The sequence below is a fragment of the Colossoma macropomum genome, unplaced genomic scaffold (assembly GCF_904425465.1).
Source record: "Colossoma macropomum unplaced genomic scaffold, Colossoma_macropomum, whole genome shotgun sequence".
Lineage (NCBI taxonomy): Eukaryota > Metazoa > Chordata > Actinopteri > Characiformes > Serrasalmidae > Colossoma > Colossoma macropomum.
Window position 1 is genome coordinate 6,914,028 of NW_023494808.1, and position 72,089 is coordinate 6,986,116.

General features: G+C 37.7%; 3 protein-coding genes and 1 pseudogene across 3 annotated transcripts; all 4 read right to left on the bottom strand.

Moving 5' to 3' along the window:
- Positions 1-9,101: 9,101 nt before the first annotated feature.
- On the bottom strand, positions 9,102-13,118 carry LOC118797929 (annotated as a pseudogene).
- A 5,529-nt stretch (positions 13,119-18,647) lies between these two features.
- LOC118797930 (B-cell receptor CD22-like) lies at positions 18,648-23,784 on the bottom strand. The gene is made up of 5 exons (XM_036557230.1): positions 23,309-23,784; positions 20,753-21,001; positions 20,286-20,546; positions 20,018-20,114; positions 18,648-18,651 (listed from the first exon to the last, which is right to left on the bottom strand). Exons 1-5 carry the CDS (start codon positions 23,700-23,702, stop codon positions 18,648-18,650), a joined length of 1,005 nt encoding a protein of 334 aa, XP_036413123.1. The 5' UTR covers positions 23,703-23,784.
- A 3,306-nt stretch (positions 23,785-27,090) lies between these two features.
- Positions 27,091-33,431, bottom strand: LOC118797813 (B-cell receptor CD22-like). The gene is made up of 9 exons (XM_036557084.1): positions 33,405-33,431; positions 33,120-33,204; positions 32,426-32,770; positions 30,262-30,510; positions 29,780-30,040; positions 29,602-29,686; positions 29,424-29,466; positions 27,629-27,715; positions 27,091-27,512 (listed from the first exon to the last, which is right to left on the bottom strand). Exons 2-9 carry the CDS (start codon positions 33,172-33,174, stop codon positions 27,414-27,416), a joined length of 1,224 nt encoding a protein of 407 aa, XP_036412977.1. The 5' UTR covers positions 33,175-33,204; positions 33,405-33,431; the 3' UTR covers positions 27,091-27,413.
- An 8,695-nt stretch (positions 33,432-42,126) lies between these two features.
- Positions 42,127-45,838, bottom strand: LOC118797931 (B-cell receptor CD22-like). The gene is made up of 7 exons (XM_036557231.1): positions 45,411-45,838; positions 44,307-44,555; positions 43,471-43,731; positions 43,182-43,281; positions 42,861-42,960; positions 42,270-42,356; positions 42,127-42,153 (listed from the first exon to the last, which is right to left on the bottom strand). Exons 1-7 carry the CDS (start codon positions 45,769-45,771, stop codon positions 42,127-42,129), a joined length of 1,185 nt encoding a protein of 394 aa, XP_036413124.1. The 5' UTR covers positions 45,772-45,838.
- Positions 45,839-72,089: the final 26,251 nt, after the last annotated feature.

The window sequence follows — 72,089 nt, forward strand, 5'->3', positions numbered from 1 at the left end:
CATATCTGGTCTTATTAGAGATGCAAAATGGTAACTAATGGTTTAAAAATGTACAATGCACAATTATAACCAAGGAAACTCACCTCATCCAAAAAATTACAATGAGCAGAGCTGCATTTCCACAGAGACTGACTCCAACAACTACATACAGAATCACTGAATACAGAACCACTTAACCACCTGCAGTGACACACACACACACACACACACACACACACACACACACACTGTAGTGTCAAAATGTATGTAAGTTAATATTAAAATATTAAAATATTAAAAATAAAATAATGGTTTTAATAACTGCATTTGAAGAATATGAACAATAATAAAACTCTAAATAAGAATTAGGGATGTATTTCTCTTAATATTCACCACCTACTCTTAACAGTGACCATCACAGTTCCATTCTGAGCTCCATGTTCATTCTGAGCTTCACAGTAGTACAGTCCAGTGTGGTCAGCAATGACGCTGATGATGCTGTAACTGTGTCCAGATCCTACCGGTGAGGTTTGACCTTCTTTAAACCAGGTGTAGATCTTCACAGGTGGGTGTCCATCACTGCTGCAGGTCAAAGTCACTGAACTGCCCTCCACTATTTCACCAGAGGGACTGATGGTAACTGAGACGCTCTTTGGAGGATCTACAGCAAAATTGAAATCATATTTTAGTGTTTACTGAGTTTACTGAGTTTATACCTCAACATTAACTTACATGCAACATTAATCTGCACAGCAGTGGATATTATCTCTCCATGATCATTCTGACTCTGGCATGTGTATTCTCCACTGTCCTCAGATCTGATGTTGGGAATGCTGTAGGTTTTTCAGTCTCCTACTGATGTTGATCCTTTAAACCAGATGTAGATCTTCACAGGTGGGTTTACATCACTGCTGCAGGTCAGAGTCACTGAACTGCCCTCCACTATTTCACCAGAGGAACTGTTGGACACAGATGCTCTTTGGAGAATCTAGAGATTTTCCTGTGCATTGAGACACCAATCATTTAGAAATGCAGTGCAAAAAAAGCAATGAACTCACATCTGACTCTGAGGTTGTGAGCAGTAGAGTGGAGATGCTGATATCCTCTTACAGCACAGCTATAACTGCCTGCATCCTCACTGCTGACTGTCTGCAGGTGGAGCTGCTTGTTGATGGTCTTTGTGGTTAAAGGACGTCCATTTTTGTTTCTCCCTCTGATACTTCTTCAGGAGTCTTCATGGAGCTCTAAGATAAAATCAAAAACAAATAAATAGACTGAAATTTGTTAGAGAATCTAATAATTAGACTCATTATTCAGTATGTAGTATGGATTATTGTAGAATTATTATGAGACTGATATGGAAGGTATATAGCAATGAGAGTGAAGAGTTAAATTTTGAGCACATACAGTGTTTGCGGTTAAAAATCTGATTGAGAAACATTCTACCTGTGCTCTTATTTGTATCACTGTACAACTGTATCACTACACTGGGCACTCATTGCTAAGTAAGAAATCACTTTAATGCAGCTTAGCACAAACAAAAACACAAACTGAATACATTAATTTGACCTGCAGCACATTTGGTCAGATATGTGAAAGCAGGCCTACATCAAATTCTGAACCTGTTGTTGATCCTCAGTGAGCTTTTTGTCCAACAGTTGTGAACAACTGAACAAACTGGAACTGGTGATGTTATTCATGAAATACACTCAATTTTGTTTAGTATTGCTTAGAACAGCCTGCACATGGCACAGCATTCATGAATCAGTTAAATGAATGAAATCACCATGGCTAAAGTGAGATGATCATCTGTGACTCAAGAATGGAGATGAAATTTAACTCACCTGTGACTCTGAGCTGAACTCCTGGTTTACTCAGCCATTTCTCTTTGTCTACATTAGATATGATTCTGAAACAATACCTGTGTTCATCTTTCTTCATTACATCACTCAGTTTGAGGGAGAAGTGTTTCAGTTGATCAGTTAAACACTCAACTCTGCCTGAATAATCTGGGTCTTCACACAGATCAGGCTTCTCCAAACCCTGAACTGGGTCTATGACCCAAAAAGCATCAGTCACAAAAAGACCTTCTGGGTGAGTATAAATTCTATTTATAAACACTGTGGATCCTTTTAAAGCACATATTTCCTGTTGGTTGTACTTCACACTCCACTCTGTTCCAAAAGCTCCTGAAACATATGATGCATGAAAGAGCTGATTACAGAGTCTGGAGCCCATAAGACAGTCAGAGTTCCTGTAGCTTACAGCTTCACTTCTCCCCTCTCTAACTCCAGCAGCTACTCTACAAAACTGAGCTGATTCTGAGAGAAACCACAAACCAACAAACACTGACTCACCAACAATCATGAGCAGAAAGATCAGAGGAAGAGGAGGAGCCATTCTCAATGACCTCATCACAGCAGCCTGAAGGATATTTTAAATTAATGACAGTTCAATTAAATGTTTCCAACTTCCTTAAGAAATTAAATGCTTTTAATTCTAACACAACAATATCTGTGTTGTAATTAATCAGTAACTGTCTCTCCATAACTGTGTTTTATGGTAACCTGACTAAGAATAACAAGAACTTATTATACGATTATTATGAAGACGGCTGGTTTAGCAATAGGTGTTGCTTAGACATCTTGAAGAATTCAAGAGCAGGACAAGTTGTGTATTAGAAAACATGCTGCATCTTCTTCATATGGAGCTATTTGCTCCTGAGACTGAAGGATTAAAGCTTCCTATTCATTTTCTCAGGCAGAAACTTGACAAATTTTCCATTGTATTTGTGTTTTCTTATGTAATTTTTTTGTGTATTGTTTGCATGTATTTGTTCACCAGGCTTCCCTTACCAAATTTTTCCACATGAAAATATAAAGTTCAACTGAAATTCTTTGATATCTGAGTTTTACTGAAACAGTGTCAGTAGAAACAATTATCAGCAATTTAAGCAAACATACACAAATACTAAATGTATTTCTGCATAGCCTGCACTATATTCTTTCTCATAAACATTTAAAAATCCTATGAACTACAGAAAACATCTTACCATTCTGGAACGAGGCTCCTCGCCAATGTACAAATGATAAATAAAGCGAAAAGAGACAGCCCTAAGATGATAAACTAGATGTGGTTAACACGTGTAACTGTTGAAAGTATTTTACTTGTACATAGACCTTATTAATAAAATGAAGACAGCTAGTAAAGTGATGGGTGTGGATTAGACAGTTCTAAGTATTTATGACCAGCAGGTTTTTGCAAAACAAGGTCAGTTAACTTCCTGTTTTATGTACCGAGGTAATTGACACAGTCTTAAAACATACTGGCAGCCCATGAAATGGGTTTTTAGTACATCAGCCACTACAGACCGTCAGGTAGATGTGAAAGAATGTTTAACAACTTTCTCTGGATTTGTCAGGAAATGTATGGATGATTTAGTCTAAACAAAGGACATTCACACTCTTCCAAACAAAAAACACTGGATGAACAGTGAAGTCTATCCTTTGCTTAATGCATATAATGCAGCCCTCGGATCTGGTATCAGGTAAGGGTGCAGCCAGACACAATCTGAAAGCTGCCATCAGGGTTGCCAAGAATGCATATAGCATGCAAATTTAAGCTGACTTTGTCAGGAAATCCAGGCACTGAATGACTACAAGAGCAAAGTCAGCAGCTCATCAGCCACAGATGCCTCCCTCCAAACTGAACTCAACTCCTTGTATACCCTCTTCAAGATCAACCGAACTCAGCTGACCAGTGGAGCCTCCAATCCTTCTGCAAAGAGATGGGACTCGATTGAAAGTGCCCGCATGCAAAGCCACCAGACCCGATGGCATCCCAGGATGGGTCCTAAAAGCATGTGCCTATCAGCCGGCTTGCCACTATCACAGACATTTTCAGTCTAATGTTCCCACCTGCTTTAAAACCGCAATCATCATACCCATACCAAAAAAAATATAGGTCACATGACTTATGACCTAATTGCACTTAACCCATCAAAATTAAAGGCTTTGAGTGACTGTTTTTGACTAATGTTAAAACCTGCCTCTCCAGAACTCTGGATGCTCATAAATTCACCTACCATGTGAACAGATCCACCAAAGAAATGATCTCCCTGGCAAAGGTGAGATGGTTACACTGCACTGAACCATCTGGAGGGCAGGAACACTTAAATAAGAATGCTTTTCACTGATTTGAGCTCAACATTCAGTTATCCTTTTTAGACTGGTTTCCAAGCTAATGGCCCTTAGAAACAGTCACACCGTCTGCAACTGGGATATGGATTTCCTCACCAGCAGACCTCAATCTGTTAGAATGGGTGACCACACTTCTCCCACTCTCACTCTCAGCAATAAACCATCAAGGCTGCGACATGTTCTACACACTGTACACCTGCATTGCCAAGCACAACGACAACATCATCATCAAGTTTACTGTCAACACAACACTAGTGGACCTCATGAATAAGAACATGGAGGAGTAGAGAGAGGAGGTGAAACTTTTTAGAAAGTGGTGCACCAACAACCGACTTCCTTCCATGCAAGCTAAACCAACTAGAAGTCAACCTGCCACATCATTCCCTCTGCAACTTCTCCAGGTCCACAGTTGAGAGCATTCTGAAGAGCTGCATCACAGTCTGGTATGGCAGCTCCACTGATGCAGAAAGAAAGGCCCTACAAAGGATGGTGAAAACTGCCCATTACTGCAGCTGTCCTCCCACCATACAGGACATTCACAATAAAAGATGTCTGAGGAAAACCAGCAGTATCACCTCAGACCCCACACACCCCAGCCACTTCATTTTGCATCTGCTGCCATTGAGGAAGAGATATCACACCACTGAGCCAAAGCCACCAATTTCAACTACAGTTTCTACCCTCAAGCTGTTAAACTGGTCACACTCACAGCACCCAAAAGATCATGAATACAAACACTACTTGACCTCTGTTCACACTGCACTTTAATTCTGAACTCTCTCCATGTTACTGATGACAGCCTCTCTATATATGTGGAATAAACACAAACACTTTTGATTTACAAACCAGATCTACTTGTGAGTATGTTGCACGTATTTTGCACATTTTGCACTTACGTTGTACACACTGTCTATGCTCCAGTGTGCTGTTGTGTCTTTAGTTTATTCTGTATTTGTTTATTTATTGTTCTTGTATTGTTCTTCTGTTATCCCACTATAGTACATGTAAACTTGTGTCCTTGTCTTAAAGTTTATGCACCAGTGAAACAGCCAGAAGATGTTTCGTTTTACTATACTATGTACATACAGAGTAAAGTTGAATGTAAATAATTTATACAGTGTAGTGTACTATAAGCTACAATATTTTTGATATTACTACTTGATATTACTACTAATTAATATTACTAAGAATGTTTTGAACAAAAGAAATGATCTCACCGTTCTGTAACGAGTTTCATCACCAATGTCCAAACGATGATTAGCGAGTTTAGAGACAGCAGTAAGATGCTAAAAATGTGATTAACACTGTGTTTCCTCTTATAGGATGCATGTGACGTTCTCAGCTGCAGAAAGAGTGTCTGAGATGTGTCTGTACAATCAGTGAAAATATGATGTCTTTCTGTTTTACATGTCTAATATTAAAGTTATTTGATATTAGACATGTAATGATGTAGGACTTTTTCCAGTTCCTCCTCTTCTCCTGCTACTGTATGAAGCAGTAATGATCACTGGTGTGTTTATCAGTGCTGATCTCAGTACAGTGTTACCCAGCTGATAGAATAAACATCATCAGATCATCTGAAGAACAGAGTGTGTGACCTGCTGCACACCCAAATACTATTTTTAAATTTTTTGAGTACTCATTATTATGATGATGTGGTATCCTTTAGGTGAGGCACTGAATGAATGTAAGTGTCGACTTAAACAGTAAAACTTTCTAGAAAGCATATTTCATTTTTCACCCCCTCAAAAAAAAAGCTGAGCTGTTCATAAGCCACAACAGTAACATGAAACACTTAACATTTCAAAACCACAACTGTCAGTCTAACATTCACACTAAGATTCATGTGTAAAACTGCTCCATCTGTTATAACTGAGTGATGATACAGCTTCATTACTTTACTCTGCTAGTTTGATAGTTAGTAAACTAAGTGTTACACAGCTAGATTTTACACATTTCCCCACAGTTCTAAAACTTATTAACAAACAAAGCAGTTATTCACAAAGTGTGTGTGTGTGTGTGTGTGTGTGTGTGTGTGTGTGTGTGAGATTTATGTACATTTTTTTCCAACAGCCACACTTCTCTCAAAGATCTCAACTTTCTCTTTTCCTCTTTTACCAGTTTCCCCATTCAGACATCTGCTTAATGTCTGTACTGTGTCTTTAAGAGACAGTAGGGTTTGATGTCATTACTGGTCTCTGGACTGTCTGTCTGCAGTTTGTGAGTTAACAGGAAGAGGGCGCTGTTTTATCTGCCTTCTGTAGCACTGTGTTAATGTTCTTATGCACACACACACACACACACACACACACACACTTTCATTAGAGTTAAGAGAACAGAGATACATTCAAATAAAACACTTTTAAAAAAGAACACTTACCAAATAAAGGCACCCTTAGCATTGATGTCAGTGTTCTGTATAGAGGATGGTTAGGAAGGTATGGAGAGACTGAAGGAGTTTAGGAATCACAAGTCTAATAATTAACTGTAAGATCTTTAGCAGAACGAAACAAAACATCTTGATCATGATTTACTGACTGAAATCAGAACGTAAGTAGCTCAGAACAGCACTTTGGACAGCACTCTCACCTTTTTACAGCTCCTTCCTAAAAACCTCAGTCCTACACTGCCATCTAGAGGAAGAGTTTTGGGTAACACTTTATTTTGCAGTGACATTGTGTCACATTACAAGGCAAGATAGAAATTAGAGACTGAGCCAGAGTTTGTGATCATTTGTTTCAATATTAAAATGTATAGAACTTTTTTTCTTTTTTGACTTTTTTGACAGAATAAACTACTTTACCACTGTCAGTTTTTAACTCCAGACTCTATCAGAATTTCTAACAGTGCCTTATTTACACTCATGACATCAGTGAGTGCGAACCACTTTACTCAGCCAATGAGCTGAGAACATTCAAACCATGTTTTTGACTAATTATTGATGTGAATGATAAGCATAACGAACTGGACATTTTGATGTAATGAAAAGTAAATTTAATGAAATGGCCTGGTAGTATTAGCATGTTAGGAAACAGCTATAATGTGGTAATAACATTGTATTTAAGTACTTGGAGAAAACAGGAAGCTGATTACCTGAAGATTAGCATTAGTAATTTATTTGTTTGTTCCTGAGACACATTCTACAATTTCGAAAACCCCATTTAATGACATGTTAGTACAGTGCAATATCAAATGTAGTACAAATATTATATAAAACTGATTTTTTCACCTATTAATCTTGTTGATCTGAATGTCTGATCTTCATGGTGCAAGCTTAGGTCAAAACAATGAAAAGCTTCTAGTTCAAAATCCTCTTTTTTTTCTGTTAGTCCCACTTAGTTATTACTAATAACCACAAACAAGTTTTTTGTCACACTGTAGGAAGATTTGAGCTACATTTTACTGACCTGCAGATGCAAATTAAGACAGTATTAACAACAAAGCTTCCTCCTCCCACTGCAATCCAAACTGCAGAAAAACTCATTTTAAATTTTAAATGTAGACACTAAAATATTATCTATTATTATTCAGCACCTTCTCTTAACAGTGACCATCACAGTTCCATTCTGAGCTCCGTGATCATACTGAGCTTCACAGTAATACAGTCTAGTGTGGTCAACAGTGATGCTGAAGTTCTGTCCAACGTATAACACTAATGAAACTCACAAATAACACTGAGATTCTGTCTGTAAGCCAGTGTTGTCCTGGTGACCCACTGCCCTGCACATTCAGTGCTTTATCTGCTCTGCTTCAACTCAGTAAGGGCTTGTTAATGATCTGATTAGCTTGATCAGGTGTAGATCATTAAAATGTACAGGTCAGTGGTCCTCTAGGATCAAGGCTGTGAAACCCTGCTTTAAGCAATGAGGTCTCTGGAGTGTGGTGTGATATTTAGCTCTTAATTCTGAAATCATAGTTTGAAAATTAGATCCAGTCAGCAATTTTTGATTCATATCCCAAATCCTTCTCAGTGTGGTGCTATAGCTAGATATTTGCAATAACATAGAATAAGAAATATTCACAGCAGGTTTATTTACACACTTTATTGCTTCACATGGCTGCTACACATCAACAACAAAACAAAGCTTCATTAGATTTTAGGAAATTTCTGGTCCCTTTGCACAGAGATCATTGTGTAGTCAGAACACTGATCACTCAGTTTCTGAATTCTAATAACCCAATGACTCTAATGTCGTAGTCATCACCTTCTTCTGGAGATATGCAGAACTTAAATTCTTTAGTCTGATACTTTGACACTGAACTACAGATGTGAAAATAATTACATATCATAAAAGAACAAAACACAACTTGTTGCTTCCACTGCAATAAAACATATCTATGTAAGACTGCATTGCTTTTCTTCCTCCAGCATAAACACTTACTCAGTTCTTATCCAGCAGATGAGGCTAATCTAAGGCATCTGATAAAGATCTTCTGGTACAGGTGTTCTGTCCACACACATAATCTTTAAGTTCTCTAAAAGCTTCATTTTCAAGTATTTTTTACTTGTACTTTCTTATTATTTTGGAAGTCATTTGAGGCCCTAATTCAGGGGATATCACTGTATATGGTTATTGAAAAATATTCTAGTAAAACTAATCAGTACTGCTTCATAGATAAGATGCAGAAACTGATGAACATAGAATAGCTGAAGACAAATGAAGATAAAAGTAAGAAACCACTCTCTAAATATAGTTAACCAGTCTAATAAAATAATGAAATATTAAAATGATTCAATTAAAAATTACTGAAAAAATAATAAAGATTTAAATTGCTTTCAATGGTTTGGGAGATGTGATGTCACCACTGTAATAATAAAGAACCAAACACACAACAACATCACACAACACAACTTACTCCACTAGACCGTCCACACCTCTCTCTCTCCTTCTCTCTCTCTCTCCATGTCAGTCCTCAGTGGGTCTAGTCTGATGTTACTGTGCTGTAAATCACTGAGGGCTCATCCACTTTTTGATTCAGTGACCTACAAAACAAACAAGTGAAACTCACATCAGTACTTCTACAGTAAAAAGACCATCAGTGTTTGATCTGAACAAATAAAGAAGGAGGATGTGCAGGAAAAAAACATCACTGACCCGTCACACCCTGGAGGTGTTGGTGGTATTTGACACGTTGTTTTTGTAATTCAACTTTTTATTTTATTTTATTTTATTCTATTCTATTCTATTCTATTCTATTCTATTCTATTCTATTCTATTCACTTTTGGTACCTCTTATCCATTTCAACCCTAAAATTCAGATAAATGCTTTTCTCACTATTATTAATTTATGAATGTCTACAAGTGTGAATGTCTACATGAATGGATGTTTGCATGTATATAATGTGTCACAATTATTGGCACCCCTGCATTTAGTACTTTGTACAACCTCCCTTTACTTACATCAAAGCAATGAACCTTCTCTTATAATGTTTAATGAGGTTGGAGATCAATCTAAGACCACTCCTCAGAATCTATACACAGTCTCTCCAGATCATTCAGGGTCAACTCTTTAGTTCTCCTCTTCAGCTCACCCTAAAGGTTTTCAGTGGGGTCATGAACCTGTTTTGGATCATTGTCCTGCTGGAGGGTCAGTCCACAGCCCAGTTTTAGCTTTAGGAAGCAGATTTTTATTTTAAATATCCTGGTACTTCATGGATTCCATGATGCATTGAATGTCAACAATGTTTCCAGACAGTTTGGAGGATAACCAGCCCCTAAACTTTTTTTTTTTTTTCCATCATACTTACACTGTCAAAAAAATGGTATTTTAGCTCAAATTAGCAACCAGGCCAGTATTAATATATGAATGAATTGAATGTCAATAAAATGATTCGATAGAGTGTGAGACAGATTATTTGTTCTATTACTATTCAATTAATAGTTCAATTAACTCAAAGTTTAAATTAAAGGCAGCCAACTGAACACTGCAAAACACTGCTTAACCATCTAAGCATTGGCCTGTCATCAGGAGCTCATGAGTTCAGTTCCTGGTGACACTGGATGTTGAACCATTCTCCTCCAATGATGTTGCGCTTGTGGCAGTTTAAAAAGATGAGGTGGTGCTTCACAGGTCTCGGAGGAGCATTGGTGGTATCGTGTGACTGGGGGAGTCCTAACTATTGGGTGGAACCGAATATGACTACATGGGGGAGAAAATTAGACGCAGTGAGCAGTGAGGAGTCCCACCACACTCAGGAGGAGGACAGAGCTCTCTTACTCTTCCCTCTTCCACAGAAGAGGCATGCGTCATTTCTGTTGACTAGAGTGAAGAACATTTTGAAACCACTTCTGAAACCCCTGCGCTGCATAGGGACTTACCCCGGGAACTTTGTTTGGGTCACTGAAGGGGTCGACTTTTAGTTGGCAGCCCAGAAACCAAATTAAAACACCGTTTTATTTTATTTTTTTAAAGTATAACTTTTGTGTTCTCCTTATATTTATTCATAAGTGGAACAGGAAGTCATGGGTTACAGTTTAAGGCCTTAAAAAGTGAACTACAGATGGTTAAGTTACAACGTTGTTCACAAGATTAATTGTAGTACAGGATTATTTATTTATTTATTTATTTATTTATTTATTTATTCATTCATTCATTTATTTATTTAGCTTTAGTTTTTACTTAATATTATATAGACAACAGCTTTATATGAAAATGAGTTATGCTGTTGAAACTCACCCAGTGGCAGCAGTGTAGTGGTGGAATATAACACTGGTATATTGGGGCTCCCCCGGCTGGTCAATACTGGTTATTTCAACACTGTGAATCCTGACTGTAGCATACTGGACATCATCAGCTGCTCCAGAGTCAGCATCAGCATCAGCAGTGTTCTGTACAGGTGTGGATCTGCTATGTGTAACGGTGGCATACATGACATCATCCTAAAGAAAATATATTGGAAATGAGATTAATGTTCAGAAAAAGTGGTGGAAATAAACTTATATACTCTTTATTTAAGTGTTCCATGTTTAAATCCTGCCTCAAACATATAAAGCGTGTAGCTCATAGGAAAAGACATAATTTATGTGGTCATTTGGATGGTGGCCAGCTTACCTGTCTTGGTTCATTGTGATCAGTTTTAGCAGCTTGTTTGTTCATTCTGTGAAAATAAAAAACATAAGAGAAAAAAACAATAAACTTTAACTGCTGATGTAAAACTGTTACCCTAAACATTTTACACACTGTTAGAAAAATATTTTTAGAATGTTTACTGACCTCCAGATGCAGGTTAAGACACTGATAAGGAGAAAGCCTCCCCCTCCCCCCACTGCAATCCAGACTGCAGACAAACTCTGACCTGCAGCAGAGAAGATCAATTCCATCACTTTAGTCTGTCATTATTGTAAAAGTGGACACTGAAATACAGTATTTATCTTATTATTCACCACCTACTCTTAACAGTGACCATCACAGTTCCATTCTGAGCTCCATGTTCATTCTGAGCTTTACAGTAGTACAGTCCAGTGTGGTCAGCAGTGATGCTGTAACTGTGTCCAGATCCTACAGGTGAGGTTCCACCTTCTTTAAACCAGGTGTAGATCTTCACAGGTGGGTTTGCATCACTGCTGCAGGTCAGAGTTACTGAACTGCCCTCCAATATTTCGCCAGAGGGACTGATGGACACTGAAACATTCTTTGGAGAATCTGGAGAAATGCATGATATGATGAAATTAAGGGCAGCATTATTTGATAAATATTAGTCATATCAACTCCTCAGGAGACAAAAACAAAATTAATCTCACATCTGACTCTGAGGTTGTGAGCAGTAGAGTGGAGGTGTTGATATCCTCTTACAGCACAGCTATAACTGCCTGCATCCTCACTGCTGACTGTCTGCAGGTGGAGCTGGTTGTTCTTGATGGTCTTTGTGGTTAAAGGACGTCCATTTTTGTACCAGATGAATGTTGGGTCAGTTGGACTGCAGGTGGTTTTACAGGTCAGATCTGCTGTTTCTCCCTCTGTCACTTCTCCAGGAGTTTCCACATGAAGCTCTAAGATAATAAGAGGACCATCAGATCAGGACAAAAGCTGCAAGTAGTCAGAAAAATATTTACAAAAACTCAGTGACAAACCTCTGTCATGCACAGTTTAGTCCACTGTAAATCTATGTGGACGTACTCTTATAATTATTAGACATATATTTTTTATTCAGGTAGAGAAAAAATACCATGGTTAATGCAATACTAATTCTAAAATGGTTTTAAACTTGTAATTAAAGATCTCAGTGTTTTGTGTGTCTAAGAAATAAACAGTAAGGAAATCAGCAAATAAACTAAGTTTAGAGTAATGTGTAAGAGCAGAAATGAATCAGGACTGCAGCTGATGTCTATATCTGTAGTAATTTAAAATGTAAATCAATGTGAGTGTGAGAGTGTCGGAGTATTCCTGAAATGGAACTTTAGGCTTGTTTCTTAAAGCAGAACTTTGTCTTATAGCTGCAGAATGTGTTTCAACTTACGAGTAACTGTGAGCTTAATTCCTGGTTGACCGACCCATTTTTTTTTCTTCATTTGTTATGATTCTGAAGCAGAACTGATGTTCATCCTTCTTCATTACATCACTCAGTTTGAGGGAGAAGTGTTTCTGTTCATCAGTGAAATACTCAACTCTGCCTGAGTAAACTGGGTTTTTACTCAGATCAGGCATCTTATCTGGGTCTATAGTCCAAAAAGTCTCTGTCACTGAAAGATTTTCTGGATGAGTATAAGTTCCACTCATAAACACTGTGGATCCTTTTAAAGCACATATTTCCTGTTGGTTGTACTTCACACTCCACTTTGTTCCAAAAGCTCCTGAAACATATGATGCATGAAAGAGCTGATTACAGAGTCTGGAGCCCATAAGACAGTCAGAGTTACTGTAGCTTACAGCTTCACTTCTCTCCTCTCTAACTCCAGCAGCTCCTCTACAACACTGAGCTGATTCTGAGAGAAACCACAATCCACAACAAACACTGACTCACCGACAATCATGAGCAGAAAGATCAAAGGAAGAGGAGGAGCCATTCTCAATGACCTCATCACAGCAGCCTGGAGGGTATTTTTAAAGTAGTGACAGTCAAATGAAATGTTTCCAGATCTTCATCCAAATTCCTTGAGAAATTAAATGCTTTTCATGCTAATGTGATAATGAAGTCTTTGATTTATTTAATCAAGTCTTAATTTTTTCATCATTGTATGTTATGATAACCTGATTGTGAACAACAAAAAATTAAATGATGAAGATGGCTGGTAAACTAATAGGTGTTGCTTAGATGGCTATGAATATTTAAGACCAGGTCAAGGTCTAAACTGGGCTACATGGAGCATCTTCTTCATTCTGACCTATTATCCTTCCAAAATGTAACAATAAAGCATCATATTTTGTTCCTCTGGAAATAACATGACTTATTTTGCATTGTATTTGCAATGATTTTGTGTCCTTTTTTTATTTTATTCATTATGCATCATGTGCACATATATGGTCTACAGGCTGAAGTTCTTTGATGTGTGATGAGTTTAACTGAAACAATGGCAGTACAAACAATAGACATATACAAATACTTAACTATATATATATATATATATATATATATATATATATATATATATATATATATATATATATATATGTACTGTAGGTTATACTCTTTTATCATAAACTACTAAGAAAACATCTTACCGTTGTGTGACGAGACTCATGTCCAAATGATAAGTGGAGAGAACAGAGACTAAGATGATAGACATGTGGTTAACACGTTTAACTATGAGCTGCTGCTCTTAACAGAAATGGCCAGGCTCATTTAAATGAAGTTTCCTCTTACAGGATGCACATGACCTTCTTAACTGCAGCAAGAGATGAACTTGACTTTAAACTTCTGCAAAATCTGAATTATACTTCAATAAAACCAACATATCTTTCATTTAATGTCTAATAATAAAGTTTATTGATTATTAATACATGTAATGATGCAGGACTTTATCCAGTTCATCCTCTTCTCCTGCTACTGTATGAAGCAGTAATCATACCAATTAACCAAGGCTTAGCTTTCAAAACCAAAACCTTTGATTTGCTATATTCACTCTGATTTACATGTATAAAACTTCTCCATCTGACAGATAATACAGCTTCATTAATTTACTCTGCTAGCTTGTTAGTTAGTAAACCTAATGTTACACAGCTACTGAGAATAAAAATAAACACAGTGCAACACAGTCCTAAAGAAAGGCTTATTAGCAAAAAATCAATCCCTAAACTTGTGTGAGTTTAATATACATTTTGTCCAAACATTATGTAGGTTTTCTCTCACATATCTGATCTTTCTATTCCTCATTTACCAGTTTCTCCATTCAGGTTTTGTTTAATGTCTGTACTGTCACTTTAAGAGACTGTTAGTGTTTGATGTCATCCCTTGTCTCTGGACTGTCTGTCTGCAGTTTGTGAGTTAACAGGAAGAGGGAGCTGTTTTATCTGCTGTGTGAAACTGTATATATGTGAACTGAATCACTTACAGGATTTCCATCTGATAATGCAACAGTTAATGAGGATCTTGATAAAACAATAAATCATTTACATATGCAGAAAATTAGCCTAATATAAATAGAACCTTTTTAAAAGGCTACATATTTTTTATTAAACTTTTTTATTAACTTTTATTAAACAAAAATGTACAGTCATAAACATACGGGTGTACACAAAGGTGTGGAGAGCTGAGCTCCACCCAGCATGTGAATGTGGTGAGAGAACACAATGCAGATCACTAACAGCCTCACACTGAGCTTAACATACTGAGTATAAGAGCTGATACACAACATTTATATCAGAATGATTTCAGCTCTTAGCATTTTATACTCTTCATAGAGAAAATACTCTCTGCGCTAAATCATACAGATATGATTATATTTACAAAGAAAGGAACACTTTTCACACTTTGGCAAATATTTGGATTTATGAAAATTAAAAAAAAAGATGTTAAAATAAGAGTCTTTAATAATACAGTTTGGCTTAATAAGCAAAAAGAAAAATCTAAAATGAAATTCTCTGCAGAGTTTTAGAGTCTCTACATGGAGTTATGAGTGATTACAGAGAAGCAAAAGAACTCTTGTATTTTTACATCTTAGCAGGAACTCTGAGTGTAAAGGCTAAATAAAGAGATCATCATGTCTTGTACATAAAGAACTGATGCAGACTCAGACATTCAAGTTAATCTCCAAATAATCAGAGCTCCAGAAACACTGAGCTCACAGATATCATAGAGAAACATGAACAACAAAGAAACAGACAACCTCAGAACAAACATCCACAAACACAGTTCAGTACAACATCCTTAATCTTAGTCCTAATCCACCATGTTCACTCACACTGGATCATGATGAAGGGATCTAAAGTGAATCCACTGTATATGGAGTTGATCACCTTCTCTGTTACTGAGTATCACAGTTTAATGTGTAGAACTCACTGCTAGAGTGTCGTACTCAGGAGAACTGGACTGAGGGCTCAGAGCTGTGTATGGGTCATCAGGAGAACTGGACTGAACAGCCTGTGTGAGGGAAAGAGAGAATGAAGCAGAGGAGGAGAAATGAAGAACTCCATTTAGTTTTCTGAGTTAGGAATTCTTTACAGATCTAGAGGGAGGATTTGTGAAGAGGCACTTACTGCAAGTGTGTGGTACACATCATCAGAGGACCTGGCTGTGGGCTGAAGAGCTGTGTACGTGTCATCCTTAGCGGTAGGGTCAGTGTTCTGGACAGAGGATGGATAGAGAAGGTGTAGAGAGACTGAAGGAGTTTAGGAATCATTAAATAAGTTTACTGTAAGAACTTTTACTGAAGTAGAGAAAATAACTTCATCATGATTTACTGATTAAGAACAGAAGCTCTGTAGCTTTAAACAGCACCATCACCTCCTCACAGCTGCATCACACAAACCTCATTCTTATTGACTCAGTCTTATTGAGCCATCTAGTGTAAATGTTTTGTAATTACAGACATATTTAACTAGAGCAAAGTTTTAATGGCAGCACTTCACTTTTCAGTTATGAGTAGGTAATGATATGATTATAAACAGGTTACCAGACAACAGGTTAAACTAACCCAAAAATTACATGCTAATTTTATAACTGTTAATAAATAATAAGTTAAATAATGGTCTGGTAACTAATTGGTTAATTGTTTTTGTTACTGTTATAAGTAATAACCTGATATGTATTGACCACAACAAAAATATGATTTTTAGGTTAGTAATAATAATAATAATAATAATAATAATAATAATACATTATATTTATATAGCGCTTTTCAAGAACGCTAAGACGCTTACAGATTTTTGAAATACAGAACAATAAAGACAGACATGAGAACACAAAACACAGTCATAACATCACAAGCAAAACATGGCGGGACTTGGCAAAGGGCTGGTTTAGGATTGAGAACAGTTATAAGCAATAGGAAAGAGAAGTTTTAAGTTTAGATTTAAAAGTGGAGACAGAGTTGGCCTGTTGAATATGTGAGGGAAGAGAGTTCCAGAGTCGGGGAGCCAGCCTAGAGAAAGCACAATCACTGTACCCATGTAGTTTGGAAGGTGGGACAGTGAGTAAACCAGCAGAGGAAGACCTGAGAGTGCGAGCTGGTTTGTAAGGAATAAGTAGATCAGAGAGGTAAGAAGGAGCAAGGTTATGCAGAGCTTTGTATGTGAGGAGAAGGATTTTGAATTGTATGCTGTATTTTACAGGAAGCTAGTGGAGATGTTGCAGGATGGGTGTAATATGCTGATGTACACAGGTGTGGGTGAGAAGGCGAGCAGCAGAGTTCTGTACCATCTGGAGTTTGCATAAATGGGAGGAGTTAACACCAGCAAGTAGAGAGTTACAATAGTCAGGGCAACTAGAAATGAATGCATGAATAAGGATTTCTGCAGCAGACTGAGAGAGTGACGATCAAATTTTTGCAATGTTATGGAGGTGGAAAATAGAGGTTTTAACTGCAGTGTTGATGTGTGCACTGAATGAGAGAGTTGAGTCAAAGAGAACACCCAGATTTCGTAACAGAGGGGAAGGGGACAGAGTTACATTGTCGATGGAAAGAGAGAAAGGAGAAGTTTTAGAGATTTGATTTGGATCCTATAAGAATAAGTTCCTATAAGTTCTGTTTTGTCACTATTTAACATGAGAAAGTTGTGCTTCATCCATGTTTTAATTTCTGTTATGCAGTTTTCAAGCTGGGTGAGGGGTGGATTTTTAATAGATTGAGTACTAATGTAAATCTGTGTGTCATCCGCATAACAGTGAAAGTTCAGCTTGAAACTATGTATTATGTTGCCAAGAGGAAGCATGTACACAATAAACAAAAGAGGTCCAAGGACTGAGCCTTGAGGGACCCCCTGAGTAACCACAGATGTGTGAGAAGTATGGCCACCGAGGGTGACAAACTGTTTTCTGTGAGTCAAATGTGACTTAAACCACTCCAGGACAGTGCCCCTAATGCCCAGATCATGCAGCTTTGATAGGAGGATTGAGTGGCTCACCGTATCAAAGGCTGCACTCAAGTCAAGTAGTAGAAGGATGCTAAGGGCGCCAATATCGGCAGACACCAGGAGATCATTAGTGACCTTTATTAAGGCAGTTTCTGTGCTATGAGAGGGACGAAATCCAGACTGGAATGGTTCAAAGAGGCAGTTAGCTGATAATAATACTGAAGTTGGCTAGCCACAGTTCATTCAAGTACTTTGGACAGGAAAGGGAAGTTAGAAATGGGGCGGTAATTACTGAGTTCTAGTGGATCAAGGCCAGGTTTTTTAATTATGGGTGTGATGGCAGCAATCTTGTAAGCAGAGGGTACGTGTCCATAGAGAAGCGAATTATTGTGAATTGTGAGATGAGGGACCAGGGCAGAAATACAAGCTTTAGTTAAGGTTGTCGGAAGGGGATCAAGAGAACAAGTTGTAGTTTTAGAAGTAATTATGGTGTTTATAATGGAAGAAGAATCAACAGTGTTAAAGGTAGAGAGATTAGAGGAGGGGGGGCTGGGGCTTATGGAATGGACAGTCAGGGAGGAAAGGAAAGAGGTATTATTGGTAGGGGATAGCAGAAAGCTGTTGATTCATGCAATTTTTGATTCAAAGAAATGTAAAACTGAGTCACAGAGTGCAGGGGAGGCAGCAACAGAGGTTTCAGGAGGTTTAAATAATTTGGTAACTGTTGAAAAAAGATGACGGGAGTTTGTGTTCGAATTATTAAAGAGACCAGAGAGATAGGCTGATTTAGCTGAATGTGGGACATCTCTATAAGCTAAGAGGTGTTGTTTGTAAGCCTCTGCATGAACAGAGAGCTTTGTTTTCCTGAAAAGCCTTTCCAACTGGCGACCACTTTGCTTCATGGAGCGGAGTTCATTGGTATACCAGGGAGAGGAGGTGACAAAGTTAACAGTTTTAGATTCCCAAGGCGCTCGTGCATTAAGAGAGTCAGAAAGTGCAACATTAAGCATAGTAGCATGGTCATCTGGAGAAGAAGGAGCAAAATCAGTAGGAAACACAGTAGAAATGGACTGGCTAAGAGTAAGGGGGTCGACAGACTGAATCTTACGGAATGAAATGGATCTTTGTGAAGAGCAGTGAGGCAGAGTCGTAGGAGCCATAAACAAAATAAGCTTTTGATCAGACAATGGAAACGTGATGGGCCGAGGTTAAGAACAGATACAGAAGAAGAGCAGACTAGATCAAGGGTGTGAATTTTGTTATGGGTAGGAAAATCTACATGTTGTACGAGTTGGAAACAGTCGAGGAGCGAGGTGAAATCATTAGCAGTTTTGCAGTCTTGAGAGTCTACATGAATATTGAAGTGACCGATTAGCAACAAGCGGGGAGAAATTGAGCAAACAAGTGTAAGTAGCTCAGATAGTTTGGAAAAGAAAGGAGCAATAGGCTTTGGAGGGTGATAGAGTAGTACTGCAATTATGGAATTGGGTCATTTCAATGCAAGATATTCAAAAGAGGTTACAGCTGTAAGGCTAAGTTCAGTAATAATGATTTTACTGTTAAAAATTACAGCCAGACTTTCTCCTCGCCCAGAGGAACAGGCTTTACAAATGTATTTGAAATTAGTGGGAGTTACCTGGTTTAAAGCAAAAAGTCACCAGCTAGTTGCCAGGTTTCGGTTAGGAAGAGCATGTCAATCATATTATCGAGTATACACTCTCGCAGCACAGGCGATTTACTAGAAAGAGAGCGGACAAGAGTGCAAAAGAGGTGCCAGGAGTAGTCGGAGGCAGAGAGGGTAGGTTACATAAATTGACAGTACGACATGCAGCATGAACGACTGCACGAGATGCAGTCCAAAATGAACATATATTAGTGCCTTCTGAGCAGTGGAAGGATCTGTTACGATACTGTCTCGAGCCGCGGTGGACATAACGACGTTGGGACAATATACCTGCTTTACAGGCAGATACAGCAGCTGCTTTAGAGAGGCAATTGGAATTATTATTATTAGTATACCTTACTACCATAACATTACCATTTTATTACCATTTTATTAACCAGTCATTAACAATTTGTGCATTAAGACCAGTGTGTTTATGAATGCCTAGAGATTTGTTGAAGCTCACCTCATTATCTTGCTCTTCCAGGTTTCTGTTCTGTATTTTGCCCCTAAAGAATAGAAAATCTGTTTCAATATGTTTACGCCCTTTACTCATGCAGAGTGAAAACTCATAAACTCACTTATAAAGAGCTTGTCTTTCAGACAATATACCACTGGGTAATAAATTAATAAAAAAAAAAATCATGGCTGTGTTTGGTAAAAAGAGTAGTATTAGTAAATAAACTAAAGAATAATGGAAAGAATAAGTAAATAATATGAATCTCACCTCATCCAGAAAACCACAGTGAGCAGAGCTACATTTCCAAAGAGACTGACTCCAACAACTACATACAGAAACACCGAATACAGACACACTGAACCTCCTGCAGTGACACACACACACACACGCACACATTGAAGTGTTATATTGTAATTGAGTTAACAGATATTAAAAATGGCATAATAATTTTAATAAATGCATTCAAAGAAAGCAAACAATAATAAAACACTAAAGAAAAACTAGCGATATATTTCTCTTAATATTCACCACCTACTCTTAACAGTGACCATCACAGTTCCATTCTGAGCTCCATGTTCATTCTGAGCTTCACAGTAGTACAGTCCAGTGTGGTCAGCAGTGATGTTGATGATGCTGTAACTGTGTCCGGATCCTACAGGTGAGGTTCCACCTTCTTTAAACCAGGTGTAGTTCTTCACAGGTGGGTATCCATCACTGCTGCAGGTCAGAGTTACTGAACTGCCCTCCACTATTTCACCAGAGGGACTGATGGAAACTGAGACGATCTTTGGAGGATCTAAAGCAGATAGAAATGATAGGATTACTTAAAAGTCAGTAGTCTTTAGCAAAAAAGTAATTAAATGTTGTTTTTTTTTATAGTCAGCATTACTGAAGGTCTAAGTGATATTTATCCCTTATTCAGTTTCTGTAAATATTGCTGAATAATGTCATGTTGATTTTTCTCAAGAAAAAAAAAGAAGAAAAAAAAACAGTTAAACTCACATCTGACTCTGAGGTTGTGAGCAGTAGAGTGGAGGTGTTGATATCCTCTTACAGCACAGCTATAACTGCCTGCATCCTCACTGCTGACTGTCTGCAGGTGGAGCTGGTTGTTCTTGATGGTCTTTGTGGTTAAAGGACGTCCATTTTTGTACCAGATGAATGTTGGGTCAGTCAGATTGCAGGTGGTTTTACATGTCAGATCTGCTGTTTCTCCCTCTGCCACTTCTGGAGGAGTTTCTACATGGAGCTCTAAGACAATGAGATGACCATCAGATCAGGAGAGTAAATCTGTAACGACAGTCTAAAAAAATACTCAGAAAACTGATTCAGCAAACTTCCATACTCTGAGGATCAAGCAATGATTTTGGTGCTATTGATGAATCAGCATTAGTGCATAGTAACTAGCACCTGAATATGAGTACCTTATTAACATGTAATTTGCAATAAACACTGCCCCACTTTCCCTCAAATGCATATAATTTGCTTGAAAAAAGTAAAAGGCCCAGTGCAGGACTTCTCAGCCTTTTCCACTCCAACGTCCACCTGTTTACAAACAGATTTTTTTTTCCTTTATTGAGTGCAGACAACTTGAGAATTAAAGCCTGAAAAATATCAGTCATTCCATTTCAGTTAAATCACATAAACCAAAATTTGTAATGATGCAGATTTGTAGATGATGACCAGTATGTTATGGAAACAATTGTTCACTTTTGGAATTGCAATGTGTCATATTTATTGAAAATACTGCACTGCCTTTCCACAAGACTAATGTTTTTGATCTTGAGATGTTGCTTTAATTTTTAGGACATTAGTGCTTCATTTTAAACCACCCTCCACACTGGACTTTTGGATTATTGTCATCACATTTAAAGCATTTATAATAAATCTCACTTTATATCTGTGATTTTGTGATCCATTTTCATTTTGAGTTCAACACATTAGGTTGCTGATGTGTAGCCAAAAATATATTCTGAGATCTATGTGCCAAAAACAAGGGGCATTGTCAGAAAAACGTTTTATAGGTCCACACCAAACAAGATAATCCTTCCTAAGAAGTTTCTCCATCTGTTTTTAGCTAACCATCTGTGTGTTGAATGGTCTCACACTGGTGACATTTCATTTATCACCTCCTGCAATAATTATATTTGAACATCTCAATTAATAATTATATTGTTCATAAGTTATACATTTGATTTGATACTTACTTATGATTCAGTTAATGTTTTTACCACTTATGTTTTTATGACTTCATAACTTCAAATGTAATAGTGTGCTTCAGCGGTTAAGAAACTTAGGAGATACACATCTGTGGTGATGGGGGGCTGGTGTCCAGCACAGTTTGGAAGTTCCTCATCTGGGAATAATCTGGGTTGGAGATGTGCAGCTCTGCCATTGGGGAAGTTTCAGATTGAACAGGAGATACACCACTGCTCCCTCTACTGGCCAAAGCTTAATTATCTTCATAGTGGGGCTGAATCTCAAATGGCTCCCTGCTCCCTACATAGTGCACTATGTAGGAATTTAAATACTTGGTCCTGCAGCCCAACAGTGCAAAATACAGCTAAGCAATAGTCATTTGGGACTCAGACACATCCACACTTCATAAATCATGCACTATTTGGCTTTAGAGGCTAGAATTTCTGAACTTTCATAGCTAGCACACTACTTAGGGAGGATGGAGCCGTTTGGGATTGAGAGTTTGATGTTACTTCTGACTGAAAAATGAACATTTAAAGCATGTAATCCATTCAAATTTTATACTGCAGTTTTACAGTTAATCATACTGTAAGTACTTTAATTCAAGCCTGTGATATTAATGATGGAGTTGTTTAGGCTGTTAGCTATCATTTAGCCTGTTAGCTAGCTGACCAGCCTAGTTTTAGTTAATAAAATAAGTTGCCAACCTCTTAGTTTAAACAAAAAAGCAGGTTTTTACGTCATCAATATACTTAGTGATCCATAAGAGCAGAATTAGAGTCAAAGATTATACCATTAACATCACAAGGAAATATTATTATTATTATTATTATTATTATTATTATTATTTAACACCATGATGCAGTAATACGGAGTTCAGCTATTGTAAGGTGGTCATAGTTGTGGATATATCATGGATTGTACAGGGCTTCGAATGCGGCTCAGCCAATCAAATTTTAGGACCAGAACTTTATGATTATCATTTTGAGGCTAATATTAATGTTAACAGTAATTTTGATGATTTGACCTAAATTCAGGATAAAAATATTATGTTCCAATTAAAAAAGGCTAATGAAATTAATGATGAAAAAAAACAACATCAAGTGACTGTGTGAGTACTATTTTCTATGATTTGACATGTATAGGTTAAAAAAAAAAGAGCAGATGAACTGAATCAGGTGTAAGAACAGATAAAATGATGTAGGAGTGAATCAGAACAGAAGCTGAACATCATTAGAGCAGATTAATAAAATCAGTGATGATAAAACAACATGAATATTCAGAGCAGTCATTAATAAGAAACATTACTCTGAAACCAGAGCTGTGTCTTATAGCTGGACAATGGGATGATTAACTCACCTGTAACTCTGAGCTGAACTCCAGGTTTACCAAACCATTTTTCTTTTTCTACATTTGTTTTGATTCTGAAGCAGAACTGATGTTCATCCTTCTTCATTACATCACTCAGTTTGAGGGAGAAGTGTTTCTGTTCATCAGTTAAATACTCAACTCTGCCTGAATAATCTGGGTCTTTACTCAGATCAGTTGGCTCCACACCCTGAACTGGATCTATGACCAAAAAAGTTTCAGTAACTGTAAGACGTTCTGGGTGAGTATAAGTTCCATTCATAAACACTGTGGATCCTTTTAAAGCACATATTTCCTGGTGGTTGTACTTCACACTCCACTCTGTTCCAAAAGCTCCTGAAACATATGATGCATGAAAGAGCTGATTACAGAGTCTGGAGCCCATAAGACAGTCAGAGTTACTGTAGCTTACAGCTTCACTTCTCTCCTCTCTAACTCCAGCAGCTACTCTACAACACTGAGCTGATTCTGAGAGAAACCACAAAGTGTGAAGAGCTCTGAAAGTGCTGCAGCAGAGTGAGGGAGGCTGGAGAGAAGCACAAACTAGCAGTCTCTCAACACAGATAATATGGTGAACTTCTAGACATTATCAATTGAACAGTATTTCTACATCATAGACTTGTACAGAGAAAATATCCAGCATGCTGCTGTAGTGATGATGTTACAGATCTGCTGACTCACCAACAATCATGAGCAGAAAGACCAGAGGAAGAGGAGGAGCCATTCTGAGTGACATCACAGTGAAATACAGCAAAATTTCAGTGAGCTTCAAAAATGAGATATGAATTTACAGTTTAAAGTCACTGAGAGAGCAGAAAGATGGAGAGAGAGAGACACACAAACTTATCTGACCTTTGTGTAAAAAGGCATTATTTAAACATCTATCTATCTATCTATCTATCTATCTATCTATCTATCTATCTATCTGTCAAATTAACCATTTACTGATGTACATTTGCCAGAGAATTTGACATCAGGAAATGTTTAATAAACAAATAATAAATATATAAATAATAAAATATAACTAATAAAAATAAGCCTTTCTTACCTCACTGTCCTGAGTGCTATCTACACTGTGAGAACAGGAAGTGAAGACTGAAGAAACGTCTCTGAGGTTTTAAGCTGTTTGAGTAAATGTGGTTTATTTTATATTTTGTTCTGCTTTTTTGCTCCCTTGGTCTCTTCTTGTCAGTCCAAAACCAACCCTCTTTATGTCCTAATCAGATTGCAGTAACACAGTTAAGTGAAGACAAATACTCCACTATTAGTGATTAGTAATACTGCAGTCACTAGTAGCCTGTTTATAGTTCACAGAATTGCTTATTCCTGTTAATAACCAGTTTATAATTGCTTATTACTTAATTATGTCTGTATTATGTTTGCATTAAATTGTCTGGTCAATTAAATCTTGTGGTGCTGTTGTGGTCGGTTGTGTGGGTTGTGAATTTGGATCAAGGCCTCGCTGATCACCGTATTTTAGCGAGTTAGGGATGTTGAGGCTGTGAGCCAGACGAGTGTATTGCTATTACTGTGTAAATGGACTGTGTTTACTGTTAAGATGACATTTTTGTACTTTACACATAATAATTTTCACTTTCTATTTGCTGTAGTTCAGTTCGTTTTTGGCTGTCTGAGCTTTAGAAATGGGAGTTATTTTGGCTTTAGATTTACTTTCACATATTCTGTCAGTTCTGCACTGAAATGAACTATTTCTATAATTCACATCATGTGGTCATCACACTTGGACTCTTATATCCCACACCTCTGTTTATGTGTGCAACACCTGCTAATTCATCTGAATATCACATATCATTTCTTTAAATGTATGTCATCACACTTTGTTGCATTAGGTAAATGTCTTGGTCACTGATGGAATATTAAAATGTAAATGATCTTCTGTGGTCATTTACCCTAATCAGTACTCAGGAATATCATTTGTAGTTTTCTTTGTGGTGAAATAAAAATATATTTCATACAGTGTGTTTATGATTTTTCTGATTTGTGCAGACATTCTGTGAAATATTTTGGTAAAGCTTTTATTTCCAGTCCAATAAGTTTTAGATACTAAGCAGATAAATAGGATATACAAAATTCAATGTAAACATTTGAGTATATTGATGGTAAGTTCCATGGCAGTCTAACTAAATGGGCAATTGGGTAAAAATCTTAAGCAACTGATACGACATACACAGACTACTGAACTGAAACATGTTAATCATAGACGACACAGCTTACACATGACAGTTCCACTCACTGTTTAGTGAAATATTATTTTTGTTTATGTGCAAAAGGTTTGGGCCGTTTTTCTCAGTAAGCCGTTTCACAAACTCACAGAATGTGTGAAGAAAAAAAAAATATATATATAGTATCTTGATTGACAGTAAAACTGATCTCAAATCTACCCACAATGGCAAATGCATTCAGGAGGAACTGGCTGACTGCTTACTAACATGTTTCTAAACAGTGCGTTTCTCAACACAGACCAAAGGCAGCATCAACAGCAAGTGTGAAAAGTATGTGAGAGAGAGAGTGTCGGGCCTAAGACCCTCTCTTCTGTGCCCAAGGCCCCTGGACAGAAGATGGATTCTTCTGGCATGTTCTAATGCTAACTGCCCTAAGAGCTAATTGCAGTATAACTTCTTCTAACAAAATAATAAAAGTGTCTAAGTGTAAAAGAGGAAACTAACATAAGACACTTCAGTCGCAGAGTTTTTGTGGAAGGAAGGAAAAGGCCTTCTACTTTATTGAGCTTGAATGGCAAGATGGTTCCCGGGCAACCACAATACAAAGATCATCACAAAACACCCATTTTATATCCTGTTGTGAAGATTACTATTCTTTGGTTAATAAACACTACTTGTTAGTACTATCAAAGGTTATTTATTCAAAACATCCATCAAGAGATAGAGAGAGAGAGAGAGAGAGAGAGAGAGTTGGGCCTATGTCACTTCAGGAAGTCTTGACAGCGCTCATGATAAACTTAGACATCGTGTCTATTTTTACGTCTAAGGCAACAGTGTAAACTGACCTGTTAGATATTTTAATCATGACCATCATCTGGATCATCATCTTCATTCTGATGCCTGGTGAGTTTTTCCTCTCACATCTGTGTTGGGTTTAAGATGATCTTTACAAATTTTCTAAGACCAATTTGATGGCCTGAGTCTCGACTCGTAAAAATTAAGAAAGACTTGTGACTCGACTTTAACTTGAACACCACTGACTCAGACTTGGACTTGAGACCAAAAGTGGAAGAAACGTGGAGAAAGGAAAACAGGATTTTTGGTTTCTCTGCAGAACATGAGCCGAATATAGATGGAAAAATTTTCCAAGTCTGTGTAGTTTAATATTACATACCTTATATTATACAGAAATATACAATCATAAACATACAGAGATGCTGAGCTGAGCTCCACCCAGCATGTGAATGTGGTGAGAGAACACAATGCAGATCACTAACAGCCTCACTCTGAGGTTAACATACTGAGTATAAGAGCTGATACACAACATTTACTGTATATCAGAATGATTTCAGCTCTTAGCCTTTCATACTCTTCATAGAGAAAAGACCTTCTGCACTAAATGAAAGATTATGTTTGATTTACATAAATTAATAAATTAAATCTTTTAAAATATGAGGCTTTTATTTAATATGTTGGCATTACATTAAAAAAAATGCACTAACCTGAAATTCTCTGTAGAGTTTTAGAGTCTCTACATAGAGCTAAAAATAAGTACAGAGAAGCAAAAGAAATTCTATATTTTCACATCTTAGCAGGAACTTTGAGTTTAAAAGCTAAAATAAAGAGATCATCATGTCTTGTACATAAACAAGAAACACAGAGTCAGACATTTAAGTTAATCTCCAAATAATCAGAGCTCCACAAACACTGAGCTCACAGATATCATAGAGAAACATGAACAACAAAGAAACAGACAACCTCAGAACAAACATCCACAAACACAGTTCAGTACAACATCCTTAATCTTAGTCCTAATCCACCATGTTCACTCACACTGGATCATGATGAAGGGATCTAAAGTGAATCCACTGTATATGGAGTTTATCACCTTCTCTGTTACTGAGTATCACAGTTTAATGTGTAGAACTCACTGCTAGAGTGTGGTACTCAGGAGAACTGGACTGAGGGTCCAGAGCTGTGTACGTGTCATCAAGAGAACTGGACTGAACAGCCTGTGTGAGGGAAAGAGAGAATGAAGCAGAGGAGGAGAAATGAAGAACTCCATTTAGTTTTCTGAGTTAGAAATTCTTTACAGATGTAGAGGGAGGATTTGTGAAGAGACACTTACTGCAAGTGTGTGGTACACATCTTTAGAGGACCTGGCTGTGGGCTGAAGAGCTGTGTACGTGTCGTCCTTAGCATTAGGGTCAGCGTTCTGGACAGAGGATGGTTAGAGAAGGTGTAGAGAGACTGAAGGAGTTTAGGAATCATCACTAGTTTAATATTTTACTGTTTGAAACAAATCATCTCGATCATGATTTACTGACTGAAACCAAAAGGTAAGTGGCTCAGAACAGCACCTTGGACAGCCCTCTCACCTTTTCACAGCTACATCCTAAAACTCTAAGTCCTACACTGCCATCTAGAGGAAGAGTTTTAGGTAACACTTTATTTAACTGTGACCTCTTTACATGAACAATGTAACTACAATTAACTACCTTTTGAACCAACAGCAGTTACATGATTTAGAATATGGAAATTATTTCTATTATGACATGCAGCTACATTTAGGCACATTACAAAACAAGATCAATATTAGAGCCTGATTTTTATTATCTACCTGTACTAACACCTCAACATACTTGTTTGTAGGTTGGTTATATTTTTAGATTTTTAGGCTCGTATTCTTAATTTTTAGTTAAGAATATTGTTGTTTGAATCTCAGTGAACTCAAATATCTATTGAACAGCAATTTCATGTTACAGTATTTCTGTGTTCCACACTCTGTAATGTATGGGGTGTGTAGGCAGGGCACACGTACATATATGCTTTATTAGGGTCAATCCAAAACTCACAGGCAGGAGTCAAACAGGCAGGTAAGCACAAGAATGATCATAGCAAACAATCATTAAGCAAAGAAATTTTCAAACACAGAAAAACTACACAAAGAAACCTGCCTCTGAACTCAGACTACTGACACAAAGACTCTACAGTCTAACAGCCTAACCAAAGGAGTAAATGAAGGGGTTGAATCATTCTTTGAACTAACTACAGGTTTGAAGCTGTTGCAGCTGGAATGGTGGTTGGCGGGAGGGGGCGACATTGTCACAATTGTGACATGGAGTATATCTATAAATAGTCACTATCTACTGCATTTGTCCTTCAATCAGAGCAATAAAAGTGAGTATATATCCCAAGTATCACCACAGTAAAGAGGGCTGGGTGGTAAGAAAACATTGTATGACAGCGACAGTAAAAGGTTCTTTTTGAGTTCACTGCACTTTTAACAGTCTTATTCTGTCGGTCAGTCCATCAGGGTGGAGCAGCAGAATTCTTAGCAGAAAAGAGACTTTATCAGAGAATTTGTAGTGAGGAGATCTGACACTTCATAAAGTCAGATGCTTGAAGGTTCTTTATCTCTTGATGAAGTCCACAATGAAGGGAGGTCTAAGGAGCTTTTGTGCATAATTGTAACTTGTAAATTGCACTTGAAATGCACAACAGAGAACAACGTGAAGTTTTTCAGCACTGCTGTTATTTTTTTAGTATTTATTAACTCTACCTATGGGAATTTCTAACTGTGCCTTATTTAAGTTCATGACATCAGCGAGTGCAAATCACTTTACTCAATGAGCCGAGAGAATTCAAGCTGTGTTTCATGGAATGACAAGTAAGCATAATGAAATGGCCTAGTTCCAGTGTAATTGAACAGCTATAATGTTGTAATAACATTGTATTTACATAATTGGAGAAAACAGGCAATTGATTATCTAAAGAACAACATTAGTAAATGTAATTGCTTGTTCCTGAGACACATTCTACACTTTAGAAAACCCCATGGAATTACAGGTAACAGTGAAGGAACAGCTTTGTTAAAATAAAGTGTACATCAGCAAATATAGACACAAAACTGAATTCCTCACCTCATAATCTTGTTCATCAGAGTTTCTTTTCTTCCTGTTGATCCTGGAGGAAAAAAAATGAATATATTCTATTTAGTCTGAATTTAAACTCTCTTTTTATCTGGTGATGCATTACTAATAACCCCAAAAGAAGTAATTTTCTCACACTGTAGGAAGATTTGTGCCACATTTTACTGACCAGAGGATGCAGATTAAGGCAGTAATAAGCAGAAGGAGAAAGCTTCCTCCTCCCACTGCAATCCAAACAGCAGACACACTCTGACCTGCAGCAGAGAAGATCATTTCCATCACTTTAGTGTCCTTATTTTAAAAGGGAACACAGAAATAAAGAATTTTTCTTATTATTGACCACCTACTCTTAACAGTGACCATCACAGTTCCATTCTGAGCTCCATGTTCATTCTGAGCTTCACAGTAGTACAGTCCAGTGTGGTCAGCAGTGATGCTGATGATGCTGTAATTCTGTCCAGATCCTACAGGTGAGGTTCCACCTTCTTTAGACCAGGTGTAGTTCTTTACATGTGGGTTTGCATCACTGCTGCAGGTCAGAGTCACTGAACTGCCCTCCACTATTCCACCAGAGGGGCTGATGGACACTGAGATGCTCTTTGGAGGATCTACAGATAGATATGTTAAGGTTTCTTTAATGTCAGTAGTGTTTAGCAAACATGGTAATTTTTTTTGTTTATTTTGTTTTGTTTCACTTTTTTTTTAATAGTCAGTATTACTCAAGGACTAACAAGTGACATTTATCCATTAGTCACTATTCGTAAATGTTACTGAGTCATTTGTCAAAAGAAAAAAGATGAGAAAAACAAAATTAAACAGTTAAACTCACATCTGACTCTGAGGTTGTGAGCAGTAGAGTTGAGATGTTGATATCCTCTTACAGCACAGCTATAACTGCCTGCATCCTCACTGCTGACTGTCTGCAGGTGGAGCTGGTTGTTCTTGATGGTCTTTGTGGTTAAAGGACGTCCATTTTTGTACCAGATGAATGTTGGGTCAGTCAGACTGCAGGTGGTTTTACATGTCAGATCTGCTGTTTCTCCCTCTGTCACTTCTTCAGGAGTTTCCACATGGAGCTCTAAGATAGTAAGAGGACCATCAGATTAGTAGAGAATAGCTGTAATGTCAGTCTCTCTTATTCACCCAAGCTGCACAGAAGTAAGAGCAGATTCGACCAGCTGGAATTATTTACTTATTACTCAGAAAACTGATTCAGGACACTGCTCTACTCTGCTTTCTCCTGCTTTCTTCAGCTCCTTGCTCTCCTGTCTATAATAACCTTCAGGTGTTGCTGCTGATGGAGGGGTAATGGCGTGAGCTGTTTGGCAGTGCTGAGATTGGGGCAAGAGCTTATAAGCCTGGTGACTGGCTTCCTCGAGGCTCCTCCTCCTTCCCTTTATGTTGCTGCTTGACTAGCCATACAAAGAAGTTCTAAACACGGAGTAGTTGGGCCTATTCTCCATGTAGTTGCTAGTCTATTGTGGTGTGTTAAACTGGTGGGTTGGTAATAGAAAGTCGACACTTTTATGTTGTTACCTACGCTAATCAGGTCATAACAGTACCTTAACATATAATTATATATAATATGAGTACCTTATTAACATATAATTTGCAATAAACTCTGCCCTACTTTCCCTCAAGTGCATATAATTTACACAAAGCACACTCTGATGCAGATATTCTGGCTGTGAGGCAATTAAAAAGATATATTGCAGGGGTTCTCAGCCTTTTGCTTGCCAATGTCCACCTGTGTACAAATTGCTCAAACCACACTCCACACACTGGACTTTAGGATTAGTGTCATCACAATCAAAGCACTTATAACAAATGTAACTTTATATTTGCATCTTTATGGTTTGATTATCATTTTGAGGTTAACAAGGACCGCTGAATGAGGAGAACGTTCGGTCGCCCATTTCTGTATATTGCAGCCATGTCATGATTTTTTTTGTTTTTTAATTTTTGTCATATAACAATGAACATATGATAATACAGCACTGTTTAATGCAAAAAATGTATGCTTGATATCTATATTTTGGTCACCAAATTACCATCACGGGTCTTATTTAGTACCAATCCAGCGGTTCCCTCTTCACCGGGGCTGAATCTCAAATGGCTCCCCTCTCCCTACATAGTGCACTATGTAGGAATTTAAATACTGAATCCTGCAGCCCAACAGAGCAAAATACAGCTAAGAAATAATCACTTGGGACTCAGACACACCCACACTCAATAAACTATACAACATTTGGCTTTAGAGGCTAGAATTTCTAACCTTTCATAGCTAGCACACTATTTAGGGAGTACGGAACCGTTTGGATTCAGTCTGGGTTTGATGTGACTTCTGACTGAAACACAGACATTTGAAGTGTGTAAGACATTCAAGTAACATTTTTAGACTTTTATACTGCAGTTTTACAGTTAATCATACTGTAAGTGCTTTAATTCAAGCCTGTGATATTAATGATGGAGTTGTTTAGGCTGTTAGCTCTTTTAGCCTGTTAGCTAGCTGTCAACATAAGTTGCCAGCCCCTCAATTTAAACAAAAAAGCTGGTTTTTATTCATCAATATACTCAGTGGTCCATGTGAGCAGAAATAGAGTCAAAGATTATACCATTAACAGCACAAGGATTTTGCCGTGGTGCAGTAATACAGTGGTCAGTTGTTGTTGAGGTGGTCATAGGTGTGCATATTTTGTGGATTTTACAACAGCTTTGAATGCGGCTCAGCCAATCAGATTTTAGGATCAGAACTCTCTGTTTTATGATTGTCATTTTCAGGCTAATATTATTATTGTTAACAGTAATTTTCGATTATTTAACCACAATTGAGGATTAAAAATATTACATTCCAATTTAATAAAGGCTAATAAAATTAATGATGAAAAAAAAACAAACAAACAACATGAATATTCAGAGCAGTCATGGATAAGAAACATTACTCTGAAAGCAGAGCTGTGTCTTATAGCTGGACAATGGGATGATTAACTCACCTGTAACTCTGAGCTGAACTCCAGGTGTACCAAACCATTTTTCTTTTTCTTCATTTGTTCTGATTCTAAAGTAGTACTGACGGTCATCCCTCTCCATCACATCACTCAGTTTGAGGGAGAAGTGTTTCTGTTCATCAGTTAAATACTTGACTCTGCCTAAGTAATCTGGGTCTTTACTCAGATCAGTCGGCTCCACATTCTGAACTGGGTATATGAAACAAAAAGTCTCTGTCACTGTAAGATGTTCTGGGTGAGTATAAGTTCCATTAATAAACACTGTGGATCCTTTTAAAGCACATATTTCCTGTTGGTTGTACTTCACACTCCACTCTGTTCCAAAAGCTCCTGAAACATATGATGCATGAAAGAGCTGATTACAGAGTCTGGAGCCCATAAGACAGTCAGAGTTACTGTAGCTTACAGCTTCACTTCTCTCCTCTCTAACTCCAGCAGCTACTCTACAACACTGAGCTGATTCTGAGAGAAACCACAAAGTGTGAAGAGCTCTGAAAGTGCTGCAGCAGAGTGAGGGAGGCTGGAGAGAAGCACAAACTAGCAGTCTCTCAACACAGTTAATATGGTGAACTTCTAGACATTATCAATTGAACAGTATTTCTACATCATAGACTTGTACAGAGAAAACATCCAGTGTGCTGCTGTACTGATGACGTTACAGTAGGATCTGCTGACTCACCAACAGTCATGAGCAGAAAGACCAGAGGAAGAGGAGGAGCCATTCTGAGTGACATCACAGTGAAATACAGCAGAGTTTCAGTGAGCTTCAAAAATGAGATATGAATTTACAGTTTAAAGTCACTGAGAGAGCAAAAAGATGGAGAGAGAGAAAGAGGCACATAAACAGGCCCTTACTTGACCGTTGTGTGAAAAGGCATTCTTTACACATCTCTCTCTATCTATCTATCTATCTATCTATCTATCTATCTATTAATAATAAATAATAAAAATAAGCCATTCTTACCTCACTGTACTGAGTGTAATCTGCACTGTGAGAAAAGCAAGTGAAGACTAAAGAAACAGCTCTGAGGTTTTAAGCTATTTGAGTAAATGTGGTTTCTTTTACATTTTGTTCTTCTGCTTTTTTGATACCTTGTTCTCGTTTTGTGCAACAGCTGGTCAGTCCAGAACCAACCCTCTTTATGTCCTAATCAGATTGCAGTAATGCAGTGAAGTGAAAACAAATACTCCACTATTAGTGATTAGTAATACTGCAGTCACTAGTAGCCTATTTATAGTTAACAGAAGAGCTTATTCCTGTTAATAACCAGTTTATAATTGCTTATTACTTAATTAATGAATTATCTAGCAGAGTATTTACCTTTTCAGTGCATATGGCAGGGAAATCTAAAATGTGCACACACAGGCACATCTAGTAGGAAGGGAAATTACAATCAACTCCATTTATTCTGGTGAGGAAATCAGAGTGAGGTGAATTTAGATGCAGAGCTGGACTGTAGTTGCCATGGTGCCCTAATGCTGGATTTTATTATTAAATCGCTTAAGAAAACAAATTCACTTAATATATTTACCTTTATCTACAAAGTCAAGTTTTACATTAGGGAATGAGTCTGCAGTGTTAAAGTGTTGGTATAGGTAGGGGTGGAGCCACACCTCCAAAAAAGGGGTGAGGAAAACATGACTGGCTGGGTGACAAAATGCAAATAGGCCACTGACTGAGTAACTAAAACAAACAACCAAAAACTAAATAAATAAAATAAATAAATAAATAAATCTCTCATGTTATGATAATAACATGTTCCTGTAAACCTGTTTTTGAGGGTTTCTGTGATTTTGTATCTTTTTATCTAGTTTGGTCAGTTTCACACGAGAACAGCTGAAGTGGACCAAATTACACACAGGGGTTTTCAGTTATTGGTCTAAAATTTGGTCTGTATTATTTTTGTTTGCATGTTAAATGGTTTGGTCCGTTAAATCTTGTGGTGCCCCAGAAGCTTTTGTGGTCGGTGGTGTGAGTTGTGAAGGCCTGGCTGATCACCGCATTTTAGCGAGTTAGGGAAGTTGAGGCTGTGAGCCAGACGAGTGTATTGCTATTACTGTGCAAATGGACTGTGTTTACTGTTAAGATGACATTTTTGTACTTTACACATAATAATTTGCTGTAGTTCGGTGACATATTTTTTTTTCCTTTAAGTGCAGTATGAGAGTAAAGTTTATATCAATGACAAGGTCATGCCTCCTGATCACGTTTTTGGCTATTTGAGCTTTAGAAATGGGAATTATTTTGGCTTTAGATTTACTTTCACATATTCTGTCAGTTCTGCACTGAAATGAACTATTTCTATAATTCACATTATGTGGTCATCACTCTTGGATTCTTACATCCCACATCTCTGTTTATGTGTGCAACACCTCCTAATTCATCTGGATATCATTAATCATTTCCTTAATGTCATCACACTGTGTTAAATTAGGTAAATGTCTAGGTCACTGATGGAATGTTCTGCTGTGGTCATTTTCCCTAATCAATATTCAGGAATATCATTTGTAGTTTTGTTTGTGGTGAAATAAAAATGCTTTTCATACAGTGTGTTTATGATTTTTCTGATTTGTACAGACGTACTGTGAAATATTTTGGTAATGCTTTTATTTCCAGTCCAATAAGTTTAAGTTATTAAGCAGATAAATCTGATATACAAATTTCAAGGTACTGTGTAAGTATTTGAGTATAATGAAGTTCCATGGCAGTCTAACTAAATCACACTGAAGTACTTAATAGGTTCTAGATATTAAGTGGGTATGTGGTACAAACTCCTCAGTACTGTGTCATTTTTGGGTAAAAAGCTTCAGCAACTGATATGATATACAGATATAAAGACTGCACTGAACTGAACTGTTAATCATAGACAACACAGCTTACACATAACAGTTCCACTCACTGTTTAGTGAAATATTATTTTTGCTCACGTGCAAAAGGTTCATAGGATATGTGAAGATAAACCTCTAAAATACCTCTCAAACAGCAGAAAGAGGAAGTTACCATCACCATGGCTACACTGAAAAGCACCAGTATATGCACCAGAGACAAAGACCAGAACAGTGTGTTTCTCAACACAGACCAAAGGCAGGGTCAACAGCAGGTGTGAAAAGTGTGTGTGTGTGTGTGTGTGTGTGTGAGAGAGAGAGAGAGAGAGAGAGAGAGAGACAGAGAGAGAGAGAGAGAGAGAGAGAGAGAGAGAGAGAGAGAGAGATGTTGGAAGTCTTGACAGCTCTCATGATAAACCTAGGCATCATGTCTAAGTTTATGTCTAAGGCAACAGTGTAAACTGACCTGTTAGATGTTTTAATCATGACCATCATCTGGATCATCATCTTCATTCTGATGCCTGGTGAGTTTTTCCTCTCACATCTGTGTTGAGTTTAAGATGATCTTTTCAAACTTTCTAAGACCAATTTGATGACCTGAGTCTCGACTCATAAAAATGAAGAAAGACTTGCGACTCGACTTTAACTTGAACACCACTGACTCAGACTTGGACTTGAGCCTCATGACTTGGAAAGACTCGAGACCAAAAGTGGAAGAAACATGGAGAGAGCCTGACTGCAGAGCTCTACACAGCTGAATCTGTGAATCTGTTATCTTCAAATATGTTCTTGAAATTAAGTTTAATAGTACTTTGAAATTTCAGTAACACTTTACGTAGAGTGCTGTTCATAAGGCTACATGACACCTACATAAGCTTGTCATTACAACTGACATGACCCTACATAACTGTTTATAAATGCTTGTTCCAATGATTGTCATTCACTATAAAGGTTACATTTGCCAATTTTGATCAAAGTCAGCTAAAGTAGCCTTTATGACAGATGACACCTGTTGTAATAAGCATTTACAAACAGTTATGTAGGGTTGTGTCAGTTGTAATGACAAGCTTATGTAGGTGTCATGCAGCCTTATGAACAGCACCCTACGTAAAGTGTTACTGAAATTTCTTTTCATTTGTAGTTGCACTACTCTTTGTGTATACCATTTTGCCTCTTAAATCCATGGGCCATGGATTTTCTATTTGTATTGTTGTTTATTTGGAAGAGTAATAATAATAATAATAATATACAGCTACTAACATGCTGTCATTAAAAGACAATATTGCAGTTGCTATCATTTTTGGTGTTCAGTGTTGAAATGGCTTTAAATTAGCTGAAAGATGCAGACTCAAAAAAATTAGGACTTGGGACTCGACTTGAGACTTGCCTGCACTGACTTAAGACTTGAATCGAGACTCAGCTTTCTTGACTCAGGACTCGAGTGTCAAGACTTAGTGACTTGTTCTCACCACTGGTGTTTGTTTAGTACTCCCTTACATGGTATGTCTCGTCTTACAGCTGGAATCAGTGCTGTAACTACTGTAATGGGATTCAAGGGGCAGTCGGTTCAGATTAAATGCCCTTATGAGTCTGTAAATGAAACTCACATTAAGTATCTCTGCAGAGGAAATTGTTCTACTGTATGGGGAAAAAAAAGACATCCTTGTTCAGTCTGGATCTGCTAAAGATCAGAGATTCTCTCTGGATGACGACACAGCAGCCAGAGTCTTCACCATCACCATCACTGATCTGAGAGCGGAGGATGGAGGAACATACTGGTGTGCGATACATAGGGGTCTACATATTAATCACACAGAGATTCTGTTAGTGGCTAAATCAGGTGAGTGACAGACAATTAAGACTGATATCAGTAGTTCATAAAGTTCATAAAGATGAATATTTCTGTGTGGTCAGTGAGATTTTATTGCCAAAAGGTGAATTAATTTCATGTTGTCTCTATTTCTTTTCTTTAGATGACCCTCCTGCTGTCTCACACTCCACATATTTTCCTCCATCAGTTCAGACAAAATCTACACCTCTCTCTCCTTTTCTCCCCACAGGTATGAGCTCTTTCTCTCAGTCTGTTTTCTTACTTGTGTATCCATCAAATCATCCATCAAACCATTAATGCCTGATGATCTATTATAAATCCTGTAAGATGAAGGCACCTGTACTGTGCTTATAGTCCTGCACCCCCACCTTTCTGAAGTGGAAATCTATTAAATTACTAGTGTATTATCAGGAGTGTGACTCAAAGGTACGAACATCAGGGGCTGATTTTACATGGTCACAGGGTGACACAGCCTGTTCTCTAGAACTCCTCCACTAGAAATTGGAGAAAAGGATTTGCCAGTTCAAACTGTAAAATGAAAAAGTTTTCATCGATAAAAGAACTAACATTATACCTATTTAACCAGAACATCCATATGCATATCACTAATGTTGTAATGCACTATAACACTTTATAGAGCATTGATGAAGGTTGTTACAGACTTTAAGTGAAGTTAGGTTTTTTTAAAGATATTTTAAATGTTGCAGAACTGTCACTTCAGTACATAATCTCTTACAGAATATCATACAAGCTCTATACAGGCTTTAAGTGAAGTGAGATAGTCATGTATAAAATGTGTGGTGGGGGAAAGTCACTCTGCAGTTCATTACATCGAGGGGCGTGTCTCACACACTGAGTATCTGATGTCACTCTATACATCACTCTACTCAATCTGCCAGTGCAGGAACTGTTTACGGTGTGAATTAGCAAAGCCAGCTTGAAGCCACTGGTAATGTTAGCTATATTTTAAACAAAAAGCTGTTGTTCATTATTGTTCTACTGGCTAACATAAAGTGCTCTTTGTTACTAACCAACAGTCTAGCACCTATAGTCAACTAGCCTAGCATTACTGATTAATGTTCGTAATAATTCACACCACATATACAGGCCATGTTTGTTTATTTAATATTTTAAAAATCATATTACATTCTTATTACATGCTCAAAAGGTATTGTTCATTTCTTATAACACTTTATAAATACTTTTATACAGCATTGTGAATACAGAATTAATAAGAAATGTTATGGAAGCTGGCGAATATTAAGAGAAATACTATGTTTCAGTGTCCATTTTTACAGTAATGACATAATAAAGTGATAGAAATGATCTTTTCTGCAGGTCAGAGTTTGTCTGCAGTCTGGATTGCAGTGGGAGGAGGAAGTTTTCTCTGCTTACTACTATTACTATCTTAATCTATCTTAATCTGCATCTACAGGTCAGTATATTACAGGAACAAATCCTACAGTCTGACAAAGTGATTTGTTTGAAGATTGTAACAAAGCATCAATAGACAAAAAGGAAGGGTGAACTAATTAGAATGGACTAATTGTTTTATGCTGTTTTCACAGGAAGAAGAAAGGAAATGCTGTAACTGATCACAATGAGACACACCAGGTAAACTGACCACAAACCAAATGACCACAAAAAAGTATGTAGGGACAGTTTCTCTTGCAGGATATATTTGTATCTGTTTCTTATTTGAGAACCACCTTAAAGGACGTTCAAAGTCAAAGAGTCTTTTCTGCCACATTTTCAGATGATTAGCCATTTAAACTGTTCTCCATGAATGCTTCACTCTCAGGATGATGTCCTCTACACCACCGTTACACACAGCAGATCCAGACCTGTACAGGCTGCTGCTTCTGCTGACTCTGGAGCTGCTGATGTTCAGTATGCTACAGTCAGGATTCAAGATGATGAAGTGACAAGCACTGACCAGCAGGGGGAGCCCCAATATGACAGTGTTACACTTCACCACCACAGTGTTGCCACTGGATGAGTTTCACTGAGCTTTTATATAAAGCAGTGCAGAGAACATTTATATAGATTTTATCCATGGGCTATCCATTAGACAGAAATAATGGTTTAGGTTCTCTGGGGCTTTAATTAATTTAATTAATAAGGTGTCAGTTTCTCTCAATGCTCAGTTAAAGGCTGAAATACTCAACTCACTGTAGTTCCTGCTTATTAATAAGCAGCCAGTTAATTATTCAGCTGTTGGGCTGATAAATTTGCTTCCAGCTGTTTTCTTGACAAAGCTTAATAAGAGCATAATAATGGAAAACTAGAATGATACAAGTTGCTGTATGATACATACAAAAAGTCACTCTAAAATGGGTATTTCACCCTAGTTAATGTTTAATATCAGCAGAACTCAAAATCAGCAAAAAAGTACCAGAAATAACATTTGGATTTAGAAAGTAATTTGGGTGGCAAAGCCTTCTGTTATGGTGAAGCTCCTGTTTTGCTTAAATACTTTTTTTTTTTTTAATAATTTAAAATACTAATCAGAAGTTTAAGATTGTGTTCCTCTTAAAAATGTAAAAGTGCTTCAATTTCTTTGTCTTGTAGGCATTTGACTCAGAAAGTAGAGCCGTCACTGATTTACAGTATAGTAATAAAAGATTAGATCTGCTGAAGAGATAGATAGATAGACAGATAGATAGATAGAGAGAGAGAGAGAGAGAGAGAGAGAGAGAGAGAGAGAGAGAGGTCTTGGAGTGTTGTACTGGTTTTTGTTGTTACTGTGCATGAAACATTTTTAAGTATGTTTCATACTAATAATTTTATTAGCTGTATTTTAAGTCCTCTACATCTTTATTTTTCTTCATGTATCCTTTGTTGTGTACCTTAATATACATCTTAAACTTAAATAGTGTTTTATTAAGAAGTATTTAGTAAGTAATGTATTTCTCTCGAAAATTATGGACTTAATATCATTAGGTTTTATTAAGAATTATAAAAATTATATATTATATAATAATAAATTTACTAGTTTTGAGACATGAATTCAGACTAAACAAGTTAAAAATGGCATGAAGGCAAACTGTAGCTCAATCTACATAAACAAATGAGTTATTTTAGCCAGTATAATCAAAATTTTAATTACAGTCAATATTATACAATACAAAATACTGTGAACAAATTAAAACTACTTCACAGTTTTAACAGATTTTGTTATTAAAAAAGAGAGAAAAAATGATCAAATCAACTTTAATGATCAATTCAAATTACCATGCTACTTTGAGCAAGTATCATCACAAACAATTCACGACCTTTTTAATGCTATTTTAACACAGTTTAAAGTGCATCTTCTGGCTTAGAGACAGTCATTTTTCTAAGTTTTTAACTTTCAGTCCTCTAAATATGTGACTGCTGCTCATATAATTATATGGCAGTGTTTAATACAAATATCACTCTTTATAAGCAGCTTTTAGTGCAAAAATGCAAATTTCCATTAGTGCCGTCATGTTGCAGCGTTATGCTAGTGCAAGGCTAATAGTGTACAGTCACTTATCCATAGTCAGGTACTTATGATGATTCTACATTGGAAATAGGCATTTAAAACTAGTAACACACCTTCAAGTAACATATTTTTACTTTGTATGTTGGAGTTTACAATAAATCATTTGGTAAATTTTTCAGCTTAAATCTGAATATTATTGGGAAAAATTTTGTTAGCCTGTTAGCCATCTGGCAAACTACATATTTCAAAGCAGATTTTTCATGAGTTATGCAGTTTATAATAGAACTCAAACTGAGCCTAATCAAGGTGATGTAAAATCAGGCTCAATTTGAGTTCTATTCTAGGACTACAGTTCCCTGCCCACATAGCCAGCTGGCTGTTTTAAATTTGTTTAAGGTTCACTGGCAATAACAGTGAAACTGGACTGAATATTATGTCCTTAACTTCTTGATTAATGTTGATTAACCTTTAGCAGTGGGAGGTTCACATTTTAGCTGTTTAAGTAGGGAAGCACCTAGAACATTCTACGCTTGTGGGGATGGGGACTGTAATAAGCTGCTGAGTTCAGATTCTAGTTCAGTCATTTTGACACCATTTAACATTTTAAACGAGCTTCAACTATTAAAATACAGGATTTTTGGTTTCTCCATCCAGGAGAAACATACTTTCATTAGAGTTAGGAGAACAATAAAAGATGTGAAAAATCTGCAGAACATAAGTCCAATGAAGATGAAACCGTTTTACAAGTCTGTGTAGTTTAATATTACGTAACTTTTATTATGCAGAAATATACAATCATAAACATACAGAGATGCTGAGCTGAGCTCCACCCAGCATGTGAATGAGGTGAGAGAACACAATGCAGATCACTAACAGCCTCACTCTGAGCTTAGCATACTGAGTATAAGAGCTGATACACAACATTTATATCAGAATGATTTCAGCTCTTAGCACTTCATACTGTTCATAGAGAAAAGGCGTTCTACACTAAACGACAGATTACGTTTGCTTTACGTAAATTAAGAAAATCTTTTAAAATATGAGGCTTTTATTTAATATGTTGGCATTACATTAAAAAAAATGCACTAACCTGAAATTCTCTGTAGAGTTTTAGAGTCTCTACATGGAGCTAAAAATAAGTACAGAGAAGCAAAAGAAATTCTATATTTTCACATCTTAGCAGGAACTCTGAGTTTAAAAGCTAAAATAAAGAGATCATCATGTCTCGTACATAAAGAACTGATGCAGACTCAGGCATTCAAGTTAATCTCCAAATAATCAGAGCTCCAGAAACACTGAGCTCACAGATATCATAGAGAAACATGAACAACAAAGAAACAGACAACCTCAGAACAAACATCCACAAACACAGTTCAGTACAACATCCTTAATCTTAGTCCTAATCCACCATGTTCACTCACACTGGATCATGATGAAGGGATCTAAAGTGAATCCACTGTATATGGAGTTCATCACCTTCTCTGTTACTGAGTATCACAGTTTAATGTGTAGAACTCACTGCTAGAGTGTCGGACTCAGGAGAACTGGACTGAGGGTCCAGAGCTATGTACGGGTCATCAACTGAACAGCCTGTGTGAGGGAAAGAGAGAATGAAGCAGAGGAGGAGAAATGAAGAACTCCATTTAGTTTTCTGAGTTAGGAATTCTTTACAGATCTAGAGGGAGGATTTGTGAAGAGACACTTACTGCAAGTGTGTGGTACACATCATCAGAGGACCTGGCTGTGGGCTGAAGAGCTGTGTACGTGTCGTCCTTAGCATTAGGGTCAGCGTTCTGGACAGAGGATGGTTAGAGAGGGTGTGGAGAGACTGAAGGAGTTTAGGAGTCATTAAATAAGTTTACTGTAAGAACTTTTACTAAAGTAGAGAAAATAACTTCATCATGATTTACTGACTAAAAACTGAAGCTCTGTAGCTTTAAACAGCACCATCACCTCCTCAGAGCTGCATCACACAAAGCTCAGTCTTATTGACTCAGTCTTATTGAGCCATCTAGTGTACATGTTTTGTAATTACAAACATATTTTACTACAGCAAAGTTTTGATGGCAGCACTTTAGTGTTCAGTCATAAGTGGGTAATGATATGATTATAAACAGGTTACCAGGCAACAGTTTAAACTAACCCAAGCATTACATGCTAATTTTATGAGTGTTAATAAATAATAAGTTAAAAAATGATCTGGCAACTAATTGGTTCATTGTTATTTGTTTTAGGTTAGTATACCTCACCACCATAACATTACCATTTTATTACCATTTTATTAAACGGTCATTAACAATTTGTGCATTAAGACCAGTGTGTTTATGAATGCCTAGAGATTTGTTGAAGCTCACCTCATTATCTCGCTCTTCCAGGTTTCTGTTCTGTCTTTTGCCCCTAAAGAAAAGAAAATCTGTTTCAATATTTTACTTACTTTTACTCATACAGAGTGAAAATTCATAAATGCAATTATCTGAAGAGTTTGTGTTTGAGATGATATTAACTTTATTACCCAAATATATATAACAAAAAATCATGGTGGTGTGTGGTAAAAAGAATAGTATTAGTAAGTAAACTAAAGAATAATGGACAGAATAAGTAAATAATATGAATCTCACCTCATCCAGAAAACTACAGTGAGCAGAGCTGCATTTCCACAGAGACTGACTCCAACAACTACATACAGAACCACTGAATACAGAACCAATGAACCACCTGCTGTGATACACACACACACACACACCCACACACACACACACACACACACAGCAGTGTCAAAATGTAATTGAGTTAACAGATATTAAAAATGAAATGATGATTTTTAATAATGCCATTTGAAGAATATGAACAATAATACAATTCTAAATAAGAATTAGGAATATTTTTCTCTTTTTATTGACCACCTACTCTTAACAGTGACCATCACAGTTCCATTCTGAACTCCATGTTCATTCTGAGCTTCACAGTAGTACAGTCCAGTGTGGTCAGCAGTGATGTTGATGATGCTGTAACTGTGTCCAGATCCTACAGGTGAGGTTCCACCTTCTTTAAACCAGGTGTAGATCTTCACAGGTGGGTTTGCATCACTGCTGCAGGTCAGAGTCACTGAACTGCCCTCCATTATTTCACCAGAGGAACTGATAGACACTGAGACGCTCATTGGAGGATCTATAACAGTCAAGCAAAAAGGAAAAACAAGTTTATGTGAAACAATAACAGGAACCAAAAAAATGAAACACACCCTAATAAATCATCAATAACATACAGAGAACTTTTAAGTCTACAGCAGTGGATCTTCTCTCTCCATGTTCATTCTGACTCTGGCATGTGTATTCTCCACTGTCCTCAGATCTGATGTTGTGAATGCTGTAGGTTTTTCCTTCTCCTACTGATGTTGATCCCTTAAACCAGGTGTAGATCTTCACAGGTGGGTTTGCATCACTGCTGCAGGTCAGATTCACTGAACTGCACTCTATTATTCTGCCAGAGGGACTGCTGGACACTGAGACATTCTTTGGAGAATCTAGAGACTTTATTTTTTATTTGTTATTTCTTTAATGTCAGTTAAAATCACAGTGTTTATTAAAGTGTTATCTATTACTTGAGGTTTGACAAACAAGACTGATCAAATTGTTCCATTTCTGTGAAAATTGCTGTGAACTGTTTCTCATTTTTAATTGCTTTCAAGGATAAAAAAATAATAATAATAAATAAATAAAAAAAATAAAAACAGTTAATCTCACATCTGACTCTGAGGTTGTGAGCAGTAGAGTGGAGGTGTTGATATCCTCTTACAGCACAGCTATAACTGCCTGCATCCTCACTGCTGACTGTCTGCAGGTGGAGCTGGTTGTTCTTGATGGTCTTTGTTGTTAAAGGATGTCCATTTTTGTACCAGATGAATGTTGGGTCAGTCAGACTGCAGATGGTTTTACATGTCAGATCTGCCGTTTCTCCCTCTGTCACTTCTTCAGGAATTTCTACATGGAGCTCTAAGACAATAAGAGGACCATCAGATTAGGAGAGAGAAAAGCTGTAAAGACAGTGAATCTTATTCATCAGAGTTAGAAACCAGTTCAGATGTAACTAAATTAAATGATGATAGATCTTCTCTACTTCTGATTCAGCACATTGCTGTACACAAACAAAATAAGAAGTGATCTAGGTCCAATTGTTAAATCAGCTTCTGTGCATGGAAACAAGCAACACCACAATTTATTCTCATAAATTTATAATTTACGTGAAACATGCCACATTTCCTGCAGAAATTTACAAAATTAGCCAAGAAAACAAAAATATTCAGAAGCTCATGAGCCACAGGGGGAGTTTAGGGTTGAGTCTCTGATCTACTGCTCCCCCTACTGGCCAAAGATTAAATATCTGTATAGTGTTAAAATTATAACAAATGAAAATAATAAAATGTGAAAAGAACAAAATATTAACCTTTTTTTTTCAGCTGGGAAAGTGATGTGATTTTATAGTGTGATGTTTTTTTTTGTTTGTTTGTTTTTTTTTGTTTTGTTTTTAGAAAACTAAAAACTAATATTATAAGGCTGCTTGACTTATAATATTGCAGTATATGAGCTTCTGCTCTAGTAGGTAAACTGTTCTCTATTTTAAACAGAATGTTATTTGCATTGCATTGTATAAAAATTTCATAAAAATGAGCAACATAAAATCGATTTTGAAAGGAATCTTGTAGACGTTTTTCTCTTACCACCATTACCATTTTGAAGAATTTTTTTTTCAATGACATTATGTATGTTATTTATAACTTTTGCTGAATATTTATATTCTTATATTATTATTTATAATTTTATTATTTATAATGGGATGATTTAACTCACCTATAACTCTGAGCTGAACTCCAGGTTCACCCAGCCATCGTTCTTTTTCTTCATTTGTTATGATTCTGAAGCAGTAGCGATGTTCATCCTTCTTCACTACATCACTCAGTTTGAGGGAGAAGTGTTTCTGTTCATCAGTTAAATACTCGAATCTGCCTGAATAATCTGGGTCTTTACTCAGATCAGTTGGATCCATCCCTGGAACTGGATGTATGCCCCAAAAAGTCTCTGTCACTGTAAGATGTTCTGGGTAAGTATAAGTTCCATTCATAAACACTGTGGATCCATTTAAAGCACATATTTCCTGTTGGTTGTACTTCACACTCCACTTTGTTCCAAAAGCTCCTGAAACATGTTGCATGAAAGAGCTGATTACAGAGTCTGGAGCTCATGAGAGAGTCAGAGTTACTGTAGCTTACAGCTTAACTTCTCTCCTCTACTCCAGCAGCTCCTCTACAACACTGAGCTGATTTTGAGAGAAACCACAAAGCCCAACAAACACTGACTCACCGACAATCATGAGCAGAAAGATCAGAGGAAGAGGAGTCATCATTCTCAATGACCTCATCACAGCAGCCTGGAGGATATTTTTAGTAATGAAATCATTAAATTAAATGCTGTCAGATATTCATCAGTCTTCATTAAGAAGTCAAACGCAACAGTGATGTCTGTGTTTTATTTATTAAATAATTGCTTTTTAATAAATGCAATTTAATAAATGCCTTATTTCATTTCAATTCCCTTTTTTCTTATATAGTTCATTATTCATAACACACAGTGCTTTCTGAACCCTAAATGTTTTAATCACAAAAGCTGTTATTGTCCATTATCGAGGCATTGCAAGTTCATGTTTTACAACAGAAACAGTAAAGCACCAGTGCTGTTCTCCAGCAGAACCTGATAAATCTGTCCAACAAATCAGCCTGCAGTATTCAGGTCAGGTGACGCAACACTGCCATCAACCGTTTTAGGCAGAACCTCAAATGGCTCCTTTCTCACTACAAAGTGCAGCACATAGGTCTTAAAATAACAGCTACTGCATCTAGAACCACTTTGGACTCAGCAATGTGTGCACAATTCACACTGGACAAAAAGCAGAATATTTGACTGTAAAAGCCAAAGTTTCATAACTTACATAGTACACTGTATAAAGAGCAGAGAGCCATTTGAGATTCAGCCTTACTGTTTTCTGAGGTCTGATAGAGGCTCTTTACCTACTTATTTTATGTTGAAAAGTTAAAAACTGCCCTTACAAGAAACTTGTATTCAATAAATAGCTTTAGTTATTAATTGAATAATAATTTATTTTTACTTAATCAAAGCAAGCCCACTGCAGTTTTATCTATATTACCTGGAATGCACAATAAAAAAACATTTCTGAAAAAATTACAAAAGAATTTGTGATTTTTACTTATTATTATTATTATTATTATTATTATTATTATTATTATTATTTTAATAGAGATCTCTTTGCTTATTATCTTAGCAAGATGGCTGGTAAAGTAATAGGTGTTGTTTAGATGTCTGTGAGAATTTAAGACCAAATGAAGGTCTAAACTGGGCTTCATGGAACACGTTCTGTCATATCATTTTTACATGTATGATCTGCAGGCTGTTCCTTATACAAGTTTTACACATAAAAAAATAAAGTAAAATATGAAGGCTATATACTGGCTATATACTGTAGCCTATATTCTTTATCATAAACTACTAAAAATCTTTGGAACAAAATAAAACATCTTACCGTTCTGTAACGAGGCTCATCTCCAATGTTCAAATGATAAGTGGAGAGAACAGAGACAGCACTGAGATGATAGACATGTGGTTAACACGTATAACTATAAGCTGCTGCTCTTAACAGAAATGGCCAGGCTCATTTAAATGACGTTTCCTCTTACAGGATGCATGTAACCTTCTTAGCTGCAGCAAGAGATAAACTTGACTTTAAACTTCTGCAAAGTCTGAATTTTCTCTCAGTGAAACTGAGATGTCTTTCATTTCATGTAATATTAAAGTTATTTTAAATTAGACATGTACTGATGTAGGACTTTATCCAGTTCCTCCTCTTCTCCTGCTACTGTATGAAGCAGTAATGATCACTGGTGTGTTTATCAGTGCTGATCTCAGTACAGTGTTACCCAGCTGACAGAATAAACATCATCAGATCATCTGAAGAACAGAGTGAGTGATACGCTGTATGTTTCAGTATACATAGGCATGTTTAACAAGCTTTTGTTGACTTGACCACACAATTTGAGGGGATCCTAAATGTCATTCATTACTTTATCAGCAGCTATTAAATCTTTATATTAGGCCTCAGACAATAAGAAACCGAGTGAATGTGAGTGTCGACTTCAGCAGCAAAACTCTGTTCAACAAAAATCTGTTCAAATCTTCAGCAAAACTTGATATTTATCAGTCACATGTATCTGATGTTGCTGTCTCACCTGCTGTCTGAGCTGTTCTGACACTTTAAGTGACAGCAGGGTTTGATCATCACTGTTGTGACTGTCTCTGTCTGCAGTTTGTGAACTGACATGAAGAGGGCACTGTTCTGTCTGCTGGGTGAAGTTGGGGATTTTCACTGTCTGAATTTAGAATGCTGATGAATTCAAAAGGAAACGCTCTTTTGACACCTTCAGTATGTAACATTTCACCTATTATGTATATTAATGAACTTGCTGCCTCTGCCTCAGACTACAAAAATCATCTGTACACACGACACGGTTTTATACTGTTCAGCTGACTCTGTTTATGTTGCAATAATAAAACTGCAGTGCTTATTTAATGCCCTACATGTTGCTTTGTGTAAGAACAAACTGGCTTTAAATGCTAAGAAAATTAAGTTCATGCTGTTTTCCAGATCTACTAATACTGATTTTAATACTGTAAATATCACTATCCCTGACTGGATCCAACATTGAAAGAGTCACAGAGTATAAATACCTTGGCATATGGCTGGACAATAAACTCACATTTAAATCACATATTGATAAATTGGTTGGCAAATGTAGACAGAAGCTTGGTTACCTATATAGAAATAAATACTGTTTCCGCATGGGCACAAGAAAAGGAATTGTTTGAGGCAACGTTGCTATCTGTCATGGACTACGGTGATGTCATTTACAAACATGCGTCTACCAGTTCCCTCAAACCACTGGACTCTGGAGTCTGTCACTCTTCACTGAGGTTCATTATTGAAGACCCTTATAACACTCATCACTGTAGACTCTATGAAAAAAGTTGGTTGGCCCTCATTAGCAACATACAAGGAAACACACTGGTTTAATTTTAATTATAAAACACTCTCCGGCCATATGCCAGCATATATTATCTCAATGATGTCTGTAAATAATGGTAATTATATTTTGATTTCATTAACTAATACATGTTATTTACGCTTTAATTATTGTTTATTTTCTACTGTTTTTTTTATGTATTTTTATTATTAAAAGAGCAAAGTCAACAACTCATCAGCCACAGATGCCTCCCTCCAAACTGAACTCAACTCCTTGTATACCTGCTTGAAGACGAACTGAGCTCAGCTGGACAGTGAAATCTCCGATTCCCTTTAGAAGAGCTGGTACTCAGACTGTGTACAGATGAGGTGAGGAGAGCACTGTTGAGAGTGCACACATGCAAAGCTGCTGGACCTTGGTCCTAAAAGCATGTGGCTGTCTACTATCTGTTCTCACTTGCTTCAAAGCCACAATGAGCATATCTATACAAAGAACCCTAATTTCACATGCCTCAGTGATTATCACATAATTGCCCTCACTCGCATCATAGTGAAGGACTTTGAGTGACTGTTCTTGTCTCATGTTAATGAACTGCCTCTCCAGAACTTTGGATGCTCATAAATTCATTTACCATGAGAACAGATGAACTAAAGGCAGGATCTCCCTGGTCATTCCACAATGCACTGAACTGTCTGGAGAGCAGGAACACCTAGGTATGAATGCTGTTCACTGATTGAGCTCACCATTCAGCAAAGTTATACCTTGTAGACTGTTCTCCAAGCTGAAGACCCTGAGAAACAGTCACAAAGTCTGCAGCTGGATTCTGGATTTCCTCCTCCCACTCTCACTCTCAGCATTAAAACATCAAGGCTGCATCTTATCACATTCTCTACACCATGTACACCAACCTGCATCACCAAGCACAACTACAGCACCATCATGAAGTTTGCTGAGAATATAGCGATAGTGGACCTCACTAATAAGAACATGGAGCAGTAGCGAGAGGAGGTGAAACTTCTCACAGAGTGTTTCACCAACAACAGTCTCTCCATCACTGTAAGCAAAACCAAATAGATGATGGTTTATTTCAGGAAGGGAAGCAAATTGTACACATCTGTGCATTGAAGGGACCATGGAGGATCTTAGCCTGTCACTCAACACATGACACCTCATCAGGAAAGCCAAACAACACTTTCCTTTCATCAGGAGGCTGAGGAGAGTCACCGTGCCACATTAGCTTCTCTCCAACTTCTGCACACCAGAGTGGAGAGCATTCTGAAGAGCTGCATCACAGTCTGGAATGGCGACTCCGCTTCTGAGGAAAGGAAGGCCCTACAAACCACTGTAGATGTCCTCCCACCCATACAGGACATTTGCAATAAAAGATGTCTGAGGAAAGCCAGCAGTCTGCAGCTGGATAGTGGATTTCCTCACCAGCAGACCTTCAACTGTTAGAAAGGGTGACCACCCTTCTTACCACTCTCACTCTCAGCATTAATACATCAAGACTGTGTCTTATCATACATGTTCTACATGCTGTACACCAACCTGCATCTGCAAGCACAACTACAACACCGTCATCAAGTTTGCTAACAATACAACAGTAGTGGACCTCATTAATAAGAACATGGAGGAGTAGAGAGAGGAGCTGAAACCTCTTACAGAGTAGAGCCCCAACAACAGTTTCTCCTTCAATGCAAGCAAATCAAATAGATAACTGTTGATTTCTGGAATTGGACCAAAGTGCACACACTTGTGAGCATTGAAGGGACCATGGAGGATCTCACCTGACCACTTGACACATATCTCATCAGAAAAGTGGAACAACGCCTTCATTTTATCAGGGGACTGAAAAGAGTCAACCTGCCACATCTGCTCCTCTGCAACTTTTACCGGTCCACAGTGGTATAGCAGCTCCACAGCAGCTGTCCTCCCATCCATACAGGACATTTACAATAAAATATGTCTGAGGAAAGCCAGCAGTATCACCTCAGACCCCACACACCCAGCCACTTCCAGTTCCACCAGCTGCCACTGTGGATGAGATTTTAGATTATTTGTGCCAAAGCCACCAATTTGAATGACAGTTTCTACCCTCAAGCTGTCAAACTGGTCACACTCACAGCACCCAAAATATCATGAATACAAACACTCCTTGACCTCTGTGCACACTGCACTTTGATTCTGAACTCTCTCCAAGTTATTGCTGACTGCCTTTCTATAAATGTGGAATAAACACTTGAACAAACATTCATAACACTGTTTACTGAACACTTAAGTATTATTTACAAACTGGATCCACTTGTGAGAATGCTGCACATATTTTGCACATACGTTGCACACACTGTCTAAGCTCCAGTACACTGTTGTGTCTGTATTTATTGTTCATTTATTGTTCTTGTACTTATTATGTATATATTGTGTCTGTTATCCCAACAGTGTATTTGAACTTGTGTCCTTGTTTTAAAGTTTATGCACCTGAGAAGTAGCCTGAAAGTGTTTTGTTGTGCTGTACCATGTATGTATAATGAAGTTAAGTTGAATGGAAATAATTTTTACAGTATAAAGTATGTTTTTGATAAACTACTAACAATGTTTTGAACAAAAGAAAATCTCACTATTCTGTAATGAGTCTCATCTCCAACGTCCAAACGATGAGTACCGAGTACAGAGACAGCACGAAGATGATAGACATGTGGTTAACGCGTTATACTGTTGCACTGTACTTCCTCTTATAGGATGCATGTGACATTCTCAGCTGCAGAAAGAGTTGTGTCTGAGATGTGTCTGTACTATCAGTGAAAATATGATGTCTTTATGTATTAAATGTATTATATTAAAGTTATTTGATATTATACATGTAATGATGTAGGACTTTATCCAGTTCCTCCTCTTCTCCTGCTACTGTATGAAGCAGTAATGATCACTGGTGTGTTTATCAGTGCTGATCTCAGTACAGTGTTACCCAGCTGATAGAATAAACATCATCAGATCATCTGAAGAACAGAGTGATTGATCTGCTGCACATCCCGATACTATTTTTACAAGTTCTCATTGATATGACCATGCAGTATCCCCCATTGTGGAATGCCAGATACCATCTTAAGGGCAATTAAGTGAGGGAATGAGTAAATAAACATGTTGACTTAAACAGCAAAACTTCCAAACATCAGAGCAACCTGATGCATTTCCCTTTCACCCCCCCCCATGCAGACCTCAACTTTCAGTCTGCCGTGTTCACACTGAGAATCATGTATAAAACTACTCCATCTGTTATAACTGAGTGATGATACAGCTTCATTACTTTACTCTGCCAGTTTGATAGTTGGCAAACTAAAGATTACACAGATAGCAAGAACAAAAATATACATAATAAACCACAGTTCTAAAAAAAGCTCATTAAAAGAAAAAAAAAACAAAACTTGCTAAAAACACTTGAACCTCATATGTAAACTGTGTTGTCTGTTTATACAAAAAATCTAGACTGAAAAAAGTTTATGAATCATCACTTGTTTAATAGCTTTAATGTTTTAAACAAATAATCTTGATCATGATTTACTGACTGAAACCAAAAGCTCAGTATCCCAGAACAGCACCTTGGACAGCGCTCTCACCTGTTTACAGCTACATCCTAAAAACCTCAGTCCTACACTGCCCTCTAGAGGAAGAGTTTTTGGTAGCACTTCGTTTGCAGTGACACTGAGTCACATTACAAGGCAAGATTGAACTTAGAGACTGAGGCAAGTTTTGTGGCCATGTTTTAATATTAAAATGTATAGAACTTTTTTTTTCTTTTTTTAACTTCTTTATATTTCTATAATATTTAGTGATAACACTAAAGCTGGTGATGCTGTAACTGTGTCCAAATCCTACAGATGAGATTCCACCTTGTTTAAACCAGGTGTAGATCTTCACAGGTGGGTTTGCATCACTGCTGCAGGTCAGAGTCACTGAACTGCCCTTCACTATTTCACCAGAGGGACTGGTGGACACTCAGACATACTTTGGAGGATATACAGAAATTATAGGATTTCTTTCATGTCAGTAGTTTTTAGTAAATCACCATAAATCAGTTTTAAAAATAACTGTCACTTGAATTTTACTAGGTGACATTCATTCCATTATTGCCTTTCTGTAAATATCACTGAATAAACTACGTGTTTTTGAATTGCTTACTGAGATTATAAGAGTCTGTCTGTAAGCCAGTGTTGTCCTGGAGAGGCACTGCCCTGCACCTTTAGTGCTTCATCTGTTGTACTTCAACTCAGTAAAAGGCTTGTTAATGATCTGACTGATCTGATCAGGTGTAGATCACTAAAATGTGCCTCTGGGTGGTCATCTAGGATGAAGGGTGTGAAACACTGCTTTAAGCAATGAGGTCTCTGGAGTGTGGTGTGATATTTAGCCCTGCTCTTAATTCTGAAATCATAGTTCAAAAATTAGATACAGCCTTAATCTTTGAGTCATATCTGAATCCTGTTCAGTGTGGTGCTGCCATCTTCAGGTAGACATTTACAACAACATAGAAGAGGAAACATCCATAGCAAGTTTATTTACACACTTAATGGCTTCACATAGCTGCAACTCATTATTAAGCATTAAAATCACAGCCTCATCAGATTTTAAAAATTTCACTGTTGGTGGTCCCTTTTACATAAATCATTGTGTACTCAGAACCCTGATCACTTGATTTCTGAATTCTAACAACCCACTGATGCTAGTGCAGCAGTCACCACCTTCTTCTGGAGAAGTGCAAAACCTTAAATTCTCTATTCTTATTCTTTAACATTTAACAACAGATGTGCAAATTAATTACACATCATAAAAGTATAAAACACAACTTTCTGCTTCCACTTCAATAAAAGGATTATATGTAAGACTACACTGCTTTTCTTACTCCACCATAAACACGGTTCTTGTACTTTCTTAATATTTCGGAGTTCATTTAAGGCCCTAGTCCAGAGAATGTCACTGTACATGGTTAATGAAAAATATTTGAGTAAAAACATATCAAGCAGCAAACTAAATATGATATTGCATAGCAAAAATGTATTAATGTGTAATAATACAAAACACTGCTTACTAGACAAGATGCAGAGAACTGATGAATATAGAACAGCTAAGGACAAATAAAGATTTAAGTAAAAAAGCACTCAAATACAGCTAATCAATGTAATAAAATAATGAAATAATAATAAAAAAATAAATTATTGAAAAATAATAAAGATTTAAATTCACCTAATTGGTTTGAGAGATATAATATTACCACTGTATATATAATAAAGACCAACATCATCATACAACACAACATACTCCATTAGACCATCCACACCTCACTCTCTCCATGTCAGTCCTCAGTGGGTCTAGTTTGTTGTAACTGTGCTGTAAATCACTGAGGACTCATCTACTGTTTGAATCAGTGACCTTCAAAACAAACAAGAGAAATTCCCATCAGTACTTCTACAGTAAAAAGACCATCAGAGTTTGATCTGTAAAACTAAAGAACCAGAAAGTGTTCAATGAAAATCATCACTGACCCGTCACACCCTGGAGGTGTTGGTGGTGTTTGACACATTGTTTTGTACATCAACTTTTTATTTATTTTTAATTTAGCTCTGCGATGGACTGGCGACCTGTCCAGGGTGTATCCTGAGTTCCGCCCAAAGGGATAGGCTCCAGCACCCGCCACCCCGTGACCCAGAAGGATAAGCGGTTTAGAAAATGTGTGTGTGTGTGTTTTAATTTATTTTATATTAATTCATATTGGTATCTCTGACCCATGTAAAGCTTGAACAAATGCTTTGTAGATCCTTACTCTTTATGAATGTCTGCAAGTGTATAAATGAATGGATGTTTGCATCTACATAATGTGTCACAATTATTGGCACCCCTGCATTTAATACTTTGTACAACCTCATTTTGCCAACATCAAAGCAAAGAATCTTCTTTTATACTGTTTGAGGAAGTTGAAGATCAGTCTGAGACCACTCCTCAGAATCTAGACAGAATCTCTCCAGATCATTCAGCGTCAACTCTTTCTAGTTTTCGTCTTCAGCTCACCACACAAGTTTTCAATGGCTTTAATGGACTTATGTTTTGAATCATTGCACTGATGGAGGATCAAGCCACAGCCCAGTTTTAGCTTTAGATAGGCAGATTTTTATTTGGAGGATTTTTCATCATACTTACACTGGCAAAAATGATATTTTAGCTCAAATAACTTAGCAACCAGGCTGCCTTAAATTTCTGAGTTAACTGAATGTCAAAAAACTGTGACAGCTTCTGAACATTTTGAAGATTTTGTTCATAAGAATAATTGTAGTGCAGGATTCTTTACATTTATATTAGTTAGTTTTATGTAAAAGGGCAGCTTTATATAAAAATGTGTTATGCTGGTGAAACTCACCCAGTGGCAGCAGTGTGGTGGTGCAACATAACACTGGCATATTGGGGCTCCCCCTGCTGGTCAATGCTGGTTACTTCATCATTCTGAATCCTGACTGTAGCATAGTGGACATCATCAGCTGCTCTAGAGGCCGCATCAGCGTCAGCATTAGCATCAGCCTCAGCAGTGTTCTGTGCAGATCTGGATCTGCTGTGTGTAACGGTGGCATAGATGACATTATCCTGAAAAAAAACACATTCATAAAAGAGATTAATGTTCTGAAAAAGTGGTGGAAATAAACGTTGAATGCTTCCTCAAACATGACATTTTGTGTAGCTCTTAATCAAGAAACAAATAGGAATTAATCTTTATTTTATGTGGTCATCTGGGTTGTGGCCAGTTTACCTGTTTTGGCTTATTGTGATCAGTTCTAGTGGCTCTTTTGTTCATTCTGTGAAAATAAGAAAACATAAGAAAAAAAAATACAAAATACATTTTAACTGCTGATGTAAAACTGATACCCCAAATATTTTTCACACTGTTGGAAAATATTTTAGAATGTTTACTGACCAGAGGATGCAGATTAAGACACTGATAAGGAGAAAGCCTCCCCCTCCCCCCACTGCAATCCAAACTGTAGGCAAACCCCGACCTGCAGCAGAGAAGATCATTTCCATTACTTTAGTCTGTCTTTATTGTAAAAGTGGACACTGAAATACAATGTTTATCTTATTATTCATCACCTACTCTTAACAGTGACCATCACAGCTCCATTCTGAGCTCCATGGTCATTCTGAGCTTCACAGTAGTACAGTCTAGTGTGGTCAGCAGTGATATTGATGATGCAGTAATTCGGTGCAGATCCTACAGGTGAGGTTCCACCTTCTTTAAACCAGGTGTAGATCTTCACAGGTGGGTTTGCATCACTGTTGCAGGTCAGATTCACTGAACTGCCCTCCACTGTTTCACCAGGGGGACTGATGGACACTGAGACACTCTTCGGAGGATCTAAAGTAGACAAAAAGTTAACTTATTTTAAAGAAAGGATTTAATGTTGCCTACAAAATGAAATAGTACCAAATAAAATCACCAGTAACTTACAGAGAACATTAATCTGCACAACAGTGGATCTTCTCTCTCCATGTTCATTCTGACTCTGGCATGTGTATTCTCCACTGTCCTCAGATCTGATGTTGGGAATGCTGTAGGTTTTTCCTTCTCCTACTGATGTTGATCCCTTAAACCAGGTATAGATCTTCACAGATGGGTTTGCATCACTGCTGCAGGTCAGAGTCACTGAACTGCCCTCCACTATTTCACCAGTGGGACTGATGGACACTGAGACATTCTTTGGAGAATCTAGAGAAATACCGGATATGACTTCTTTAATTGCAGACGTTTTTATGAACCACAGTCATATTTTTGTTTTCCCACATTGCATAATTGACACTAATTTTCATTTTGACCTTATGACATTGACAGAATAAACTGAAAATTTTTAACATAATAATCAAATATTATGATTAAACAGAACATCATTAACAAAAGGTATATATATATATAAGCCCGCAAAGCCCCTGAGACTTTGTCTGTGTGTTGGAAAATACCAGAACTTTTCTAAGCAGCAGATGCCTTCAAATGACCCCTTTGAAACTTACGCCACGAGTAGCCAAATGTATAAACTGGTGTTTGATAAGCACCAATGGAGTTGCTCAGTACCAAAGATGCAGCTTGCCCTTTTCAATGATTAGATACGAAAAAGACAACTAGACCTTTTTTAATGGGTTAAATTTAATTGGTTCCAAAAAAAGTGATAAATCTTTAGTTTAATGATGGACAAAACAGGTTATGACACATCACAGAGAGAGAGAGGGGATTACCTCGTCTCTGCAAAGTGTATAAAAACATGGATCTTTGCACATTGTATTTGCATTTGGGTCCAGAGCCTAACACCCAGGCTGAATGCACTTTACCTGTAATAAAAACTGAAGGCTTTTTTTTCTCGAACTGAACCAAGCGTCTGAAGCCTTCTGTGAAAACTTGGAAAAGAATACTTGCTAGATATAAGTGACATGGAAGACAAAGATAAAGTAGTTTGATTAACAAATAGTCTGGAGTGGGTGATTGGTGTTACCTTACGCCACAACAACATGTCAGGTTTTTAGCAATGAAAGAACAAAAATGAAACTCACATCTGACTCTGAGGTTCTGAGCAGTAGAGTGAGGTGTTGATATCCTCTTACAGCACAGCTATAACTGCCTGCATCCTCACTGCTGACTGTCTGCAGGTGGAGCTGGTTGTTCTTGACGGTCTTTGTGGTTAAACGACGTCCATTTTTGTACCAGATGAATGTTGGGTCAGTCAGACTGCAGGTGGTTTTACATGTCAGATCTGCTGTTTCTCCCTCTGTCACTTCTTCAGGAGTTTCCACATGGAGCTCTAAGACAATAAATGGACCATCCGGTTAGGACAAAACAGCTGTAAAGTCAGTATCTGCATGAAAAATCTTATACAAGCATCATATACTAACCTCATATACATATAATTTACATAGAGTAGCCCTGATTAATGCAGGTTTTTTGATAGTGAGCCAATTAAAAAAAATAATAATAATAATAAAAAATCTATGCAGCAGACTCATAAGCCGTGGGGGGAGTTTTGGTATAAGTGGGAGTTGTAATGCTCCCCCTACTGACCAACTCTTAAACATGTTTATAGACTTACATATATGACTGTGTTGTGTGATTACTTTCATAACACACTGGCTTTTTGAGCAATGATATTGCAGTATAAGACCTGACCTACTGTACTAGATAACTATATTATGTATTGTAGGGAGGTGGTTATTTACAGGTACAGTAATACACAGCTACTGTAGGTCTTTAAATGTGCATGTTTATATTAGAGTACACATAAAAACTATAGGTACATCCACTTTAGTACAAGAACTGCTGTGTGGAAAGTTATCAGCATTATCATTATTAATTTCAATTTGTATTGATATTGTGCTAATTTTACAAATAGATTTGACTGTACTTTGATGTACAATGTCCAGTGAGTGAACCAATAATAGGGGAAAAAGGCTTGTCTACTTGGGTACATATTTATATATGGCCTGCAAAAAGTTTGGGCAACCCTGGTCAAACCTTTTGTTACTGTGAATAGCTAAGTAAGTTAAAAAAAAAGGCATGAAATGAAAGATGATGAATGTTTGCATGATATTATAAGTAAGACTTTTTATTTGTATTTTTTCCAGTTTCAAAATAACAAAAGCTGCTCTACTCACTCAACTTTTCACAGTTACAGAAATGTTGACCAGAGGTACCCAAACTAACATAAGCAATGGTAGATTTACTGTTCAGTGTAAGAACAGATAAAATGATGTAGGAGTGAATCAGAACAAAAGCTGAACATCATTAGAGCAGATTCATAAAATCAGTGATGAAAAAACAACATGAATATTCAGAGCAGTCATGAATAAGAAACATTACTCTGAAGCCAGAGCTGTGTCTTATAGCTGGACAATGGGATGATTAACTCACCTGTAACTCTGAGATAAACTCCAGGTTTACCCACCCATTCTTCTTTATCTACATTTGTTATGATTCTGAAGCAGATCTGATGTTCATCCTTCTTCATTACATCACTCAGTTTGAGGGAGAAGTGTTTCTGTTTATCAGTTAAACACTCAACTCTGTCTGAATAATCTGGGTTTTTCCTCAGATCAGGTATCTTATCTGGGTCTAACATCCAAAAAGTCTCATTCACTGTAAGACCTTCTGGGTGAGTATAAGTTCCATTCATAAACACTGTGGATCCTTTTAAAGCACATATTTCCTGTTGGTTGTACTTCACACTCCACTCTGTTCCAAAAGCTCCTGAAACATATAATGCATGAAAGAGCTGATTACAGAGTCTGGAGCCCATAAGACAGTCAGAGTTACTGTAGCTTACAGCTTCACTTCTCTCCTCTCTAACTCCAGCAGCTACTCTACAACACTGAGCTGATTCTAAGAGAAACCACAAACCACAACAAACATTGACTCACCAGCAATCATGAACAGAAAGACCAGAGGAAGAGGAGGAGCCATTCTCAATGACCTCATCACAGCAGCCTGGAGGATATTTTTAGTAATGAAATCATTAAATTAAATGCTGTCAGATATTCATCAGTCTTCCTTAAGAAGTCAAACGCAACAGTGATGTCCGTGTTTGATTTAGTAAATATATATATATATATATATATATATATATATATATATATATATATATATATATATATAAATGCAATTTAATAAATGCCTTATTTCATTTCAATTCCTTTTTTTTTCTTATATAGTTCATTATTCATAACACACAGCACATTCTGAACCCTAAATGTTTTAATCGCAAAAGCTATTAACAGCTATAACAACTGTTATTGTCCATTATCAAAGCATTGCAAGTTCATGTTTTACAACAGAAACAGTAAAGCACCAGTGCTGTTCTCCAGCAGAACCTGATAAATCTGTCCAACAAATCAGCCTGCAGTATTCAGGTCAGGTGACGCAACACTGCCACCAACTGTTTTAGGCAGAACCTCTACAAAGTGCAGCACATAGGTCTTAAAATAACTGCTACTGCATCTAAACAGAGCTCAGTGTGTCTAACAGAAACTTTGGATTCAGCAATGTGTGCACAATTCACACTGGACAAAAAGCAGAATATTTGACTATAAAAGCCAAAGTTTCATAACTTACATAGTGCACTGTATAAAGAGCAGAGAGCCATTTGAGATTCAGCCTTACTGTTTTCTGAGGTCTGATAGAGGCTCTTTACCTACTTATTTTATGTTGAAAAGTTAAAACTGCCCTTACAAGAAACTTGTATTCAATAAATAGCTTTAGTTATTTATTGAATAATAATTTATTTTTACTTAATCAAAGCAAGCCCACTGCAGTTTTATTTATATTACCTGGAATGCACCATATATATATATATATATATATATATATATATATATATATATATATATATATATATATATATATACATATATATATTACCGTTCTGTAATGAGGCTCATCTCCAAAGTTTCAAATGATAAGTGAAGAGAACAAAGACAGAAATGAGATGATAGACATGTGGTTCACATGTTTAACTATGAGCTGCTGCTCTTAACAGAAATGTCCAGCCTAATTTAAATGATGTTTCCTCTTATAGGATGCACGTGACCTTCTTAGCTGCAAGAGATGAACTTGACTTTAAACTTCTGCAAAGTCTGAATTTTCTCTCAGTGAAACTGAGATGTCTTTCATTTCTATCTAATATTAAAGTTATTTGATATTAAACATGTCCTGATGTAGGACTTTATCCAGCTCCTCCTCTTCTCCTGCTACTGTATGAAGCAGTAATGATCACTGGTGTGTTTATCAGTGCTGATCTCAGTACAGTGTTAACCAGCTGATAGAATAAACATCATCATATCATCTGAAGAACAGGGTGAGTGAATCTGCTGCATGTTTCTATATACATAGATATGTTTAACAAGCTTTTGTTGACTTGACCACACATTTTGAGGGGATCCTAGATGTCATTTGTTACTGTATCAGCAGATATTATGTCTTTAAATGAGACTCAGACAGTAAGAAATCAAGTGAATGCGAGTGTCAACTTCAGCAGCAAAACTTCTCCAATAACCACTGTAACCTGATTCATTTCTCTCTTTACACCTGGGAAAATGTCAGATAAAGCTGTTCAAAACTTCAGCTACACTTGATATTTATGAATCACATGTATCTGATGTTACTGTTTCACCTGCTGTCTGTGCTGTTCTGACACTTTAAGTGACAGCAGGGTTTGATCATCACTGTTGTGATTGTCTCTGTCTGGAGTTTGTAAACTGACCTGAAGAGGGTGCTGTTCTGTCTGCTGGGTAATATTGGGGATTTTCACTGTGTGAATTTAGGATGTTGGTAAATTTAAGTGAACAAGCCATTTCAACACCTTCATTATGTAATATTTCACCTACAGGATTTCCATGCGTTCTCCTTTACAATGAGGTCTGGCCCAATTATACATTTATTTATATCCAGGTAGAAACATGTATTCACATCAGCTGTGCTACTGTTATTAACATGTATCATGAATGTATCACCAGCAGTTACACTGTTGTTGCAGGTATTGTTAATGTGTAACTACATGATTATTACAGACACTGTAAGAACTTTTACTAAATGAAACAAATTATTTTGACCAAATTGATTTACTGACTGAAACAGAATCTTAGAAAAGCACCTTGGACAGCACTGTCACCTTTACACGGCTACATCCCGCAAACTTTAGACCTACATTGCCATCTAGAGGAAAAGTTTTGAGTAAAACTATTATACAGTGACCTTATTAGAATGTAAGGAACAATATGACTACAATGAAGTATCTGGTGAACAGAGAATGTTTACATGGTTCAGACTATAAAAATATTATCTATTTCAGCCTTAAGTTACATTGTGTAACCACATGTCTAAATTTCACAACTTGACAACATGAAAACACAAGACTAGTTAAGATTAGAGTCTAATCAAGGATTTGTTGCCATAAATTTATTTTATTTTGAATATATGGAATATTTTATTTTATTAGCTGTCTGTGCCAAAAACCTTCAATACACATTTTATAGGTGAAACATCTTAGAAATGTTTTGATTGTACTGACAGCGCAGCTCCATGGACTGATTTGTGTCATTGTTCTGACTGTGGCACCAAGTCAGGTTGCAATTATTGTTCATACTGTATTGTATAATTTATATCACTGTTGCTTTGCATTTTATGTTAGCTGTAGACTACAGATAAATAAAAGAGGAGCAGATACAGAGATAAATAACAGTTGATACAAATATACATTGCAAAACAATGACCATGTGCAGGTTCCTAAAAGAGCAAATAGTTTTATCTGCATTGGTATCAGAAGACCAAAAATAGCCATCTGACACAAATCAGTGCAGTCAGTCCAGCTCCTGAGTTGCTTATGAAGTTGTTCATGAACCTGTTTAAGTGTGCTGGGAAGTAGAGCACAGATGAAACTGTGCAGGGCAGTTGATCAACATGTTTAGACCAAAACCACTGACCTACAACATGCAGCAGAAGTATTCCATATTGGCCTGTAGGGGGAGCTCTAACACTCTGTAATGACCATACAGACTCATATGTAGAGAGAAGCAACAGACACAGAGAAGGAATTTAACCTTTAACTTTCTGCCTCTGTTCACTGACCTGCAGTTTGAACTCTCATTATTCAATAAGGTCGTCCAGACTTTAGTTCCAGTGATGCATCATAGTGCAGATACACAACAGAGACAGCACAGAGATGTTCAACCAGATGTGGTTAACACATTTAACTGTAAGCCACTACACTTAATTAAAACACTCAGGCTGGTTAAAATGGTGTTTCCTCTCACAAGAAGGTTGTGATCGGCTTTGCTACAACAGGAAATGTGCTTTGTTTTTTAAATATTAATAACACCCTTATGTCTTTTCTTTTCACGTTTAAACACTAAAGTAATTTACTTTTTATTAATATAATAAAGATCTAGTAAAGTGATGGGTAATGTAATGTTGATTAAATATTCTGAGTATTTATGACCAGCGGATTTTTGCAAAGCAAGGTCTGTTAGCATAAGCAAACTACACCTTGTCTACAAAAGACACACTTTAATGGATAATGTAAACTAGTGCAAAGTTTTAACACTTAACCCACAGCTGGACTCCACTGCAGTACCCATTGTTTAAGCTGGAGGCCTGGAGTCAATCATGGTCTTTCCTTGGATCAAGCTGACCAGAAGCCCCAGGATACTACTGGCAAATATTTATTCCCTGGTAAATAACCTGGATTTTCATGTTTTTTGGGAACCTGGCTCCACTGCATCAAGCCAGACTCTGCAATTCTGCTAGAAGGACTAACAGCATTCCAAGCTGACTGAACAGCTGAATTCCTAAAATCAAACAGAGACAACTGTGAATTTGAGAACAATGCCTGATGCAGCAGTGCAGGGACTACTGAATAATTCTGCTCACCTGACCTGAAGTTCCTGATGGTAAGATGCTTCCTGTTTTATGTACTGAGGGAATTGACAGTGTCTCAGTGATACAACATACTGACAGCTCCTGAAAGGGGTTTAAGTACACCAGCTCTCATGTAGATGTGAATGAATATATAACATTTTTCTCTGGATTTGTCAGTAAATTTGTGGATGATTTAGTCCAAACAAAGAACATTCACAGTCTTTCAAACCAAAAACCCTGAATGGACAGGGAAGACCACCCTTTCCTTAATGCATATGATGCAGCCTTCAGATCTGTAACAGGGAAGATCTGAGAGCCTCCCCAGAACTCTGGATGCTCATTTATTCATCTACCACGCAAACAGATCCACCAAAGAAATAGAGGGGCAGACAAGGAAAAGATGCTTCAACCCTCCACTTCCAAGTATTCTGCCCGCAAATGTTCAATCGCTGGAGAGCAAAATAGATGAGCTGGACACACGGATAAGGTTTAAGCGCAACATCGAGAGCTGCTGCGTTTTAGCGCAGCGCCAATACCAAACAACGACATCAAAGTTCGACCCTTTTTTTTTTTTGCCCAGAGACTTTAGCTCAGTCATTCTCAGCACAGTCCACATCCCACCTCAGGCAGATAAGTCACGTGCATTTAAAGTTTTGTACGAGACCATAAATGGACTTGAGAACATCACCCTGAGGCTGTTTTTATTGTGGTTGGGGATTTTAACAGGGCAAGCTTGAAGAAGGTTCTGCCCAAATACTACCAGCACATTAAATTTCCCACCCGAGGAGAACAGACTCTTGACCACTGCTACACCGCACTCAAGGACAGTTACAAACCCCTCCCCCACCCTGCCTTCGGCAAAGCTGATCACACCTCTATTCTTCTCCTGCCCGCATACAAACAAAGACTTAAACAGGCAAAACCAGTTCTCAGATCAGTCTATCAATGGAGTGAGGAGGCCATCTTCACACTTCAGGACTGCTCCACAGACTGGAAGATGTTCCGTGATGCGGCTGGCACAGACATCAATGAATACACTGACTCCATCACAAGCTACATCAATAAATGCACTGAAGACACTGTACCAAAAATCAATGTCAGAACATTTCCCAACCAGAAACCCTGGATCAATGCTGAAGTTTGAGCCAAACTAAGAGCTCGGGCTGCTGCCTGCAACTCTGGTGACCCGGCTAGCTGCAAGAAGGCCAGATATGGCCTTCAGAGGACCATCAGGCTGGCCAAAAGGAGCTACAGGGACAGAGTGGAATCCAACTATCTTGGCTCTGATCTCAGACGTATGTGGAGTGGCCTGCACACCATCACTGACAACAAAGAAGGTGTGATCTGTAATAGGGGCTTTCCTCCTCACTTGCAGATGAACTTAATGCTCATTATGCTCGTTTTGAGGCAAGTGACACCTCACCTGCTGAGAAACTCCCAGTAGATGAGGATTAGCCATTCCCCTGTCTGAGGTGGTGAGATCCTTCAGGGCAGTTAACCCACGCAAGGCACCCGGTCCCGATGGCATCCACAGCCGTGTACTTAAAGCATGTGCCAACCAGCTGGCTGAGGTTTTCGCTGACGTCTTTAACCTCTCCTTAAAACTGCCAGTGATTCCCAAGTGCTTTAAGGAAACCACAAATGTTCCAGTCCCCAAGAAATCGTGTGTCACCTGCCTGAATGACTGCCACCCTGTTGCCCCGACATCAACAGTTATGAAGTGCTTCGAGCAGCCGGTCAAAGCTCACATTTGCTCAACACTTCCAGCCACCATGGACCCTCACCAATTTGCATACCGCTCCAACAGATTCACAGACAACGCCATTGCACTAACAATACACACTGCTTTCACACACCTGGACAGAAAGAACACATATGTATATGTAAGAATGCTGTTCATAGATTACAGCTCAGCATTCCACACAATCATCCCTGCCAAACTCATTCCTAAGCTCACAGACTTGGGTTTGAACTCTCATCTCGGCAACTGGATACTGGACTTCCTGACGAGCAGACCTCAGGTGGTGAAAGTTGGTAATGGCTTCTCTTCCACACTGACTCTGAGCACAGGGGCTCCCCAGGGATGTGTGCTAAGCCCCCTCCTGTACTCCCTGTATACGCATGACTGTGTAGCCAAACACACGTCTAACATCATCTTTAAGTTTGCTGATGACACCACCATCCTAGGCCTCATCACTGATGGAGATGAAACAGCCTACAGAGACGAGGTCAGCACTCTGTCAGAGTGGTGCCATAACAGCAATCTCTGTCTCAACATCAGCAAAACAAAGGAGATGATAGTGGACTACAGGCAGCTGCAGAGGTGGTCACTTTCCCCTGTTCATTAATGGAGCCGAAGTGGAGAGAGTCAGCAGTGTGAAGTTCCTCGGCATACACCTCACTGATGACCTCACCTGGTCCCCTCATACCAACACTATTGTGAGATCTGACCGTCAGTGTCTCTTCTTCCTGTGCAGGCTCAGGAAGTTTGGTCTGCCTCCTCAGATCCTCACCAACTTCTACAGATGCACCATAGAGAGCAAACTCACAGGCTGCATCACTGTCTGGTACAGCAGCTGCACTGCTTGTGACCGCAAGGCCCTTAAAGGAGTGATGAGGACAGTAGACGCCATCAGATGCAACAGACTACCAGCCTTACAGGACATCTACCAGTCCCGCTGCCTCAGGAAGATCAAGAAGATCTGGTAAGACTGCAGCCACCCAGCACACAGCCTGTTCACCATTCTGCCATCAGGCAGGAGATTTCGTAACATGCTGGCTAGGACAACCCGGTTAATGAACAGTTTCTATCCACAGGCTGTCAGGCTTCTGAACAAGCTGTGAAGCTGTGGGTCCTTCCCCAGCTACCATTTCACTCAGTCACTTTGTCAGTATTATTATTATTATTATTATTATTATTATTATTATTGTATCATATCATCTCTGCTATGGACAATAACACCTTAACACTAAGCCACTTTAAAGAACAATAACACAGTCACTTAAGTCACTTTAAAATGTATATTGCATCTATATTTTGTGTACATTTCTCTATATTTTGTGTATATTGTCTCTATATTTTCTCTATATTTTGTGTATATTTAATATATTTATTTTATTTATTTTTTATTTTACTTTTACTTATTCACTTTCTGTAGAGTGATTATCTGAGCCTCACCACAAGCATTTCAATGTATAAATGACCTGACATATTGTGCAAATGACAAATAAACTTGAAACTTGAAACTTGACTCTAAGCTCAAGGCCCTGAGAAACAGTCACGCAGCCTGCGGATTTCCTCACCAGCAGACCTCAGTCTTTTAGGATGGGAGAGCACACTTCTCCCACTCTCACTCTCAGCATTAAAACATCAAGGCTGTGTCTTATAACTACACCCTGTACACCAACCTGCATCACCAAGCACAACTCCAACACCATCATTAAATTTGCTGATGATACAACAGTACTGGATCTCATGAATAAGAACATGGGGGAGTAGAGAGAGGAGGTGAAACTTCTCACAGAGTGGTACACCAACAACAGACTCTTCCTCCCATGCAAGCAAAACCAACAAGATGATTGTAGATTTCAGGAAGGGGAGCAAAGTGCACACATCTCGGAGCACTGAACGGACCAGGACAGATCTCACCTGGTCACTCAACACATCCCATAACATCGTAATAGCTGAACAACACCTTCATTTCATCAGGAGGCTGAGGAGAGTCAACCTGCCACATCAGCTCATCTGCAACTTCTACAGGTCCACAGTGGAGAACATTCTGAAGAGTTGCATCAAAGTATCTGTCCTCCCACCCATACAGGACATTTACAATAAAATATTTCTGGGGAAAGCCAGCAGTAACTCCTCAGACCTCACACCCCCCAGTCACTTTGTATTCCACCTGCTGACATTGAGGAAGAGATATCAGACCATTCAAGCCAAAGCCACCAATTTCAACTAGTTTCTACCCTCAAGCTGTTAAACTGGTCACATTAAAAATAGTCACCAGAACATGAATACAAACACTACTTGACCTCGGTGCACACTACACTTCAAATCTGAACTCTCTAAATGTTACTGATGACTGCATCTCAATATACGTGGAATAAACACTTGAACAAACATCCATAACATTGTTTACTGAACACTTAAGTATAAATGAGTATATTTACTCATCCTCTGAGAATTCTGCACATTTTGGACATATGTTATACACACTGCCAATGCTCCTTTACACTAATACACACAAACACACACACATACACATACATTGATCAGACATAACATTATGAGAACCTCGTTGTTTCAAAGCTCATTGTCCATTTTATCAGCTCCACTTACTATATAGGTGTATTTTGTAGTTCTACAATTACAGACTGTAGTCCCATCTGTTTCTCTGCATACTTTGTTAGCCCTCTTCTACCCTGTTCTTAAGTGGTCAGGACCCCCATGGAACCTCACAGAGCATGTACTATTTGGGTGGTGGATCATTCTCAGTGCTGCAGTAACACTGACATGGCGGGGTGTGTTAGTGTGTGTTGTGCTGGTCTGAATGGATCAGACACAGCAGTGCTGCTGGAGTTTTTAAACACCTCACTGTCACTGCTGGACAGAGAATAGTCCACTAACCAAAAATATCCAGCGAACAGCGTCCTGTGGGCAGCGTCCTGTGACAACTGATGAAGGACTAGAGGATGAGCAACACAAACTGTGCAGCAGCAGATGAGCTATCGTCTCTGACTTTACATCTACAAGGTGGACTGACAAGGTAGGAGTGTCTAATAGAGTGGACGGTGAGTGGACACAGTGTTTAAAAACTCCAGCAGCACTGCTGTGTTTGATCCACTCTTCTTACTTCAATTACTGAAACACTCAAAGGAAAGACATACACAGTTAACATCATGAATCACAGAGTGTGAATGTGTGGAATTTCAGTTTAGATTAGTTACAGTATTGGATCAGATTTTGATAGCCAGTCCAGCATCATCTTCTTATATCAATCTGATGCTGATACTCATCAATACTGATACTCTACGTCTACTAAAAAGTGTTTGTAGCGTTTAATTTAAATTCCATTTTTTTCCAGTGTGATTCTGCCCTCTAGATTTGGAGTTTTGTAGTGACAGAAAAGTAAAGATCACATCCATAGAAATCTTAGAGATGTGGGGGTGGGTGGTGACGGGGAGGCGGAGCAGTGAGCTCCTTCTTTCTCTCTCAGCTCAGGTGCTCACAGTGTCCTTAATGAGACACTGTTGCTGATTGGGCTTTGGAAGTGTTGGTACCTTTTAAAAGGAGCAGAGAAGAAATAAAGGAAAAGAAGAGGGAAGGACGACCAGCAGCAGCTGCAAAAAAAGGACTGACAAGTTGGTGTGTGAGAAAAGAACTGAAAAATCTAGTTAGAACCCACTAAAAAGTGTCCTGCACTTGGATTTATGGTTTTTGTTTTGTGTGAAAATGAAAGGAAAATGCTTGCTGTAACTGTCCTGCCAGCCTCTAGTGTCCTTCTTCCCCACACTGGTCTCAGTGTAACATGATGAACTACAGTCAGCAGTTACTAATGAATTCAGACTTTGATGAAATTAATCTGACAGTGTTTACAAAATGGAAACCAATGAACTGCTTCAAAAGAGAATTTAAGTAATAAAGAAGTCTTTATTCACAGAAATCAAACATTCAAATCCGATAAAGTCAGACTTTAAAGTCTGAGTTCACATCTCAAAATCATCAAAAAAAAATAAGAAATATAGCTGTCAAAAAGTATATAATAAAGAACAATAATAAAAAAATACTAGATAAAATATCGCTTACTTCATAAGTTTAAGAAATATAATGAAAATAAAAATGCTAAACATAATTGGAGAAAAATAAAGATTTGGGTTTCAAATATATCTGATCCAACTAATGATATTTAGTAAAATTTAAAAAGATAGAAAGTGAAAAAACAAATGAAATATTAAACTGTAAAACTTATTATTTTTACTACTGAGAGTTCAGCTTCATTCATTGTAACAAAGAACAGCTCAACACTTCAAGAGTCCATCAATACCAATACTCTCTCTCTCTCTCTCTGTATAGCAGGTCTCAGCAGATCTAATCCTTTCTTACTGTGCTGTAAATCACTGAGGGATCTTCCACATTCTGAGTTAGTGACCTACAAAACAAAGAAGGTGAAACTTTAACCTTTAATATCTAAAAAACAGAAGATCAAATTTAGTTTATCAGAACAAACCACAACTTCACACTTTCCCATCTTTAATAAACATGTTCACCACTACACTACATTTAACAACACAAACACAGTTTTTATCCAGCAGATGATGCTGAGAGGAGAACTGAAATATTTAAACAGTCCAGAGACCTTTTTCTGACACAACAGCAGCTGCACCTAAAACAAAGCTGAAAATCCAGATGCTTTTTTGAACACTGTTAAACTGGTCACAGTGCTGAGTTGACCTCTGCTGATATTAAGCAATAACTAACATGAAATAAGCATTTTTCTACAGCACCTTTATTTGTGTTTAACTTATCATAATACTTATCATAATTTTGTGCATCATTCTAGGTTTATATTATTATGATCTTTTAAAACCTCATCAAGAAATGAGCTGTAAAAAAAAATAACAAGCTAAGAACTGGTCTTGATTATCACACTCAGATTTTATCAAACAGCCCTGAATCGTCCTTCTTTAAGGTATGAACAACCTAGCGAGTGAAAGTTGGGAAACAAAATGCACACTACTGCTAGACTGGTGCTAATGCAACACTGGAAATCCCATAAAGGTGCTTACCGGAAATATTTTTTTCTAAGCCTTAAATTCCTTTTTTCTTAAGCAAAGTTTCTCTGGCCAGCTTTATATAAAAGCTCAGTGAAACTCAACCAGGGGCAGCAGTGTGCTTGTGGAATGTAACACTGGCATATTGGGGCACCCCCTGCTGGTCAGTTCTGGTCTGGTCTATGTTATTGTGAATGCTGACTGTATCATACAGAACATCAGCAGCTCCAGAGTCAGCAGAAGCAGCAGCCTGTACAGGTCTGGATCTGCTGTGTGTCATGGTGGTGTAGAGGACATCATCCTGAGAGTGAAACATTCATGGAGAACAGTTTAAATTTCTAATGTTCTGAAAAATGTGACAGAAAAGTGTACTATCTTAAACACTTTTATGTTGTCAAATTCAATAAAAAATTTGCAGCGAGAAAACCATTCTCATGCAAGGAAAAGCACCCCACGGAAAAAAAAAAACGTGCTCATGCATGAGGAAAATTAGCCTGACACTTGGATGTTTTTTCTGCTCGCTATTGAGCTTCTGCTCACACAGGGGTTTAATTAATTTTTGTCAGTGGTGGGCAGTTCCCAACATATGATTGGGCACTACTGATTGTTGAACTGTATTGTGATTGGCTGGCTGTCAGTGGTCATCAGGGCGTTTGCTGCATATAAAAAAAACTGGGAACAGTACATTCACTCTAGAAGATGACCTTCAGAGTCTGCCAGTACAATGGTATTAGCCAAAATGCTTCCTGTAATTATATAATTCTGTCACTTCTTCATGAGTTTCATGAGATTATAGTCACCTGTAACTCAAGGACAACCCGCCCATCTTTCTTTATCTACATTTGTTATGATTCTGAAGAAGAACTGATGTTCATCCTTTTTCATTACATCACTCAGTTTGAGGGAGAAGAGTTTCAGGTCATCAGTTAAATATTCGACTCTGCCTGAGTAGTCTGGGTCTTTACTCAGATCTGGAATCTGGAGCCCATAAGACAGTCAGAGTTACTGTAGCTTATAGCTTCACTTCTCTTCTCTCTAACTCCAGCAGCTACTCTACAACACTGAGCTGATTCTGAGAGAAACCACAAACCACAGCAAACACTGACTCACCAACAATCATGAGCAGAAAGACCAGAGGAAGAGGAGGAGCCATTCTCAATGACCTCATCACAGCAGCCTGGAGGATATTTTTAATGAATGACAGGTAAATGCAATGTTTTTATATTTGACAAAAAGCCAAAAGGGCCACCAAATTTGCCAAGGTTGATCCCTGCACTGCTGCTTTATAATACTGCTCTGCAGGAAAAGTAAGAGGGTAAATGGCTGCTGCTGAGTCAGTATCAATGTATCAGTCTGTCTTTACCCATCGACACCTCCTACCACAAACTCTGCACCTACAAGACTGCCAGCATTGTGTACAACTCCTCCCACCCCTCTCTTGGACTCTTCACCCTCCTGCTGTTTGGCAGAAGGTACCACAGCATCAGCTCCAAAAGAGACTCTGCAACAGCTTCTTCCCCCGAAGCAGTCAGACTACTGAACACACTGATATAGACTGATCACACACCCCGTAATCATCACTGCACAACTGCACTTTAAATTCTTTAAGTCGTAGACACTGAAAGATTATGTCCCTGTGGCCTGTTTGTAGTATGAAACTTGGCTATTGCTGCTGAGGTTCTCATAGCATGTCTGAGGTTACTGAGAATGCACAATAATGTGTGTCAGCGACGGTAGCCACACCTGAATGTAGATGATGTAATTTTCTCTGAAAGTATGAGATGAACCCCAGCAGCAGTAGAACATACTTTTCTGCATTCTACTTTTGGAACTGAGACCATTATGATTGGAGCCTGATATGCTGAATAACTTAATGAATCATCTTTGCCTATAGTTACTGTTTTTCGAAGGGGATCTTGTTTTCTGGATATAGTTTATGCTATGCCATATGCTATGCTGGACATAGTTGTGGATCCTTTTAAAGCACATATTTCCTGTTGGTTGTACTTCACACTCCACTCTGTTCCAAAAGCTCCTGAAACATATGATGCATGAAAGAGCTGATTACAGAGTCTGGAGCCCATAAGACAGTCAGAGTTACTGTAGCTTACAGCTTCACTTCTCTCCTCTCTAACTCCAGCAGCTCCTCTACAACACTGAGCTGATTCTGAGAGAAACCACAAACCACAACAAACACTGACTCACCAACAATCATGAACAGAAAGATCAGAGGAAGAGGAG

What these genes read in the sequence shown, in the direction of transcription:
- LOC118797930 (XM_036557230.1), bottom strand. Translation starts at nt 23,702, where the DNA reads ATGGGCTCCAGACTCTGTAATCAGCTCTTTCATGCATCATATGTTTCA. An exon ending in AGTTCAGCTCAGAGTTACAG is followed by an intron (nt 21,002 to 23,308) that starts GTGAGTTAATCA and finishes TCATTGTCTTAG; the next exon opens with AGCTCCATGTAGAAACTCCT. An exon ending in TGTGATGGTCACTGTTAAGA is followed by an intron (nt 20,115 to 20,285) that starts GTAGGTGGTGAA and finishes GTGTCACTGCAG; the next exon opens with GAGGTTCAGTGTGTCTGTAT.
- LOC118797813 (XM_036557084.1), bottom strand. Translation starts at nt 33,174, where the DNA reads ATGTCACTCAGAATGGCTCCTCCTCTTCCTCTGGTCTTTCTGCTCATG. An exon ending in GCCTTAATCTGCATCCTCTG is followed by an intron (nt 29,467 to 29,601) that starts GTCAGTAAAATG and finishes TTTTTCCTCCAG; the next exon opens with GATCAACAGGAAGAAAAGAA. An exon ending in ATGTGTACCACACACTTGCA is followed by an intron (nt 27,513 to 27,628) that starts GTAAGTGTCTCT and finishes TCCCTCACACAG; the next exon opens with GCTGTTCAGTCCAGTTCTCT.
- LOC118797931 (XM_036557231.1), bottom strand. Translation starts at nt 45,771, where the DNA reads ATGCAACATGTTTCAGGAGCTTTTGGAACAAAGTGGAGTGTGAAGTAC. An exon ending in ACTGTAGTTTTCTGGATGAG is followed by an intron (nt 42,961 to 43,181) that starts GTGAGATTCATA and finishes TCTTTTCTTTAG; the next exon opens with GGGCAAAAGACAGAACAGAA. An exon ending in ATGTGTACCACACACTTGCA is followed by an intron (nt 42,154 to 42,269) that starts GTAAGTGTCTCT and finishes TCCCTCACACAG; the next exon opens with GCTGTTCAGTTGATGACCCG.